The sequence below is a fragment of the Marmota monax genome, unplaced genomic scaffold (genome assembly GCF_021218885.2).
Source record: "Marmota monax isolate L192 unplaced genomic scaffold, Marmota_monax_Labrador192_F-V1.1 WCK01_AAM20220418_F8-fsc00024, whole genome shotgun sequence".
NCBI classification, from domain to species: Eukaryota; Metazoa; Chordata; class Mammalia; order Rodentia; family Sciuridae; genus Marmota; species Marmota monax.
The window spans coordinates 5,918,420-5,990,508 of NW_026695224.1; positions in this window are offsets into that span (position 1 = coordinate 5,918,420).

Sequence of the window (72,089 nt, forward strand, 5' to 3'; positions counted from 1 at the left end):
CTGTGTCTGTTTTTCCCATCACCCTCACATCACCAAGTTCTTCTCGTGGCTTCTGACACATCTTGCTTATTGCCCATCCTCTAGATTACACACTCTGTTGCAGGTGGGAACTTGGTTTGGTTCTCTGCTGTCTCCAGAGTGCCAACCGAGTGCCATACCTAAGGTCAAGGCTTGCTTTCCGAATGCAAGAATCAATGAGCCCATGTGTCACAGAGCTGAACTTGCTTTTGGTGGCTTCAAAGCTGACATTATTTTGCAGCAAACAGCAGTGACTGTTCAGCTAGACACTGATGCCTAGAACCTAAGCAGGAACCACAACCGGCTTCAAAGATGGTTTTCTGTCACTGAACTTTTCCTTTCATCTCAACATGTATTTATTTATTTATTTTGAAGCATGGGACTCTTTGTCTTCAGATTTAAAATGACTCTCAATATTACAGTCCCCATTCTAGAGGGGAGCTTCCAGCCACCTCCCTCATTCAGTCCCCTTTGCTCTCTGCCCTGTGTTGTTTGCATAAAGGTCTGGATCGCTAGCAGAGTGTAGGCTTCTCTGAAGAATCACCACCTGCCAGTGTTTTGTAACCAGTTAATATTCATCAGCCTTTCTTTAGAAATTTTAACTACTTTATTATTACAGTCTGTTTGACCCACAGAGAGTCCCTGCCATGAACTTCTCTTTTCTATGCATCTTTATCATCCTCTATGCTACCCATGTATCTCCTGTAGGGTCACAGTGGACACTCAATATGTACTTGTTGTGACCAAAATAAGATTTGTCTCTCAATATACATGAAAAAGAAAAAAGAAAAAAAAAGGAGACAGAACCTTGGAGAAACAAAAAGTAAAGTACTGAGTTTGACATTCTGTGACCATCTTCAGACATGGACTTCTGTTTCCAGTTCAAAAGATACATACACCCCACGAGAGTAACTGGGAATTGCCCAGGAAGATTGAGGAGAAGGAAGAAATTATTCTTATGATATTTAAAGACAATTGACCCCAACTTTTCTAATAGCTTTTGTAGGGATTTCATTCACATGGAAATTTCCTGAATTTCCATTAATTCCAAAATGACTGGATAAACTATGGCACATGGAATACTCCATATTTCTAATAAACAAAATACTCTTATTGACTTAAAAGGATTTCCATGGTGTATTTGTGAACTTAAAAATATTATCGACAGAGTGTTATAAGCTAACATCTTTATGTAAAAACAAATGTGTCTACAAATACACATTTATATGCATGAGCATGGAGAAATGTACGGAAGGATATATACTAGGCTGTTAAAATCTGTCATCAGATTAGAGAGGGAATGGAAGGATGGTGATTGTGGTAGAAGGTAGTCATTAACTTTTCCTTTATACTTAATTACATTGTTTAATCTTTTACATGGAGAGTAATGCTTTTGAATAAAAATGTATTAGAAAATAAAGATTAAAGCAAAGTGCAAAGTTTTGTTTTTGTTTTTGTTTTTTCTGGAATAAGGCCCATATCCCAGTTAGATGATAATTTTCAGTGACTTCAGTGACTAGTGAGTTAACTTTTTTCTCTTGATCTATGTCCCCTGGTGAGCTCATCGCTTGCTCACAAATCCAGTTATTAAGAATAGATGGCAGGCTGCTGGGAACTGACCCTAAGGAAACAGTCCAAGGAGAGAGCTCAAAGAAATCTCCCTTCTTGGGGTTATTTATCACATTGGTATTTCGTAAGACTGTAATATTGGCGACAACATAAACGCTACAATAAGGGAAGAGCTAAATAAGTTATGAAACATTCGCTTGGAAATATAAGGAGCCACTAAAAGTGAAGCATCAGATCCTTTATAACACCCTGGAAAATGTGTATTTTATTGAAAATCACAATACACAAAATGGACTGAGTTCCATGAGTACATGATTATGAAAATGTTCAGGGAAGGATGAACTGTAAAAATATAAAAAGACACACTCGAGATTAAAGTAATTTACAGTGATACTTAGAACCCCTCAGACCTTGCAGGCTCAAATCATTATAGGAATATTCACCAATTGCCTGGGGAAAACCACCACTAATTATATGAATCTCTGGGGAATGTCAGTCCTAAAGTTACATGTCTAGCTTAAAACCCTTTAAGAGGATGATGCTTTGGTCAATATTTTCAAATAACCCAAGAACACCACTATCTTTTTTTTTTTTTTTTTACCAATTGCTTTGCAAGAGAGAGTTGCATGCATCTTGAGAAACAAGAAAACAACAACAACAACAACAAAGGAAGGCTATTTGTTCACTTTGGAAAGTTGGCCAGTGTGTTGTGAGATTTCAGAACAAAATGATTTTTGTTAGTGTTAAGCGTCATGAGAACATGTTAAGTCTGTTCAATTTATTGAAAACCCTGGTGAGCTCATTGCTTGCAGTTATTAAATCCAGTTATTAAGGAAAACAAATAAAGAAACAAAAACATTTAAGGGCAACTAAAAGAAGTTGGCCTAAAGAAAATGGTGGACAAAACACTGGACCCGAAGTCAGGAGGTCTTATGTTCACTCATTCATTTATTTGTTCATTTATTTATGTCTATTGTTTATAACACACTGGGCTGGGCTCTGGGGGGTGGTGGTAAATAATCAGATGCAGCATATTGAGAATGGTGATTTTTAAAAAGGTATCATGGAGTATAAAGGTTGCTATCACCGATTCTCCTGAAAACATTAGGTTTGACTCCAAAACAGAGGTGCCCCTAAAATAACTGGATTCCAGCCTGCTGGCTATTAGAAGGCTAAATTGTACAGTGGTTAGGAACGCCATTTTGGTGACAGGTTCAAGGCCTTGCTCCACCAGAAAGCGTGGGAATTTGCTAAGTTATTTAACCTCCAGAGAAATAATTTCCTCAACTATAAAAAGAGTTTGCAACATTACACACCTCATAAGACACGACTGGAGATTCCGGAAGTTACTCATGCGGCTGTATCACAGGACCTGACACATAATCCCAGCTAAATAAGCCAAATAAACAGTAGCTATCTCACATTTGAATACTTTCTCCCCCTTCATGATTTCAGCTGGAGCAAGGTAGACATTATGATCATTGCTGTGAAATATAACTCATTCCCTACTGCGAGCCCTGGATTTTGATCAGCAAGGTGTAGAGCTGGGTTCTGAAACATTCCAACCTGTAACTGTTAATCATTTCCCTTGGAAACGTTTCCAGAGTTGGTGTCCCAAGGGGTTTCTGTCAAGGGACTGTGGGTGTGTGAACAGAAGGGATCTTCCTCACGTGGGAGCCCGCTCTGCCCTTCCCTGGTGTGATACAAATTAGAGGGAGGCTGTGGGGCTTCCTCCTGCCCCCAGGGGCCTCTCTGGCAAGGGCTTCTTGACAGCATTGTGGTTTGGGCTGTCATCACAACTAACCACTCATTTCTCAACTGACGCCCTGTGTCACTAAGCATCCCAGCAGGGCTGTGGGAAAGGAATCTGCAGAACTGTAAGAGGCAGGAAGACTTGTGCCCTAGGGGGACGAAGAGGGTGAATTGGCTGGGCTGGGAGGCCCCGAGCATGGAAAGAAGCAGGCCCAATGGAAGCCAGGAACCTCAGGCTGGACGCTCAGATTCTTTCTTTGCTTTCTGGGTGAGCATGAATTTTCTTCTGATGCTTCTCATAGTCCTGGACGGGGCTGAGTCCCAAAGCAACTTTTGAATTTCTACAGTTGCTAGAGTTTTGTGTTGTTTTTTTTTTTTTCATATATGTACATAACAGTAGAAGTCTATATTAAATTCTAAATTCCGTATGGGATTTCCTGCTTTCATTAAATACCATTATTAAGCCCATTTCAACCAGGAGAAAACTGAGCTGCAGAGAGATTAAGAGGTTCACCCGAATCTGCACAGCTGCAGGTGGTGTGCTGCTTCCCAGTCAATCACTCCAAGGATGAGCACCTCTTCTAAGGTCTCCAAAGCCTACTCAGATCTTCAATGGAAGACTCTAAAGGCTTGGATTTAAACAAAGTGATTTCCTGGACAGTCCTATTTAAACTCCTACCCGTCTTAGCTACCTAGCATGGACTGTTTTCCACAAATCAGCTTCTTACCTAGCAAAAGGGAGTTGAAACAAGTAAGTGGGAAGGGCTTTGTTGCTTTTCTTTTAGGAGAAGATGGACCTGGAGAGGGGGAGCCCTATGCTTCTGGAGGGTAGGTGAGAGCACAGAGAACCAAGACAAAGGCACTTGGAGAGGAATTATGAGGGCAGGGGACAGAGATCTAGATGTCCCGATACATCTCCACCACAAATTTTTTGGCTGGTTCTGCTGATCCAGAAGGTTTGTTCTCAACTCCTTCCATGCAGTGGTTACCTGGACTTTCTTGACTTGAATATTCTTGTGGTCAATGGATCCACAGGTAGCAGAAAACTTAGGATGCTATTTGGCTTAAGGCTTCGCCCCAGAGAAAATCAAAGCCAAAACACCCCCAGTATCACTGGGCCCAGCTCAGTCCAAGAAACCAGTAGCCACTTGCTGTCACTGCTATGGAGCGGCTGGTGGTGCTGGAAGATGGGTAGAAAATGGGTTACGCGTGTCCTGGGGATCACAGCTGCTGGAAGTACTGACACCCAACGGTTCTCAATGGACTATTTTGGTTTGAAAAGGTGACCTTTGGGTGAGATGAAGATGAGTCTGTAAAGAAACGAAGAAGAAAATAAGTAAAGAGAAAATAAGAAAATGCAGGAGGTTTCTGGAGGAGCTGCTATAGTGTGGCTCTTAAATGTTCCCCCAAAATCATGTGTGGAAGACCTGGTCCCCAAGCAGAAAAGAGAAGCCAAGGAAGAGAAGAGGGAAAGACCAAGATGATAAGGAAAGAGGAACCTGGCTGTGAGGTGGGACTGAAAGAGCTAATGGAGGAGGGACTTCAAGGAACAGTGAGCTGGCTTTCATCTTGACTGGGTTGTGCTGTGAGGGTAATGTCCCCTATCACTTCCCTCTTCTGTCTTTCTCTTTTGGTAAAACGCATGATATTCTGCCCTGCGTGAATGGCATTTGGAGAGAATCCAGAAAATGATGCTAAATTGCTTGTTTGGGTTTGCATGAAGCACAGATTTAGGGGACGGCTACCACCGAGAGGTTGGAGAGACCGAGGACAGCAGATGCAGGAATTCAGGGGAAGGCCTGGCTAGGCAAGCCCCCAACGCCACTCACTGAGACAGTGGAGCACATTGGAACCACCTGGAAGGTCTATTGTAGTACCAATGGCTGGACTCCATCTCCGGTGTTTGGCTCAGTCCATCTGGGGTGAGGCCTGAGAATTTGCCTTTTGGACCAATGCTTAGGTAAAACCCATGCTGCTGGTTCAGCCCAGGAGATCCTAGAGATATCTGTATGGGCTAACCGTGGGTCAGGGAATTATTCCACTGTGTCTGAATCTCAAAGGAAAGTCGGATTTCAAGGTTGTATAAAGAGTAATAAACAGAGAGCTAACAGCGAGTTCCAACCAAGTATTTTGGAATTTCAAAGAAGCGGAGAATACATAGAACTCTTTTGCATGTCATGCTAAATAGGTCCTGCCAGGCCCCCCGTGGGGTTAGAAGTGTGACAGCTTCTCCTAGCTTATTGTAAAAACATCTAATTAGAGGTCAGGAAACCTAAGTTGGAATCTGGGCCCCAACTCTTACCATCTGTGTGGCCCGTGAGGGGCAATTCATTAACCTCTCTGACCCCATTTCTCTACCTTACCCAAGGGGATTGTTCACTGATTATTGCTACCACCACCAAGCTAGCTTCCTGGTTCACATGTGGGCACAAGATTCTGTTCTTGGTTCCCTGTGGTGTATGCAGGGAAAGACTTGGCGTCTGTGTTTAGGTTCCCTGGAGACAGAATCTGAGATGGAGGTCTTCGTGCAGGAGGTTTCTGGAGGAGCTGCTGTAATGTGGCTCTTAAATGTTCCCCCAAAAATCATGTGCGGAAGACCTGGTCCCCAAGCAATGATGCTGGTGGGAGGGATGGACATGGAAGAGACGGAGCCCAGTTGAAAGCAGCAGGTCAGTGGGGGAGGGCCCTTGCAAGATATATTGGGACCCTGGATCCTTCCTCTCTTTTGGCTTCTGGCCACTATGAGATGAGCAGATTCCCTCTGTACTCCTGACCATGATATTCTGCCTTGCCATCGTTCCAAAACCAACATGCCCAAGAGACCATAGAGTGAACCTCTGAAACTGTGAGCCCCAGAAACTTTTCCTCCTTATAAGTCGTTTATAGCAGGTATTTTGTCACAGTGTGGGAAGGATGACTCATACAGAAGCCCTGTAATAAACAACACCTATAAAAGAATGAGGAACACATATTTGGGCAGTAGCAATATTAAACTGTGATCTAGTTCCAACAGGGGTCTCAGCTGAACCTGAGGAGCACCAGAGCCTGGATGGCTGTTTTAAGATTTCCGGGTTGGAGGTGAGGGGCCTGGGCCTTTGAATCCTCAAATCTGTCCTGCATTGCATTGCCCCTGGAAAGAAGATTTCCGCTTAAGTCAGCTTTTTACAGACAAAGGCAATGCCTCAGCTGTGAGTTATCATTAGTCAACACTCCCCAGAGGTGGGGCTAAGAGTGCCTCAGATCCTTAGTAGAAGGCAGGACCCACTACATAAATGGCAGAGCACCTTCTTAAAATTACTGAGAACTTCAAGATGGCACCACCAGTGTACCAGGCCTCCTAAGCACTAGCCCCTCTGCATCTGCACAGGTCACACATCATGATCTGGTACCTGTGATGGATCCAGCAGGTATGCTGTAGTGTCCACTTGGGTGTTATGGAATGGAAAGACCCACACAGAGACGCCACAAACTGCATACTGGCTCACAAAATGCACCTCCTCTGCAACTTGGGGTCATTCACAAGGTGCCTCCAACATAGCTCTTAGAGCAAAACTTGTCCTTTAGACATCAAAGGGCCCTGCAGACTCTTCCAGGCAGACACATACACCAAGAGGCCTCTTGACCTTGCGCACGGCTTCTCAGCCTCACAAGCTTGCTAGACAGTGGGAAGGCCCTTTCCCTTTTGGAGAAACCTTACCTGCCCGTGGGCTGGGTCCGTATCCCACAGTGAGTGACCGTGCAATCATCTTTACCCACCACGGAGCAGCAACCAGCCCTTCAGAGGTTCAAATGAAGAAATAAAGGACTTTCCCCTCCATCACCTCCTCATTCTTCCTCTGCACCTCAAGGCCCAGCCTGCCCAGGCCAGTTAGTGACCTACTTTTCAGTCTCAGCATCATGGAAGTCCCTTGAAATGAGTGAAAATAAATGTTTTGTTTGATTATTTATTTTATTTTTTTTTTTTGCCAGCCAAGGCCCAGTGTTTCTGGACCCCGTCTTTCAGTTCTTTCAAATAAAACTTGAAGCAAAGAATAATCCCCCTTCTACAGTTGATCGGAGTTTCATTTTCTTTCCCTTTTTAAAATGTGTTCCAAGTGCAATGCAGGGGCCTCCAGAGCCTATTAAACTTGCTCAATAAGATGCAGTGTTTGCCCCTCACTCTCACACTGGCCCTCTATTCCAGCTCACAGCCGTGGCTGCTGCCCTAACTCCTTCCCCTCTTTATTCCAGTTTCAGAGTGTTGGAAAGGTGGTTGGGTTTCTTTTTTATTTTCTTTTACCTATCCAGTGATTTGAAGGGTTTTATATCTCTCATCAGGCAGGGGGTAAAAGGCAGCCTTCTGTTGGTGTCCATCCTCTGCTTACTCTGGAACGTGTCTTTGCTGAGTGTAGGAGAAACAAGATTGAGGTTCGGTGCCTTTAAATATGCCTCCCCCACCACCCAGTGAAAATGAAAATAGGTGAATGGGTTGTTCTCGGAATTCTAGCCACCCACACGCACAAAACTGGATATGGCCAGCCCTTCTTTGTTGGGGTCACCAATACATGATTTATAAATTATAGTAATTGCAATACTACCTTCCAAGCGATATATATGTGTGTGTATAAAAATATGTATTATGTATATATACACTAAGAGATTATATATGATGCAACATATAGCCACACATCATATGCAATCATTTAGAAAATAGATACAATGTATTCAGAACATATACATATATATTTACATATAGCATATACATTTGACATTTATATAGTATATTCATTTATCTTTCTCTACAACCTTATTAGAGAGCTACTTTAATTTTACATAGTACTTTATTATATAAATTTCATGATATATATACTTACAGCACACATGAATCATTTAGAATATCTGTAAATATCATTCAACAAACATATTTTGATTTAATCTTTATAAAAACCTAGTGAGGTAGTTGTTATTCCCAGGTCTCAGATAAGAACGATGAAGCAGAAAACAAGATTGTGTAACTTGCCAAGGTCACTCGGCTGGTAAGAGGCAGAGTGGGAACAGAGCCCAGGTAGCCTGGCTCAGATTCTGGGTCTCAAACAACCATATAACATGGAAACGGAAACAGGAAGTGTCAGAGCACAGGGGCTCTAATCAGTATCAATTAGATACAATCTTTGGGCAGAAAAATATAATTATGCTTTTGGAAAAGTCTAATATGATTGCACCTTGATATATGCTTTGCAAAAGCAAAATATGAATGCACTTTTGTTTATTTTGAGTGCTTGCAGAAAAACTTGGATAAACAGAAGGTGGCAGTTTTTGAATCGGGAACACAGAAACTCAGCCAGAAGCTACCTGTGTGGACCTAGTCTTCCCTAGGAGGGACCCTTGATTCTGGGGCAGGCACATATTCAACCTGTGCACTTGCTTCTCCAAAACAGAGGCCTCAGAATGTCTTGGTGTGTTAGTTAACTTTTCATCACTGTGACCAGAGCACCCAACAAGAACAACTTAGAGAAGGAAACATTCATTTTGGCTCCCAGATTCAGGGGTGCAGTTCATGGTAGGCTGATGCTATTGCTCTGGGCCCAACGTAAGGCTGAACATCATGGTGGAAAGATGTGGTGAAGGAGTGCTGTTCTGTTCATGGTGGCCAGGAAGTGGAGAGAGAAAAAGGGAAGTAGCCACAGGAAAAAAGTGAACCCTTCCAGGGTTCACCCTAGTGACTCACCTCCCCCAGTCATGCCCCACGCCCCTACCTTTACCACCCAGTCAGTCCATCCAAACTAGGAGGCACTGATTAGGTTACAGATTTCGTAATGCAATGCTTTCACCTCTGAATATTCCTGCATTAGCAAAGAAGCTTTTGGGGGAACCCTCATATTCAAACCATAACATTCCACCTTTTTGCCCCTAAGACTTCATGTCCATCTCATGATGCATAATGCATTTATTCCATCTCCAAGAGTCCCACAATCTTAACAGTAAAGTCCAAGTCCAAAGTTTCATCTAAGACTCAAGGCAAATTCTTGGCTGTGATTCCCTGTAAAAATTAAAATCAAGTTACAAAACTGCCGCAGTCCGGCTGCAGCAAAATAACCGGGGGTGACGAACAACTTGTGTAGATTGATACAGCAGGAGTGGGAGCCCTTTATTGTAGGACAGCAGAGGTATATATACATTCCACACAGCTTATCTTAATTAGCATAAACTAGATACAGCAGTCAACCAATAAGAAATCTCCACACTTAATGGCTCGCTGGAGTTACTTCACAAACCACTCCTTCTGGCATTTTGCCAGGCGCCATCTAGACTTGTTTACAGACTCTAACACAAAACATTGAATATATCATGGCACAGAATAAATGTTCCTGTTTCAAACTGGAGAAAGTAGGGAACTGGAAAGAAGGGATGGGATCAAAGCAAGACTGAAACCCAGATGGGCAAACAGGTCTTAGAACTCCACGTAGAGCATCTAGGACATATGATAGCATCATGGGCTCTCCAAAGGGCTTATGCAGTCAAGCCCCTCTGGCCTTACTGGTTGCATTGTGCATGGTCTCTCCTTTAGCCTGACTCTGCAGCCAGAAGCTTTTTTTCAGCAGACACTCCATATTACCAACGTCTCTTAATTTCTTGCTTCTTCATTTGAGCCTCAGGTTCATTTTTGGAGCTTTTGGCCTCAGCCTCTCAGGGGAAGCCCACACTTTGCCTGGCTTCCTAGGCCTTCCTTTGAAATCTCTGTAGAAACCTTCATGACTCCGTAACTTCAGCATCTTTTATTTCTGCAGAATCAGCACCATGTGAATGACGCCAAAGTCTGCCACCAGCTCCTGCAGTAGTTGGACCCCTGGGATCATGGCTGCAGCAACTTCTGAATACCTGGGTATCTGGGCACAGTGAAACAACTTCCTAGCCCCCTGTCCTAGGTGAGCAGGGTGCCCCCAAATCTCTTTTTAAAGATGTTTCCCTTCTACACCTGTAAACCTGCAATCAATGTGATTTCGCAAATTCCTTTCCTAAGTGCTTAGCATCTCTTTGATGGCCATCATATCTTCGATAACTACCACTTCCTTGTGTTTGGATTTACATGTAATTTTCTGTCCAAACTGCCATTTAAAAAAAAAAAAATCTTTCACTCACACAATACACAAGACGAGCACCACAAAAACTAAAAAATAAAAAATAAAAAAAATCTTGCAATTGTTATCTGTTCCCTACTCTCATAGTAAACTTGGCCAAAATCTGACAGCAAAATCCTTGCCACTGCCTGAATGCTCTTCTGCCTAGAAATTTCTTCCAGTGGATTAATTAGCCCAACACCTTTAAATTTAGCCTCACACAAAGTTTCAAGATGTGTGCAACATGTAGACACTTCCCCCCCCCCCCCCAGAGTATAACATGAGTGACTTCTAGACAAATTTCTAATAGAATCCTCAATTCCCCTCTGGTCCCTCATGAACACAGTCTTCACCGTCTGTGTTCTGGTCTTCTGAGCTCCCACCTGAGTCACCCAGTAAGCTCCACTCTCAACATTCTAATGGAATCCCTAAACTTTCATATTCCTCCCACAAACCAGCTGCAAAGGCTTATGGATCCCAAGGTCAGGCTAGTCACAACAACAGCTCCACTCCTGGTACCCATTTCTATGATAGTCCATTTTTTTGTCTTTGTGATCAAAATGCTTAACAAGAACAACTTCGAAGAGGAAGCATTTCTTTTGGTTCAGTCTTGCCTGTAACATAGATACGATATTTAAAACAACTCACGGAGGTAGTGATACATTTAAAACACTCCATAAGATCTTAAAAACCTTTGACTCTTTCCAGGTAGACTTAGAATAAAATCAAGCTGCTTCTGTTGGCCCACCAGGCTGCACATCCTCATCCCTGCTACTTTTCCAACCTTGGCAGATCCTGTTCTCTTCCCCTCTGGCCTCTTTGATGAACTTCACACAACCTGTGCTCTCCGCATTTCAGGGTTCTGCACTTCCTGTTCCCTCTTCCAATAGCACTCTTTTCCAGCTGCCTCAGGCAAGTCTCCTTCGCCTCCTGCAAGGGGCAGCTCCATGCCACCTCCTCAGAGAGGTTGTCTCTGACTCCATCCATCGCCCCAGTTAGCTTCTCCCTGTCTCTCTCCCCCTGTTATTCCGTCTCCTATCACCTGACTAAAAATCCACTCTTTATTTGTACACTTGCTTTATCACCTGTCTCCCCAGTTAACAGGAACACTTTGAGGGTAGGGGCCATCGGTCTTATTCACCCCATAAAACAGCACCTAGCAGGGGGCTGGGGCTGGGGCTCAGTGGTAAGTGCGCTTGCCTAGCATGTAGGAGGCACTGGGTTCGATTCTCAGCACCACATACAAATAAATAAAATAAAGGTCCATCTACAACTAATATATATATATAAAACAGCACACAGCAGAGTGGACACTTGGTAAGTACTTGTTGTAATAGTGAGTGAACAGAATGAGAGAGAAACTAGAAATATTTATTTCTTCCTTCCGCATGTGTGTGTACACCCACCCATCAATACACTCATCTCATTTTTTATATACATCATACTTAATGCTGATCATCTCAACAGTCATATGAGCAATGCCATTATCATCATTTTACAGTTAAAGAAATTGCACAAGGAATTTATTAATTAAGTTACTAAACCTCTAGGTCACATAGTCAATTAAGACCTACACACACACACACACACACACACACACAACACATACACACACATCATTGGGTTTATTCCTGATTTGCACAGATTAAACTATAGGATTATTTGAGTAAACTGGTACATACCTTATTTTATTTTACTTTTTAAATTTTGAATCAAAGTATATATGAATAAGTATATAAATAAGCAAATTCTTAGATCGTCATGCATTTTACATCCTCACCATCACCAGTCAGATGAAAAGTCGGAGAGTATCTTGATACTTCCAAAGTTTCTTGCCTACCCCTCCTTCTCCCAAAATGTGCCTATTATTTTGACCTCTATCTTCATGAATATTTTTGCGTTTTATATGGGTAGATTAATACCATAGGTACTCTTTTTATCTGTTTGGCTGATTTCATCCTACATTATACCTGGAGGTTCACTCTGTAGTATTTTCATTATGGTGCAGAATTCCAGTGTATGAACATACCACGTTTCATTCGTTCCATTGTTCGTTCCATTGTTGATTGTACATGTCGTGTTTCTAGGCTGGGGCTGCCATGCCTATTGCTGCTGTGAACCATTTTGCACATGTCTTTTGGTGACATATACTTAATACTATTGCATATACATCTAGAAATAGAATTGCTGAGTCAAATTGAAAGCCAATGTTTGGCGGTGGTACATATTGCTCATACTGCTATGGTTTTCCAATGTCTTTAGGCAAAATGACAGTCACAGCCAGCAGCAGATGCAATCCCAGTGTTTGCTTTCGCATTCTAATCACATAGGCAGGGTTTTGACGATCAAGACTAGCTAGAGTGCAGCATAGACATCCCTAGAGCCCCACCATAAGCCTTTCTGACTGAGCCCAGAGAGGCCCAGGCCAGCAGTTCATGCTTGATGTTCAGCAGAGATTTCCCACTGGCTCCTCCCACTCCTGTGACTTTTAGATTGTTAGGCAAACCCAGAGAAGATGAAAAACAATTGCTGAACGCCTAGTCTGTGTCAGGAGGGTGAAACCCATTATTACGAAAAATGTTAACCTTCTTTCTTCGGGGCAGAAATAGCTCCCTCTGTCAGGGGATGCCTTGCTTAAAGAACCCTGTGGTTTCAAAAAACTTTTAAAGTTCCAAAGAGCTGAAACCCCCATTCATCTGCACCATAGAACCACTTTTAATTATCTGACCTGTGATTTTCCATCTCAAAATTTTAAGAATAGCCATGGAGGAAGGAAGTGCCCCATACCAAGGACAGATCTCCCTCTGTTTCTGTTTTCTGTACCTGATAAGAGATCATGTCAAGTCGATTCGATTGGGGACTTATCTCTCCATGCCTCACTGTAATTTATATAAAGAACAACCTGGATTTTCCTTGTGATTTTCTAAGAAACATCATTTTCGTACGTGGACAGAGAATAGATCCTCAGGATAAGTTTCTTTAAACAGGTGGGATGCTCAATTTAGAGCAAAGAATTTCAGGTTGGAGCTACACTTTTCACCAATGTAGAGCCTCATGCTGGAAGGTTGATGTGAATCTTCAGTAAGGATCATAACCCTCTGTGCTTGCCTTTAACACTGTCTGCCAAATCTTCCATTTCCTCTCCCTCCCAGGTATGCAGTAGGGTCGCCTCCTCACAGGAGCAAGTGAGGCCACAGCACTAGACAATTAGCAATTAGGTGTGAGTAGAAATGACATGAGCCACATGGGATGAGAGGGTTTTTTTTTTTTTTTTTTTTTTTGCTTTTGCTTTCTTTCTGATTTAGGGATTGAACACAGGGCTTTGCTCAAACTAAACTCATGGCTTTATCAGTGAACACAGGACTGGAGCTTTACTTTGTGGTCCCGGGCCCTTCACGACTCACTCATTCCCTCTGGATGCCAACAGCAGCTCACACGATGGAATCTTCCCTGGCCATAGGGAATGGAGCCCTTGTTTTCTGTTGCTGAGATGTTCCTGTTTGTTATAGCATCATACTGGGTCTCTTCTGGCTGATAAGATCCCTTTTGTTCAATTTGTCCCCTCCTTTAAATATGAGTTAGCTGGCTTCAGTTCAATCTGTAAAGAACTAGAGACTTGAGAGGGATATCTTTCCAAAAAGAAGCTCTAAAGAGAAATGAAAGCTAGATCCTGGCGACCTCATCTTTAAACAATAAGCAATATGCATATGTTAAACCATATGCATATGTGAAACCAGTAAATGGTAAGGAAATGTGAAGAAAATTAAGAGCAGGAGAAAAGAGTTCTGCTATATCCCAAGATGCTCCATCACAATATGCTGGCCTGGGGAGTTCATGCAGAATTTCCAAGCAGAAACGGGTGCATTTAAAAAACGCAGAATCAATTATTTGAACTGGTCTAAGTTGACTACTTACTCACTCATAAGCAAAATGTGCTTTAGTGGAAAAGTGGAAGGATAGAAGAGGAGGGAAGAATGAACACCTTCCAATGATCTTTTCTGTCCTAGGGAGTTGAGGTGCACACACTTGTAAGCACAGAAGAAAGGAGGGGGGAAAATAGGTTTGTTTTATTTCAAATCACCTTTGAGAGCCAAATAGCTCCCATGTAATTGACTCCTGTAGGGCTGAATCTATTTCTCTGTTGCTCACTGTTGTAATCTTCATGCTTAATGTAACACTTGGCACAGAGGAGGAGCTTGAAAGGGCTGTAAAATGAACAGACAGGTAGGAAAAAAAAAAGGTTGATGTTGAAATACCCCTCACTGCAAATTGAAAGCCATGTTTTTCTTTCTTGTTCCAACACTTTGCAAGAAAGATCTCCTGTGACCATTCTCTCTACTGATCTAGGAACAGTGCCGTTCTCTGGCAGCCTGGACTTGTGATGTGCCTATGCATCCCAGTGGACAGGGTCATTTAATATTATAGCATCTGTTTGCCAAATCAGGACAAACCCCAAATTGATAGAACAAGTGATGCTGTAGAAAGAACCTACTGATTGCTAAGACCGACCTCTTGCCCTTGACTTTCCCTGAACACTTACAGTATCAAGAAGCACCCAAAACCCAGGTGATAGGCTACCTGGGCTCTAGTCCCAGCTTTATTCCATTTCATCCCTTTCTTAAAACCTTTGTTTGCACCTCTATAAAATGAGGATATAAGATTAGGTCAAGTATTATGTAGTAAGAAGAACCAGGAGATTGTTCACCATGCAGATTTTCAAATGGCCCTTATAGCCTTTCTGATTACTAAGCTCTGGGTTGAGATAGGAAAACCTGTTTTTAATGGACCCCTTCAGTTGATCATGCTATTGCTGATTTCTGAAACCACATGGGAAGTATCATCCAAATAGAGAGGCTCTTTACCTTACTTTCAAAGTCTAACCTTCAATGGTTCAATCAAGACAACTTAGTAAATATCTGATTCTCTCCCTCAAGGTATTTTGAGATGGAAATAAATAAGTCAATCCCTGCTCCATTGGAATTAGTTTTGAGTAGCCAAACATCTCAACCCGTGTAAATAACACTCCCCACGTCCCCTGTCAACTCTGCATGAAGTCCTTGTGTCAGGGCTTCATCATGAGCATCTTCAGATGAATTAAATTTCCTTTCATCTTTTTAGTTCCTCTTCACATGTCCTTACCATCAACTTAAAAAGGCTGGTGTGAGAATTTCATTAAGTAAGTCAACTCTTAAAATTGTTTTGAGATATAGCCCCAAATTCCTTTGGTGTATTTGTTAAACTCAAAAGCAATATTCTTTGGCTCCTGTCAAGCTCTGCATCCAAACATTAGGGGCTTCCAAGAGAGAGAGAGACCATATGCACAACTAAGGGGAGCCCCCACTTTGCCCAAAAATACCCAAGGTACATGGTGGATTGGGAATGTGATAAATCTTCACTTAAAGTTTGTAAGCCCCAAAGAACAGCATGAGAGTTCATTTTCAGGATGATACAGGAGGATTTGTGATGGAAGACACAAATTTTTTCTTTATCTCAGTTCTGCTTGAACTTCCGATGACTCCATGTTTCTATATCTTTTTCTCCTAAATTTTCCCGAGGAACTAATTCCAGAGTTAGTTTGCTCACCAGGCAGTCTCTTATTATTTATTGTCCTAGGAGTCTAACTCAGAGGAATCTAGAGTTAACCATGCAGGGGCTCTAGATTTCAATCCCAGAATTCCAATTCCCTGCCTGAGGCTCCTGATGAGAATTTTGGGCATGGTGCCCACCCCAGTGCCCTGAGCAGAAGTGCTGAGCACACAAGATATGCAGTGTGAGGTCATGCCCCAGTGACATCCGAAAGGACCCTTCTGAACATTTTCATGAAATTCATGACCAACTGTCATCAGACACAAGGGAAGAGGAGATGTAAGCCTAGAGTTTGTGACATCCTGTTTTGATATGGTTCTTTTCTTGGTGACTTGTCAATGACTGTTCATATCATCTTTTCTCACTTAGTTTCACTTTCCTCAATTCAAATACTGATATTTTGCAGCTGCTTCTATAGTAACAATGATGATCGCTGAATTATGTTCTTGCAAATGTCAGGTATAGTACAGTCTAATTTAATCTTCATTACACATGGGCCATATTGCAATTATACATGCTACCCAAGTGTTAACACATATTTAAACTTGCTATTCCTTTGTCACTGATTTACAAAGAGGTACCTGAAAGGAAGCAGATGTCATAATTACACGCTTATTCAGCTCCTTTTAAACTAAGTCTCAAAGTAAATTACAGATGAGCCAGGCATGTCTTGAAATTAATGTAGTGATAGGACACTAATGCCGCGATTCATTATGGTTTGTCAATGTGCCGTACTTCTGGAATGTGCGATAAAATTATATTAATACTCTGCTAATGAGATTAATGAATATGAACATGCAGGAGAAGAATAGGGTCCTTTGTTCAACTATTGAAAAAATAACATATAGGTAATTAAAAAGAATTAATCAAACCACGTACAGCCTCATTTATATTAAATTAATTTGTCTGGTTTCATTTCTAATAATTAATCACTTTTTGCAAATTACAAAGCACTTCAGGCGGACGGAAGTACTACTGTAGGAGTTGTGATTCAGAATATTTAGAACGATCAAGGTGGTCCCTGTGGGTTCATATTAATTAAGGTTTAACAGTTTGGAAAATTGTAGCAATATTTTATGATTCATGTAATTAAACTCTGTAACAAAATGTCACAACTGCTAGTTACTTCTGCGCCTGTGATTTATATCTTCCCCCTTTTGGAAAGGAAGCAGTAGAAATGAAGTCCTCTTAACGTGCCGACACAGTCTATGGGAAAACAAGCCGGTGGTTTAATGCAAACTGAAACACTTTATCAGGGCACCGTGCACCCTTCCAATCTCAAATTCCACCATGGGGTTATGCAAATTAGATGGAATCATATGATGTGACATATGGTGAAGTCTTGAGGGTCTCTTCTGGCACATTTGCTTGGATAAAAACAGAAAAAGCAAGAGCTATGCACTTCCTTCCTAAACTGAAGGGAGCACATCACAACTCCCATTGACGGGGACTCCTGGGCTTCTGGAAAGAAAAGCAGGTGATGCTTGGACATCACGCTGTCTGGTTTTCATGGCCAGAGCACTTCCTGGAAGCTGTTTCCCCCAGTCCCTGGTATCCTCACAGGGGGACTGAAATGACTCACCTAGGAAGTACCTCCTGAAAGATGGAGGCTAGGAATCCTACTGGTGTGCCTCCTGGCCAAGGATGGTTCTCTCCCTGGCTGCAGAGGAATTAAAGCAAGATCTGATCTGGAGGCACCAGCAGCACAGTCTTATTCTTGTGCATCAGAAGTCTCTCCCCTACCCTTCCCCCACCTCGCTTCTCTGCGGATCTGCTGGTCTTTCCTCTTAGTCACCTCTCCCACTTGCTTTCTTCTCTCTGTGGTCTGCACCCAAGGAGTCTGAGCCCTGGAGATTGGGATTTTCAGCTCTCTTGCCAGGGATTCTGGCTGGATTATGCCAGGAGGAGCTGCTAGGTGAAGAGGGAAAGGTTGGGTGGCTCCTGCCGCCATGCTCTCTCCCAGCCACTGAGTCCTTCACAGGTGACCAGTCTTCTTGGGCAGGCTGTCCTACAGGGCTCCAGTTGTAGGGGCTCCAAGGACACTATTCACCCCTGTTTCCTCAGCCCAGTGGTGCTGATGGCCTCCTTACACCTTCTAGTTCCTGGGTGCCTCACTATCCATGATTTGGTCTTTTGACCCAATTCTTTCCTCTGTAAACAAACTTCATTAAGTTTCTTCATCTGAAATAACTGATTGTGAATTTGTGCCTGGGCCCTGTCCCCAGAGATGCTGATTCAAGGTGGTGTAGCATAGGACCCCGGACTCTGTATTTTGTTTCATTTTGTTTCTTTCGCTCCTGGTGATTCCATTGTGAAAGGCAGAGAAGCCCTGCATTAGACAGTCTGGCAGAGTTGGTGATGCTAATGTACCTATGATGGGCCAGGTCCTAATTATTATTAAATATATTGATGCATTTCATCCTTGTAGCAATTCTAAGAAATAGTGCTATCATCATTCCCACTTATACATAAAATTATTGGGGGAGAGACAGAGCAAGCAGCTTGCCAGTGTCACACAGCTAAAAAGTAGTGAAGCTAAGATTCCATCAAGTTTGGGCTCACAACAATCACTCTATGCTATAATAACATGAGTCTTGGCAATTTAGTCTAAGGAATCGAAACAAACAAAAAAAAAACTGCTTGTTGATTTACATGTAATTTACACTATGTCCTTATTCATTCATTCATTCCAAAACACTGTCCTGAGTAGCTTATATTCCATGTGTGGCTATATTCTACTTACTAAGTCTAGAGAAGCAAACTGATAAATATAATATAAATGAACATATAACTAGGTAAACTGGAAACCTCACATGATGAGTTGGATTTATTGTGCTGGGGGATTCTTGGAAAGAGAAAAACCTATTCCTAACCAGGAGTAGGAATAAGGGGACATTTGAGATGAGCCATGGAAGATATGGGGTCATCATTAGAAAGTGTGTCATGTGACAGCATCCACCCATAATACACACCACTTACCACTAGAAGGTCCATAAGGCAGAGGCTGACCTGAAAGAAGAATGTGATGATATTAAGGGTCATTTACCCCAATAGATTGGATTGAATTTTATCTTTTAAACACAGGAGAATCAAAGTAACAGAAGAATTTTGGGTACTAGGGATTGAACTCCAGGTGCTTTACCACTGAGCTGCTTCCCCAGCCCTTTTTATTTTTTTTTTTTTAGTTTGAGATGGGGTCTTGCTATGTTGCTTACAGCCTCACTAAAATACTCATGCTGGACTTGAATTTGTAATCCTCCTGCTTCAGCCTCCTGAGTTGTTAGGATTATAGGCATGTGCCTCCACACCCGGCCCCATATGGTTTTTAATCGAGGGAACGACATGTTCATGTCAGGCTTGTTTTAGTCCGCTTTGGGTCACTGTAACCAAAATACTCAATAAGAAAAACTTAGAGGAGAAAAAGTTTATTTTGATTCACAGTTTCATATGTACAGTCCATTGTTGGCTGACTCCATAGCTCTGGGTCCAAGCTGAGGCAAAGCATCATGGCGGAAGGGCATGGTGGAGGAGAGCCGCTCAGGAAGCAGAGAAAGCCAGGAAGCAGAGAAAAAATTCTGCTAGCAGGTACAAAATTTAAACACCAAAGGCACACCCTGACCTACTTCCTCCAGCCATACCCTCCCTGACTACTGTCACCACCCAGGTTATCCATTTTAGTGAATTAACTCACCGATGAGATTATAGTTTCAATAATCTAATCATGTCACCTCTGAACATTCTTGCATTGTCTCACACGTGAGCTTTCGGGTGACGTCTCATAGGTACCTAAACTATAACAGAACCTTACAGAGATCACTGCGCCAAGGTTGCATAAAGTAGACTGTAATAAGCCACTGGAGTCTAGAGTTAGTGACAGTGTTCAGGAGACCTTGGAATTCAAGTGAGACATGATGGACTTGGGACACAGGTCTCCAGGTGTGGAGGAAGAGGGTGGCTGTTCCTTAGGAATTTCACATGCATGGATTTTTCTCCTCTCTGGTCCACTGGAAGAAGTCTGGCTATTAAATATAACGTGTGTGGTCTGGTAACCATGCCGTTCGGAGCTACCCAGTGCTGCCAGGCCACTTGGGAAGCTCTGGTCCCTCTCAGTATACACTCAAATTGGATTAACTTGGAAATGAGAATGACCATTTTTTTTTAATGCCTGTGAGCAGATGCTAGGAATTTTGGGACTCCCATGGGTCAGGAACACACACCCCTGATTAGCAGTCATGGTGTTACGTGTCTGTAAATAACACTAATTGGGGACATTTTATTTTGTTTTGTTTCCTTTATAAGAGTGTATGACCCCATTGTTTCATTCCAGTATGAAATCCATCTTGGGTTTCCTTTTTTAGGTAATGACTTTGTTCTAAATATACCAGGACAGAGGTACTACTAATAGGATGGGAAGCAAAGTCTGATCATAGACAAATGATGATAAAGTGAAATCTTTAAGAAATCATCAAAAAAATGAGTCAGGGCCATGTGAGCTGTCTCTCCAAAATGACAGGGCTAAAGAAGCTGCCAAGCCACCAGCCCGAGGCGCAGAAGCACATTTATGATTTAATTCCCATTTTGACATCAATCAACACATATTAATAACTTCAGCCAGAGAAAGGAAGGTCCTGGGTGTGCTTTTACAGTGACATGCCCGCATTGAGGAGGCAGATTTTTGATTGCCAATTAAGCCCCAAACAAGCTCAACCTCTTCTACTCATCTCACCCCACAAGTTTGCATCATATCTCAAAGAGCACTGTGGGGCTCGCTGTCATAACTGTGGTTTTCTATACTCCCCGAGAAACTGACACCAGTTTTATTAACTCTAATCTGGTCTCTAGAATTCTAAAATCTATTAGTTGGAAGTGTGGGCCTCACAGATCCTAGAGTCTGTCTCCCTACCTGAGGCACGATTTCCCCTTTTTCTAACTGACAAGTGTACAGCCACTTTAATCAATAACTCTAGTGCTGAGAAACCTTGACATCACAGGGAAGATTTGTGTTTGCCAAAGGATCTATGGATTTTAATTCAAAATCCCCAGTAAACCACTGTATGTGTATTCATATATGGGTATATTCAATGATTCTCATTTGAGGGCAAATTTGCCCCCCAGGAGATATTTGACAAAGACTTGATATTGTGGGGTTGGGGTGTTTTTTTTTTCCATTGGCATCTAGTGGGGAGAGACCCAGGATGATGCTAAACATCCTACAATGTACAGAATAGCCCCCTGCAACAGAAAGCCATCTGGCCCACCCGTCAATAGTGATGAGGTTGGGAATCCGTGATCCATGCACACAGAAAAACACACAAACACAAGCACATCCAAATACTTTCCCAATGTCAGGCACAGCCCTCTGCTCTAAATTGATAGAAAAGTTACCAAAATCTGTTCTCCCTTCAGTTTTAGATCTTCACTTTGGGAAGAAGAAACTAATTCTTAATTTCTCTTCTAATGCAAGCATGTCAAATACACAAAGCAAATACATGAAGACATCTTCCAAAGTTATCATTTCTCCAAACCAAGTATTCCCCAGTCTCTTTCCACGTTCCCTTGTAGGTCAGGGTTTTCAATACATTTCTGATAATTTTTTTGGGGGGGTGGGAAATCACAAAATAAAATAGTCAGTTAAAGAAGATTAAAGAAACCACTCAGGGAGAGCATGGGCCAAGAGAGAATTTATTAGGAAAGCATTGGTGTATCTCAAATCCAAGGGGATAGCAACACCTCCTGGCCTTGGGAAGAGAGGACAAGATTAGGTTCTCATTTATAGAAGGGTCTAGGTTTGTTTTTACCAATTAGCAAAGTCTCAAGGCCCAACACAGTGGCTGGGACTGTTTAGACACTCAGTGGGAGGAGAGAAGGAAGGAAGGAAGGAAGGAAGGAAGGAAGGAAGGAAGGAAGGAAGGAAGGAGAGGGAGAGAGGGAGGGAGGAATAAAGCGTAAGAAGAGAATTGTCATGAAAGGGGAATTTAGAACAATAGCTAACCTCCAGGAAGGTTCTTTGTCCCTTTTAGGAGTCACTCTCTATGGCAAACAAGGAAACAGACAGCAAAAATAAGCACCCAGCACATGTGTGAAGCACTGACTCACCCTTTAAAGACCTGGTAGCTTCGATTCTTTGACTTCTGCTTGGGATGCTAAATTTCTTGCTGCCTCTTTAAGCTTACAACATGTTTGGGGGCTTTGCAACATGCAAGTCTGTTATTAGAGATTCTGTTGAATTATTCAGGGCTAAATCAAGATGCGAAGACACCTTTTTTGAGACAGAAAATTGGCAAACACTCTCTAAGATGCCTTACAGCCAAAAAAAAAAAAAAAAACCCTACAAATTCTATTGCAGCTGTTGTATTTAACCATAAAATTGATAATGATTAAAAATTGCTACCTGCATAAGAATGACATGTGTTCGTCAAGAATTTCTTTTGTCTCCAGTGTCGGTATCAGCTTTTGTCAGCCACCGTCCCACAGAGATGTACCTAATCTGAGACCCAAGGGGTTAATTCTCTCCTTTGTAGCTTCTGAGACACAAACGGGATAATGTACCATCAATATTAGAAATCAACATTAAGTGAAAAGAACCCCCTCCTTTTGGCTTTCATTATAGGCCCGGGAATATTGAAAACCACAATGACTCAAGGGATTGTGTCAAAACACACTTGATACACATCAAAAAGAATTGCATCAGCAAGGCTGAAAAGATCAATTGTCTTCACCTCCAAAATGCTGACCCAAAAGCAAAATGCAGGGAAATTTCCTAGAAAGACACAGAATGCAGTCTTGGCGTGACACTGTGCAACAATTTCTTGAAATAAAAGGCATCCCAGCAGTGTTCGGCTCCAGGGGTGCATCCGTTCATCAATAAACCATGAAAGAACGTAGAAGAAGGAGCAGAGAGAAGAGAGCCCAGATACCTAGAGGTTACTGACCACTGAAGGTGTGGTCCAGGGTCCAAAGTGCATGGGAACCTAGAGCATTTTCTAGGCTCTGATTTCTAAATGCCCTGTCCAAAAAAGAGTCAAAGTGAGTGTGTTTCTAGAATGCCATCGATGTGACCTATGTGACCTAACTTCAATCATCAAAAGGAGTCATTTTCCTTTTTACATGAAGAATTTTCCTTTGGATTAAACTCTTTCAAGAGTCTTTCTTTCCCATTTGGCCAGCCCCTATATTAAGTCAATCCTGCTATGGCCTGAATGACTGTGAGGTCTCCAAATTCCTGTTTTCATACTAATCCCCAATGTGAAGGTACTGAGTCCCCATGGGAGGGGATTAGGTTATGACAGTCTGCTTCTGGGACACAAGAAGAATGCAGGTCCTCACGGAGCAACAAACTGGCTTGTGCCTTGATCTTGGACTTCCAACCTCCAGAAATGCTGAGGTATTGCTATAGTAGCCCACGTGGACCACGTTACCCCTTCACTATTGTGATAGACAAATTTGACTTGTGTGCTTAAGTTCTGAGAATTAAGTATGATGCCAGCAGTTTATCAACCAGCTAATCTTCTAGTCATCAGGCTGTTTGTAGATGTCCTATTGCTGGTCCTTAATGAAGGTTCCCAAGTAAATGATGACTGAGGTCTTTATTCAGAGTTGTTCAATGGTGTTTTTCAAGGTAAGGGAAGGTAACCTGATGTTGTGGTTGTGATTGCCTTTATCCCCCAAAGCACGCATGTGCATGCATGTATTCTAATATGCACATCACTTTTATACACTTTTATAAGATCGCCTAATGTGTAAAATGTGTGATACTCCAAAGACAGTCAAGGCCATATCTCTGTCAAGTTCAGATTCACTGAATTTATAAATTAATGGTTCTGATTTCTTTGCTTGCATGAAGAAGAAAGCTTTTACTGTGGAAAGTTTCTAGAAGTCCAGCCTGTCCTTACTCATACATCTTATCTGAATTTACTGCACTGTTTTCCCAGACTTAGCAAACAATTCAGTCACCATAAATCATTATTTAAACAATGCCAAGACAAAATTGCCAGGTAAGTGCCATATTTTTTTCTTCTACATTGCTAACCATTGAGATATATAAAGTGAGATGATATTTTGCTAATCCGATAGTAGCTGCATTATTTTTTTTGACTCTGCAAGCAATTATTACACACTAGTTTTTAATCCACAGCCTTGTTCTTCTGTTTATAATTGAGTTCATTACTATTTCACTGAGTTTCATGTCACAGGAAAAGCTTACATTAGCTTAAACAAAATAAAGTTTATTTACTATGTCATACAAAGTTCAGAGGTAAGTAGTCTGCAACTGGAATGGAGAATTAACAATATTGTCAGGGATCAAACTTCTTCTACTTTCTTGCTTTCAGTTTTATCACAAAGTATTTTATCCTCTTGCTCACATAAAAGCTGCTGTACTTCCAAGAATCAGAGCACCATTCCATCGGGGAGGGAGGAGGTCCGAGTGACAAAGAGGCTCAGGGGCTTTCCCTTTCTATTGGGAAAGGATGCTGTCTCCAGTCACTTCTGCCTGATCTCCTAGGTCAGGATTTTGTCACATGGCCACCTTTATCTGCATGGGAAGCAAAAGGCTTTTTTTTTTTTTTTTAATATAGGAGATTGTTTCTCATTGAGAAAGAAATGGAGATGGAGGTTGGGAAAGTAGCATCATTGGACACAGTATTTTGTACTAGTGACTTGTGTCCTCATTGGCACTCCCCAGCACATGACTGGGGAAGAAGACCGCCAGGCCTGTGGTGCTCTCTGTGCATCTCAGCATGTATGGCGTAACTCCAAAGAAAGGACAAAAGAGAGAGGGGGGAAGAAGCCAGGGAGGGAGGAAGGAAGATGAGGATGAAAGAAAAATCAACACAAATATGAAATCAATGGTTAAATCAGGGGTGATGGGACGGTGGACCCAATCCTGCCCACTAGTTGATTTTCAAATGAAGTTTTATTGCAACTGCGGTTAACACCAGGTCTGCGGCTACTTTTACATTAAAGGCAGAGCTGACCTGTTGTAACCTGGTGGACTGTGCAGCCCATGGGGCTGGAAATATTTGCTATCTGGTCCTTTACAGAAAATGTGTGCAGGCTCTTGGAAGCAACGATTGATAGTTCTTTACGACACAGGCCATACAAAACCAGTGTTTAAACAAGTAACAAGGCCGCGTGGGTCAGGGAGACACGGGGATTGGACTCCTTTCTGCCTACTTTGCCTATGCCTCTTACCACTCTGTCTTCTGCACTGGACCAAGACATCCCCCATCCCCCGGCCCCAGCCTAGGTGACTCGAGGCAGGCAGATGGGCTTGCAGCCCAGGGGGTGGGCCTTTCTGATGCACGGTGTCTGTCCATCATGCCCCGAGGAGCCTCCCCACCTGTCCAGATCCTGCCTTGCCATTTGTCCCAGAAAATAAGACGGCTGAATAGATCTGTGCTCATCATGGCACTGATCACCACTGAGTGACTAAACAGGCTTTCGGGAGACAGTCAGGGTGGCAGGAGAATCTGTGGACTGAGGAGCCAGCTCAGCCTCCCTGTTCTGCCACTGAGGATGGAATGGGCGTGTGACCAGAGCTGGCCCGGCTGCCGTATGGGCTCTGGTCCCTTGGCCGAGCCGCCTTCTCGAGGCAGACGGGGGTCTCAGCAGCTTACAGGTCCCTAGGGAACTTTGGTGGGAGTGTCACAGGGCCCAGGCCTCCTTCTTCCACCACGCTGTGGGGAGGTGGTGCTCTGGGCAGACTCCAGGCCGCACCCGGGCATGAGGAGCTTTTTAATGACCTCTCCCCTCCTGCTGAGGTTTATAGGACTGCCACCCGGCCTGAATGGGAACATTCCTGTGCTCATTCCCAGCCTCAGCCCCGACCCTCCCTTAGTGTGTCCTCAAAACCAAGGCCAGACATTTATTTCCCCTTCCCAGTGCCTTTAAATCCAGACAATTTTTAATCTGGAAACAGATGGCAACAAGAAACACGGGAATGGTTCCCCCAGCCAACCTGAAAAGTCTGACTCCCGGGTCCTGTTCCCTGTGTCGCCAAATCCCCCGCCACCCCCTCCCCAAAGGGCAAAGGCCAGGCCGAACAAAATGCAAAACCAGCTTTTCACAAATAAACCTGCGACCAAACTGCCACCATAAAACTTGGAGAACCACTCTGATTGAGACATTTGGACTAATTACCAGGGAACAGCAGCTACGGGGTCCTCTCCTAATGCTGTTTATGACATTCCCTCGTTACGGAGGCTCCCTGGGGTTGGTTTCTGAAATAAAGATTTAATTTGAGGGTAAATCAGAACAACAAAAAATGTAGCTCATTGTAAACAATAGTATCCCCAGCCCAGCTGAGTCCATCAATATAAAAACAGAAGTCCTCCTCATCCTCTGCCTACTGTAAACACGTTAAATGCTATTTATTGTGACTACATGCGTGTGGCCCCGGCATGAGTGAAATTGGGAGCATTTTCGTGACTGAGAGACATAAACATCAAATACTGCCTCCATCATTCTTCCAGTTTTAAAGTTATAAAATCTAAATATTAATTTTAATAGAAAGGTTAGGAAATTGGAAACTACAGTGCCCACTGAAGTCATCAGAATAACATGCGGCTCATGGAGGGACCGCCGGCATTCCACAGAGATTAAGGAGGCAGGTGGGGTCCAGACGTGGTTCATGAAATATGACATGTGTCATAAACAGAGGCTTAGCCCCCATGGCTCCCCACCAACCCCAAGCCCTGCCCAGCCAATGTTTTGTAACTCAAGACATGGTGTAAACAGATTCAATGAGCAAGAAGGAAAGACAGCCAAACTGCCACCCATGAGAGCCAACTTGACCCTCTTGACTCCTGAGCCTGGAAAAGAGGCTGTTTTCTTGTCCTGAGCTGCAAACCCATTCTCTGCAATCCCCAGAGTTTTAGGGGTAGGCTCACTGGGGGAGCATTCAGGTTTGGGCTGCTCGTGCGCAGATGGTTCCCACCTTAGATAAAATCAGAAGGTCTGCCATGTAAGCGCCTTGACTCACCTTCCAAAATGGAGTCCTCTGAGCCTCTCTCTTTATAGGAAGGAGGATATCTTTCTCCTCTTGTCCTCTTAGTCGAGCTTCAAAGGGCAAGACAGAAGCCACCCGTGTGAGGGACATTGTCACCTTCGATCAAATAGCCTGGCACCAGGTCAGTTTCAGAAGACCGAGGTTCTCACACCCATCACGCAGCTAACTCTTGGTCTTTCCCGCAGTAAGTTGACTTAAAATTGGTCACACTTTGCTCAGAGGCTTTTTCTACCTTCCTGATTTATGGTTCCTAGAAGCCAGCTGTGCACAGTGTATTGAGCACACAGGAGGAGAGTGGTTCCCACCTGAGAGCAAATTTGTCCCCCAATTCCAGGACATTTGGCCAAGTCTGTCACCATTTTGTTTTGTCACAACTTTGGGTAAGCTATTAGCATCCAGTGGATAGAGACCAGGGATGTTTCTAAACAGTACAATTCACAGCATCGCACCCCCCACAACCAACTCGATCAGTCCCAAATGGCAGTAGTACACAGACTGAGAAATCCTGCCTTGAAACACAAGACTCACAGTCATAAATTTATCTCACTCTTTTTAACCTCTCATCTGGAAGCAACTGTATTTTATATTATTCTAAATAAATATGCATTCTAGTTATCATTGTGTTCTCTAAAGAGACATTAAATCCTCTAGTTCAAGAATCCGCTCCACTGTCTAAAATGCAACAGAGAAAATATTCAATGTTACACTGACTTCTACTCTAGGAAGGTGATCTTATGTCAGCCGGATAGCTTAGAAGCAGATAAAAACTTTTAAGCTCGAATAATATTTTTATTTAAAGAAAGCATAAATCAAAATGATGAGCCTTCCATCCCACAAAAAAAATAGAACCAGAAATCTGGTTGCTAAACTTTATATGAAGTAAGGGGGGCGGGTAATCCATAGATTACCCTGAGGTTGGTGGCACCAGCCAGGCAAAGAACATCTCTGTGGGACCCCACTCACATCTATTGTGAGCAGTGACGACAAAAAGGTATAAGCAAACATAAGCTTTTCCTGGAACAATAAGAAAGCAATCTAAGGCTAGGACAGTGTTTGAAATGCAGTCTCACATCAGCCACACACAGGTTGAAGGGAAGGATACATGGACACGTTTTAGAAGCCTTTTGTGGAAGGGAACATATGCCCTAAGGTGGGACCCCCATCCTGATATAATATATTTGGAATGTGATTTGATTGCTTTTCCTATATCTGATTTTATTGCTGTCATCCATCTACATTGTACAACGAGCATTAACTGAAGCTTTCTAGTGTACGAGAGGCTTCAAATAAAAAGACCCATGTGCAATTTGCTTTTTTCCTTTCTTGCATTTTATCCTCTCTTGCCTCAGATAAACTAAACGTGATTTCTCAGGGTTACAAGGAGTGGGAGAGATATGGGTTATGATAATGTCTAATATTTGCACATTGCCAGAGGAAATGAGTCATTGGAATAACATAAGCAATGATAACTCAGCTGAATATGACTAAGATGTTAAAAATAAGGTGTGTTTACAAGTGAATAAACTTCCTGATGGCTCTGCTACTCTCCAGAGAGATGGGAGAGGAACAGGCAGAGGTCCTTGACATCCCACTAGTTTCACTCCCTTTCCCCTGGTCATGGGTGGTCATGGTGGGTTGTTAAGGGTGGTCTCTCATCGTCTATTGATCCAAAGCTGAAGGATGTGATGTGGGAAGCTCAGAGACTCTATGTGATAGTCCTATCTTTAGGGTCCTTTGTCTTGTTTTTCTGCAGATGCCTAAATTAAAAATTAAGAATCACCCCTTCTTCACAAACAAGACCCCACTTATATTCATTATCATCTTCTTCTCCTTTCCCCAGTTTCTTTATTGAACCTCAGGGTCCTGACAGTAATACCTTACTCATCAGATCCTAATAATTGATTAGTGAAAACCTGTTAAAGTATTTTGAATTTAGGCATTAATGTTTTATCATGACTAAACATTTCTCCTACCCAGAAGACATCAATAACGTATCAAAGGCTTTTTCTCTCAAACCCCATGGCTATTGATTACGTGGGTAAAGACATTGGAAGAATCATTTTTGGTAAGAGAATTCTATCAATGCAGAAGTTAGATACCTTTCTTAATATTGTCTATAAGTCTTTTGGCCTGAATTTGTATGCTTGGTCATGCCCACCTTCATAATACAAAAACTGGTAGGAGAAATTATTTTCCTGAGATGACCTTGTCTTCAGAGTCCTCAATGTGACTTGGGTTCTGTGACCGAGGTGCATTATGTGAAATTTGGAAGATAGAAAGTAGGCAGGGAGATCTTTCTTCAGTAAGATCTCAAGAGACTCAAGAGACTGCTGACAAGCAGCCTATAGTGAACAAGTATGTCTCTAACCAGCTGATGGTCTGAGAACCAGATTTATAGATGTAAGCCAGCTATAGGGAATCAATGATAAAAGCAATTTCCTGTGAGGTGGCCAAAACCATCAGTGGCATGTTCTCTCTGCACATTATATTTCAATAAAAGTTCAAAGTAGTAAAAAATGATTGATATCCATTTCTTGATTTCCAGCCTAACAATATTTTTTTCAATAATTTTGAAATTATCTAATTCCCTATATTAAATACCTTTCTGGTTGTCTACCTAGCATGTTTTCTGTTACTGCACCTGACTGGTACACTAACTTTGTTCTTAATTTCTAAAGGTCTTCCATAAGAAAGAGATTTGACTTTGGTTCAAGAAGTCATCTGACAATGAACAGAAATAGTGACAGGTAGTGAGCTTCCTGTCACAGAAGAGAGTTCAGAGAAGAGATTGGACACGTTGCATGAAGGAGACATTGTGAAGAAGATCTGAATACCAAGCTGCAGCTTAGGCTCAATCATTCCTCACATCCTGTACAGCTCGTGAGATCCTCTGACTGGGGATAAAGAATTCCTTCTGAGGGGGCCTTCTCTGAGACCTTTGCAAGAGTTAGCTAGTCAGCCCTTCAAAAAAACTCCCAGGCCTCAGCAAACATCAAAAGACCACTCAGATATATAGTCAGGTTTCCACCATTCTTTTACTGACCCTGAATTTGAGCAAAACACCCAAACAGAACTATATTCAAAGCAAGGAAATTAACTTCCAGTTTTAAATACTGACCACATAGGAAGGCAAGACTTCTACATCTACCAAGAAGTAGGCCCACGGCCCAATGGACAGAAATAAGGCATTTTTAATAGCATAAAAGAATTGTAACATGTCCAAAGAATCCAAAGAGAGGAAGTTTTCTCTTTACTGACTGTCACTGGTTCAGTATTCCAAGGACTGAATCCAGCAGAGAACTGCTGTCTCTTTACTTGCATTAGTGTGTCTAGTTGAAAGAGCTGAACTGTGGCTTTCTTTCATCAGTTGTTGTGAAGGGCTCCCCTTTGACCTTCAATCATAAATTGTAACTGCTGGAGGCTATCTGGATATACAAGGAGACCAGAGACTGCAAGTGATGTACTGAGCCCAGCAGTAGCCTTAATAAAGAGAAGATAGGTTAGCTTCCATGAGATATAAATGTACATACTATATAATTTGCCCATTTAAAATGTAAAATTGGATGGTTTTTAATATTACTAACAGGTATATTAGTAATATGTGCAACTATTACCACATACCCCATATGGGTATGAATCTCTTACTTCCCTTCCCACCTCTCAGCTCTAAGCAACAAGTATTCTATGGTGTATAGATTTGTGGCCTCTTGTGACTGGCTCTTGGACATAGCACACTATCACCCCTGTTGTCTGTGTGACAGTACTTCATATTCTTCTGCATGGCTGAAATTATATGGACACACTAACTTTGGTCTATCCATTTATCAATTGGTGGGCATTTGGATAGTTTCCAAATAAAATAAAACTAATTCTTGAGAAAGTGTTACCACTTATCATGTAAGTACCTCTCCTAGAATTCAGTTAATTCCTGTTGCAGACACCCTTTTTCGTTAAGATTAAACATATATCTAAACAGCATCTTAAAAATAGAGAAAGATACAAAAAGTCAATGTTGCTCGGTATTATAAATGCCATCTTTTTATTTTTACATATTTGCAACATTTAAAAAGGTATTCTATATTAAAGTTAATCTTGAAAGTGACCGACACATACTCATAGATAGAGTCAAAGTTTTTCTCCAATGAAATTTTTCCCAATAGAGAACAATTTGAACAGCATGAACATTTTGTGTTTGCTTATGCATGATTTTTTTTGTAAGAAATAGTAATTAAACACAGAAAACTGTACCCAGCCAATCAGAGCCATGTAGGAGTACACACACACACTCAAACGTCTACCAGTGTCCTCAGTTTACCTTGTCTTGAGAGCTACACCCATCTGCATCTGATATTTGAACTTTTCATCAACTTTCAGGTAATTCTACAAAAATCACAAAACATCACAAGTACAATCCTCCCACCATCTATTTCTATAGGCACAATACAGTTCTTTTTCAAGGTAAAGTGTAGTATTTATTGTGATATTAATGTATCTCATAACCACCTGACATATGTAAGACTGTCTGTTGTTTTTAATAGATTCCTATGGTGTTTATAATTTTTAAACATATCACTGTGCATTTTTTTTTCTTGGTGCCAAGGATTGAACTCCAGATCACTTAACCACTGAGCCACATCCCCAGCACATTTTATTTTTTATTTTGGGGCAGGGTCTCACTAGGTTGGTATTATAGATGCCATCAGAGCCTTGTTAAGTTGCTGAGGCTGTTTTTTAAACTCTTGATTCTTCTGCTTCAGCCTCCCAAGCCACTGGGATTACAGGTGTGCCCCACCGCACCCAGAGCCACTGTACATTTTTTAGTATCTTTCCCATAAGGCCTGATGATTCTATTGTGTGATTTTGCATAGCCTGGTGACCTCTGGAATCACATATGTTGAATGTGTGCAGAGCTACTGTACTTAGGGAACCCCTGAGAGATGACATAAGAAACTAGTACCTGGAGGAGCCAAGTGGAAATCAACAAATGAAGGAAACGTTTTTCACTGTATTTTCTTTTGTCATGTATTTTCAAAAGGAAGTCAATTTCAGAAACAAAGTGACACAAAGGAGGCACTCTGACAAAATAACCCAGATTCCATAGTTTCTATTCTCATGGAAATATAATTCTAATAAACCCCCAGAGTTTAATTCTTGAGAAAGTGTTACCACTTACCATGTAAGTACCTCTCCTAGAATTCAGTTAATTCCTGTCGCAGACACTCTTTTTCGTTAAGATTAAACATATATCTAAACAGCATCTTAAAAATAGAGAAAGATACAAAAAGTCAATGTTGCTCGGTATTATAAATGCCATCTTTTTATTTTTACATATTTGCAACATTTAAAAAGGTATTCTATATTAAAGTTAATCTTGAAAGTGACCAACACAGAACTGGAAGAGACAGACCAGTTTGAATTGCAATAAGAATTCCTCAGTCCAGGGTCTTCCCAGTCAGATGGGATTAAAAAGACTTGGAAGGGCACTTTGCACATGGAAAATACTCAATTAAATGAATGGAAAATGAAATACATGGACAGATGGGTAGGTGGGTGATATTTAGGGAAGGAACCTCCTTAGAAAGATCCTTAGGGTTCTGAAGGCAAATTTCAGGTGAAACCCATATTCTAGTCCTTAGCAAGCCAGAGTATGGGTGAAAACTATCCTGTATAAGATGCAGGAAAAACCTCACAGCTTTTTCTTTCATTGTGTACCAAAGCCTTCTAATTATTGTTGCTATCTCCTGTGCTGTAAAATATTTTATTGGTTGGGCCACTTTGCAGCATTTGGTCTAAAGCTCTTAGCTGTCATAAATGCACCCAACTGTCTGCCAAATGTGGAATAATAAATAAGTATTATGTGAGTGACTGATTTACTTTGAAAAAACATGAAAGGCCTCTAAACCTGGAGTTTCCTGCCCCACATAATGTGCATGAAAGAAATGAGCATCAGTAATCACTGTCAACAGCCTCTTGTAACTAAGAATTGAATCATTTATCTGTCCAGCATGTGTAAATTATCATCATCGTCTATCCTACAGGAAGGCCTAACGGCAATTTATGTTATAAAAATAATAAGATATGAGGGTTTAATAGAAATCGCTTCTTGTTACTAGACTGGGGGACATGGGGCTCCAGTGTCAGCAAGAATCACCTACCCTACAAATTCAGGCATACAATCCAGCTGTTTACACTTAACTTCTTTATTTATATATTTGCCTCTTTACCTCTTCTAACCAAACTAAGCGCAAGGAGTTGCTTATTATATTTATGAGATGACCTTTCTTTGCTTCTTCAAGGATACTTTCCTTTATGAGCAACAAAGATAATGCCAAGGAACAAATGAGTTCTAAGCATGAATAATTGGAAATGTTCTGACACCCTCTGAAAATATTATCAGAGCTCTATGTTGTGACATATCCATCATGTCTTTTCTAGGATGGATTTTTTTCCCCCCTAAACTGGACTGATTTTAACTTTAAACACTCACCATCCCTTGGAGTAAACCAATTTTCTTAGTTCACTTGACCTTGAGTATGCATGGACTTTGGAGACTCCAAAGAAAGGACTTTAGAAAGAAGATAGGTATCTGTTTGAAAGTTCTTAAGAGTGTGATGTGAATTTTATTTTTTGGTCCTCTGGGGTGAACATTCATGGTGGCACATTATGAGGACATAGTATCCATTCTATGCAGAGGAGAAAAAAATATTTATTACCTACTGGTAGGGACTTTTCAATTTTGGTTCTAGCTAGATTCCTGTAAGAAACTCAGCATGTCAGCTGGGATCCAAAGGGGTAGCCAAGTACCACAGTATAGGATATTGGTTAGGAGGACTGGAGATGTGGGTGTGCTTCCTGGGAGCATTAAAAAATGTTCAAACCATTTTTCCCATTGTTCTGAGTGAGATGTTATGTGTTCAAACCAAAAACATCCTCTAGGATCAGGAAATTCAAAGATGTCTATGATATAGTGCTTACCTTGAGAAAATTCAATCTGGAAGGTGGCATGGATAGGTGCAGAGATAATTCTTTCCTCTAATACAACAACACTACTTTTAAGAAATTTTTGTATTCTGATTAAATTTGCACATGGGCAAAAAATATTTGCAAAGATCATCTTTGTAGCATTGTGCATTGGCTATAGAGTTGGAGAAACCTGATAGTTTCTTTTCAAATATACTTACAACATTATGCTACACTTGAAAGGGGTCATTAATATATATAACATATATATATGCATATATATCATATATACATATAAGCATGTATATCACAATATATGATTTCTAACATATTATATCATAATATATATTGATTTCTACCAATAATTCTGCTTTATAATGTTTTGATTTTTTCCATCAAAAATTATCAATCCAAATGACTGTTTGTCAATCAAAACAAATAGAATCACTCCATGAGTGTAGTGTCTCTGTCTGCTTGCATCCCTACAGGCTACAAAAGGCCAGGTATGTAGTACATGTTTAATAAATATTGTTTGAATGAGTGAATAATGTACTGTTGTAGAACAATCCTCAAGGTACATTTTCAAGATATCATCCTTTAAGATCTACTTCAAGTGACAAAAGAAGCGAGGTGAGAGAGTGTATGTGGTAGCTTCATGTGTGTACAGAAGTTTTATGGATAAATGTGCTTCTCAGAGTAGAAATGACAAGAGGCTGAGAATCGTCGGCTCTAAGGAGATTTACCAAGGTACGGGGGATTGGGAGGAAGACTTACGTTTTACTGGATATTCTTTCAGGAATTCTGCATTTTTATTTATTATGTGCATTTTTTAGCCTTTAAAATTAATATTAGGTATTATGATTGAAGACAGTAGATGCTGACAGTATGATTGGCTTTGAAAGAGGGAGGAATGGGTCTCAGGCCCCAAGGTGAACAAAATTAAGCCTTCCTTGGAGAGTCAGGAGGGTTGCCCGGGGTCCTGGGGATTTGTGGATAACATTGGGCATAAATGGAAAAGGAAGAACACATGCCAGTCAGAAGGCGCTACGTGGACCAGGCAGAGGTGCAAAGAAATACACGTTTGGGGGACTGGCTCCAGGGGCCGACTTAAGAGACTATTTGGGGGAAAGCACCCACTGGGACCAATGTATCATTCTTTCTCATTCTCCTAGGGTGATTGTTGTGGAATTAATATGGGATCAATGAATAGGTGAGTGATTGTACATAAACTAAGTAGAAGAAACAGAAGATCATCCAACTGAGACACAGGGGTCTTGCTCAGGGTTTGGTAGAGAGGGAATGGAATGAGACGTTCCTTGCACTGAATTTATCCAGTTTGCAAATCCTGAAAAGAGTCGCAGGCCAGATTGTCCTTTGTAGCAGCTCCGGACTCCTCCAGAGGCTGATGAGGTAGTGACTTGGACAAAGATAGGGAATGACGTCTGGAACATTCGTTTAGAATTCAAATGCTGAATTTAAATGCCAACAGCAGGCAAGTGGCACAGCATTGGGCAGGGGTAAGAAAAACACCTGAGAATCCCCTAGAGGGACCACTTTCTTACCTTTTCCCCCTAAAACAGACAACACTGTCTTTTACTTTCCACTTTTTGTTTTTTGTTTTTTTTGGATACATGGTCATGAAGAATTATTTCTTTGCTTTAAAAAAACCAAAAGTACATAGGCTATGATAGAAAAAATAAAAACGATTCTGAGCTTTGGTTTCTCACTGTGATCTTTCAGAAGGCAAACAGGGCAGCCTCTATTCAACTTTAGTTTGTGACCGGCCAGGAATTCTGACTCTGTTTTGCCAGGTCTTCTCCATTTTTAAGAGAAACTAAAAATTTGAAGTGTCATGGAAGAGCTGCAAGATTCTTTAGAAAAAAAATATTGACAACCAGGTGAGGTTTGTCATAGGATTGAAAGCATGGTTCAATCCTCAAAAAATCAATCATGGAATTCATCACAGTGTATGATTATAACAGTAGATGCAGAAGAGGCATTTGACAAAGTTCATTGGGGAAAAATACAGAAAGCTAGGAACAGAAGAGAGCTTAATAAAAGATATCTATTAAAAAAAAAAAAAAACCCTACAGCCTACAGGATATTGGATGTTTTCTCCTTAAGTCCAGGAACTAATCAAGAATGTCAACCCTCATCACTCCTAGCCAATTGTATTGAATGCTGGAGCAGATTCAGTAAGTCTAGAAAAAGAAATAAAGGACATTCAAATTGGAAAAAAAGAGACAACTATACCTATGCACAGATAATATGAATCTCTACATAGAAAATCGCAAGGAATCTATAAGAAAGTTGCGAAAACTAACAACACTTTAGTAGAGCAAAGTTGCAGAATAAATGAGCAACAGACAGAAATCAATCACATTCCTATGAACTGGTAGAAAGCAAACAACTGAAAATAAAATATTATAAGATAGTATCATTCATAGTACCTCCCCCAAGTGAAATCATAGGTACAAACCTAACAAAATGAATGCAGAATCTTTATGCGGACAACTGCGTAATGCTGAATGAGATCAAGAAGGTCTAAACAAAAATAATCGAACAAACCCAGTGTGCCCATGGAGTACATCATTAAGATAAGGTTAAGATGTCAATTCTGCCCAAACTGATTGGTAGAGTTAAAGTCATGGCAATCCAAATCCCAGCAATATCCCTTGTACATACACAAGGATTCTAGAATATGTATGAAAAGGAGAAGGAACTAAACAATTTTAAACAAGAACAAAGTTGAAGACTCACTATCCAATTTTAAGACACGCCAGAGAGCTACAGTAGCTGAGATAGCGTGGTGTTGGTTAAAAAAAGAAAAGATACATAAGTCAATGGGATAGAGTAGAAAATCAGAAATAGATGCATGCAGATAATGTGCACTTATTTTTGAATTTTTGACAACTCAATGAAGAAAAAAAGAATCTTTCCAACTAATAGTGCTGATGAAATAGGACATACATATGGAAAGAGAAAGAAGAAAGAGAGAGAGAGAGAGAGAGAGAGAGAGAGAGAGAGAGAGAGAGAGAACCTTAACTCACACCTCATATTAGATAAGAATTTAACTGAAAATGGATCACATGTTCAAATATAAAACACAATACCTGTATTGGTTGAATATCCCTTAATCAGAATGCTTGGGTCCAAATGTATTTGAGATTTGGGATTTTTTTCAGATTTTGAAATATCTAGATATACATAATGAGATACATTGGGGGAAACTTAAGTCTAAACACAAAACTCACTGAAGTTTCACACACACCTCATACATATGTCCTGAAAGAAAGTCTACAGAATGTTTTTAGTACAACTTCATCACTTGTGGAAATATCTTCTTGAGGCATCACGTCAGTGCTCAAAAGTTGGGGGTTTTGGAACATTTTAGATTTTCAGATTAAGAATGCTCAACCTGCCTGGTGCAGTGGTGCACACCTGTAATCCCAATGGCTCAGGAGGCTGAGGCAGGAGGACCATGAGTTCAAAGTCAGCCTCAGCAGAGGTGAGGCGCTCAGCAACTCAGTGAGACCCTGTCTCTAAATAAAATACAAAATAGGGCTGGGGATATGGCTCAGTGGCCGAGTGCCCCTAAGTTCAATTCCCAGTACCCACTGCCCCCTCAAAAAAAGAATGCTCAATCTGTAATATAATATATAACAAAACACAAAACTGAATCTTGGTGACTTCGGTTTAGACAGAAATTTCTTTGATGCAATATCAAAAGCACAAAACATTAAAAAAATGTTAAAAGGAAAAAAATATAGACTATCAAGAGTAAACACTTCTTTCCTGTGAAAAACATGATTGCGAAAATAAAAGGACAAATTATGTGTTGGGAAAATGTATTCATGAATCACATGTGCCATAGGGACATGTATCCAGAACACACAGAGAACTCTCAAAATATGACAAAGAAAACAACCACCCAATTTCAAAAGCAATCAAAAAATTTGAACAAACACTATACCAAAGAGGATACATGATACCAAATGGATATGTGAAAAGGTATTCAACATCACTTCTCATTAGAATAATTCAAGTCAAAATTATAAGATCCTGCTTTACAAATCTATTAGAAAAGTTAAAACATTTTCCAAATGATGAGAATATCAAGCATCGAGAGGAGACAGAGACAGGGACTCTTACACATTGCTGGTCGGAGTGTAAAATGGACAAGTCATTATGGAAAACATAATGGTGGTTCCTTAAAAAATTAAAAAATTAAACACATGCTTACTATATGACTCAGAAATACGTTTCTGGATATTTATGCAAGAGCAATGAAGAATCATGTTCATTCAAAAACCTATACTCAAATGTTTATAGCAGCATTATTCATAATTATTATATTAGTCCTTTTCTGTTGCTATAACAGAATACCTAAGACTGGTAATTTTTAAATAACAGAAAATCAGAAATTTCTCTTCTCATTGTTCTGGAGGCTTGTAAGTCCAAGGCAAAGATACCCAGAAATTTAGCACCTGGTGAAGTCTTCTCTGTTTCCAAGATGGCACCTTGTCACTGTGTCTTCACTGGGCAGAATGTGAAAGGGCAAAGGGGACAAATGCAGCCAGAAGTGGTTTTAAAAGGAGGTACTCCCATTCATGAACCAGGAACCCTAAAGACCCAGTCAAGTCTCAAAAGTTCCACCTCTTAATACTGTCACATTAACAGTATCTGAATTCTGGAGAGGATATGGTCATATTATAGCAATCGTCAAAAGTTAGAAACAGCCCGAATGTCCTTTGGTGGACAAATGGGCAAACTTATGGTACACCCATACAATGGAATATTACTGACCAGTCAAAAGGAAGAAAAAGTTGATAGCACAACATGATCCATCTTTAATGCATTAATCTGAGTACAATATAGTTCATTTATCTCAAAGCCAGAAAAAGGCAAAACTATAGAAATGAAGGAGTTTCCAATGGTTGTTTGGGTTTAGGAGTTGTGGGAAGAGGAGGGCACCATAAAAGAATTTCTTGGGATACTGAAATTGCTATTCTGTCTGCAGTGCTTACAAGAGCCCATGCCTGTCTCAGAGCTCAGAACAGCACACCCAAAAGAGTGAATTGTACTGTGCACAAACTTACAACATTAGCAAACTAATTTTAAAAATAAAGTAGAAGAAAGAGCTGAATCAAATTAAGAAAACAAAATAGATACTTCAGGGGACAAACAAAACTCAGTTTACAGGCTGAATTGTATCCACGAAATTTCAGTTTGCAGTTTCTTTTGTGAACAGTCTGTTCAACACAGAATGGGCTTAAGACTTCATTTGACCCAATTTCTTAAAATGAGGCTCAGAGAGGGAAAGAAATTCACTAAAGCCACACAGCTAGTCTCTGCCGCGAAGCCAGGTTTTCTGACTCCTACACCTCTATGGTATGTCCTTGTTGCAAGTTGTATTGAGACTTTGTCCTGATGCACCCAAATGGGATTCTAAAATAGAACCTAGCCCTCAGATACAAATTTTTGAGAAAGAAAAACAAAGGCAAGAAATGAACCTCATGATTGAAAAGGGCAAAAGCCCCTCCAAACTCAACCCTTACAGGAAGGATATTAAAAATGGTGACCCCAGCCAAGGACTCTAATAGGAGGATTTAACTGTTGAAATAATTCTGTCAAAAGAATTAGCACATTCCAGGGAAGGCTGTGGGCCCTGACGGGTCCCCAGCCGACACTCGTCTATGCAGGACTGCTATTGATTTTGAAACAATCTCACACACGATAAATGAGAATGTGCTTAGGAGAGGATTCGGTCACGAGAGCCCCCAGATCAATCAGGTTGTCAACAGGCAGACGGAATTCAATTTTTATTCTTAGTAAACTCTTATTTGGTGGCAGACTATCGTTTCTCTGAAAATTGCTTCACAAAGGCCGAGGGGCAGGCGTGAAAACACGGAGAAAGATAATCTTTCCGAAGCATGTTCCAAGCAAAGACTTGGGGTTTGTGACTGGGGGTGAGAGATGGGATCCGGGTCAGCAGTCAGCACAGCCCACCGCCTTCACCATCAGGACTGGGGAGGTCCAGATGGCCATGTGCCACGTTCTCTCCATGATCTGGCCCAACCACCTGGGAAGGAAACTCATCCAGGTTGGGACCCCAGTTTGTAGAGGAAACTCCATGACCCCCTAACAAAACCCAGAGAGACTTGAACTCAATTAGCTCAAACCTTATGGAATTGCCACTTTGGTTGGTATTTTTAAAAGCTGAAGGATCAGCAATTTTATATAAAGAAACATACAGTTCTTTTCTCTTGTCCTTCGTGGCCATATTATTAAAAATTTTGAAATAATTTATATATATATATATATATATATATAGGGGGTGCAGTTAAACCCAGAGCCCCAAATATGCTGGACACGTGCTCTACCACTGAGCCACATCCCCAGCCCTATTCTGTATTTGATTTAGAGACAGGGTCTCACTGAGTTGCTTAGTGCCTCGCTTTTGCTGAGGCTGGCTTTGAAGTCACGATCCTCCTGCCTCAGCCTCCCAAGCTGCTGGGATCACAGGTGTGTGTCACCACACCTGGCTCCGCTTTTTTTGTTGTTGTTGTTCTTATGACTTCTTCAAAGTCACTCGAGAAATTATCTTCAGAGCTAGGACAAAGGCCCAGGATTCTTAACTCCTAGACCAAAGACATTTCTTTCTTCCATTCTGTACCAATCTTTTGCCAAAGAATTTTCTCCACTGACAGCCAGCCCTTGAGTCAACATGGAGGTGTGGGGTCCCTACCCTGCAAGCACTGACAGAGCAGCCGTGAGCAGTGACCCCCCACACATTGTTCTGACTGTCTGGGCCACACAGACTTCAAACAAATGGAAGAATTAATCAAACCAACATGAATGTCTGACGCGCTGCCACGTGGATGTTCCGGATGAGCGCTGTGCCACCCGTACATTACAGGGGTCCTCACGCAACAAGGGGGATAAGTAGAAGGGTCCCCGCAGAAAGTTGCTGTCAAATTCAGACTGAAGGGTGGATGGGAGTTGGAAGGCGATGGTGAAATAAGGGAGGTAGGCCAGACGTATCTGGAGAGATCACTTCAGAGGAAAGAATGTGTGTGCAAAGGTGCTGGGGGCAGGTGTGCGCTGTGGGGAGGAGGCCCACGTGCCCAGGAAACAGCAAACCAGGAGGAGACCCTGTAAATCAAAGCCAGGGAGGAAGGCAGGTCTGCCCAGCCCATGCAGTGGTCCACAGACCTGCTCTCCCATAAAGCCCTTTCAGGTCGTTTGGCAAAAGACTTTCCTAAGTGTCTACCTCATTCAGACATACCAGAAAAGCAGGGGTTGGGGATGGTGGCTTAATCCCTTCGTGCTGCTATAACAAATGATCACAGACTGGGTAATTATATTATAAGCACACTCATTTTTTTTTTAACTAGGAATTGAATCTGGGGGTGCTCTACCACTGACCCACATCCCCAGTCCTTTTTATTTATTTATTTATTTTTATTTTGAGACAGGGTCTGGCTAAGTTTCACAGGGTCTCTCTAAGTTGCTGAGGCTGGCCTTGAACTCATGATCCTCTTGCCTCAGCCTCCTGAACTACTGGGATCACAGTCATGTGCCACCACGTCCAGCCATAAGCACATATATTACTCCTGGTTCTGGAGGCTGAGAACTTCAAGGTCAAGACCCTGGCAGGATGGATGTCTGGGGAGGGCATGATCTCCACTTCCATGATGGCATTTTGTGATTCTGTCTTCTGCATGGGATGAAGACTGTGTCCCCACGTAACAAATGAGCCTAGGAGTTAAAAGAGCCTCAGGTAGCTCCCTCCAGCCCTTCCATAAGTCACGAAGCCCTTCACGAGGGTGGGGCCTTCATGCTTTAGTCACTTCTGAAAAGACCCCACCCATGACACCACCACGGTGAGTACTAAATGTTGACCCACGAGTTTCGGAGGACATTCAGTGGGTAATCTACTAGTGCCAGCCCTTCTTGAGACTGGGTTCCACCCAAATATTCCACCCAGCACGTCTGTGACATTTCCCTGCTTCAACAGTTAAGGCCCCACTGCCCAGAGCCTGGCCCTCCCCAGACTGGCAGCACTGGGGCTCTTCTCCCAGGCCTCCGACGTGCCTGCAGCCCTACTGTGCCCAATGCTTCCTCCTGGGAGCTCAGGATGACCTTGTGGCTGCAGGAGATCCTCCCAAGCTCCCACCAGGCTGTCACCTATTGCCTCCTTAAACTGGAGATTCTGGGCCTGCCCCATCAAATTGTTCAGGAGTGTGTGTGTGGCTTTGGAGAAGTTTACCAAACACTTGCTTCTCGTATGAGGATAAAGCATGGGGAGGGAGTGATGCTGATGCAGCAAATGAATGGATCCCAGGTGCACTATCAGGCCCCGTTGAAGGACAGTGGGAAGATACACCTGCTTACTGGATAATCTGACAAATAGACAGACCTAGACTCATCTCTAATTTTTAAGGTCACCTATTTGGGAGGGAGGAACTATGAAGACCCCATGATGGGTGTAGCCATGCAGGGCTGCTTGAGATAGAACCCTTAGCTCTCTCTGCAGCCAGGCCACCGCTGACAAAATGCCACCCAGCGCAAGGGGCTGGGCCTAATCAGAGCCCTGGACTCCTCCTAGACCACATTCCATACACCCAGGACCCTGATGGTCCCTGATCTGTCAGCCTGGGCTGCTCCCTCGATTCTGGGCCCTGGGGTCTGTTCCTGAGGATGACGGTACCACCCAGAGTGCCCAGCCAGAGACAGAGCCAAGGGGTGGATCTCTGATGAAAGAAAAACAAGTTAGAAACGCAGACTTTGTTGTCTGCACTCACAAGCCAAATGTTCCCCGTAATGTGGGCGGAAGCTGGCGCTGGGAGAGAAGGCAGGTGGACTTCCACAGGCCAGGGCTGGAGGCTGCCTCTAGGGGGCAGCACCTTCCACTGGGCACCTCTGAGGAAGAGAGATGTGTCCTTGTCAAGGAAAAGAAATATGCAACAGTTCCCTAGTTTGCGTGGTGATTTTACATATTCACACGTATATGATCCCTGGGCTTCCTTTGTTCCCTTTCCCAGAGCACCACAAACATTGCAGGTGAGACTATGGGGTTCCCATTAGTTATATCATTAAGCACCAGCACATAGAGGCCCAGCTATGCCCAAACTCAGACAATCCCCAAGCAAGAGTGATTCATAAGCTTTTCTGTCTGGCTTCAGGATGTTGTACTTAAAATTCCACCTACGGCTGGACACAGTGGTGCCCAGCCTCTCCGGAGGCTGAGGTAGGAGGAAAGAGAGTTCAAAGCCAGCCTCAGTAAAAGCGAGGCACTAAGCAACTCAGTGAGACCCTGTCTCTGATAAATACAAAATAGGCTGGGGATGGGGCTCAGTGGTCGAATGCCCCTGAGTTCAATTCCCAGTACCCACCCCCACAGCCAATTCCACATATCATTCTATTCCAATGATGTATTCAGGTATATGGTGTACATCCTCTATTGTGCGTGAATACATATGTATACGTGTGTGTGTGTGTGCGTGTGTGTGTACTTGACTTCATATGTGTGAGTGAGTGTGTGTAGTAAGCCCTCTGTATATTTGTGTTACACATCCTTGGATTCATTCAACCACAGATTGAAAATGTTCAAAAACATTTTTGTCTGTACTGAATATATGCAGACTTTGTTTTTCGCCATCATTCCCTAGATAATGCAGTGCAACAACTATTTTCATAGCATTTCCATTGTTTGGTATTATGTGTAATCTGGAAATTATTTAAAATATATTGGAGGTCATGCATAGACTATATGCAAACACTGTGCCATTTTATGTAAGGAATTTGAGCAACTACAGATTTTTGTGTCTGCAGGGTACGTCCTGGAACCAATTCCCCCTGGATACCAAGGGACAACTAGACATAATTAAACATTCTTTGACCACTCACTTATGTTCCAAATTATGTTTGCCAAGGAACGAGTTACCTGCAGAGCTCTTGAAGTTTGTGAGTCAGGAGGATTAGAGATTAAGAGAAGCCGAGTTTAGACATCATTTGCAAAATTCTCCATGCAGGGGTGACGAGAGATGGCTCCAGTTATGAATATTTTGATTTTATAAAACACCTCATAGAGTGAAATGGCGTGTATAGAATGCCATCAAAAACATCTAGAGCCAGGCGTGGTGGCATACGCCCTGTAATCCCAACAGCTTGGGAGGCGGAGGCAGGAGAATTGCAAGTTCAAAGCCAGCCTCAGCAATGGCGAGGTGCTAAGCAACTCAGCAAGACCCTGTCTCTAAATAAAATTCGAAATAGGCTGGGGATGTGGTTCAGTAGTGGAGTGGCCCTGAGTTCAATCACCAGTACAAAAAAAAAAAAAAAACTATGTAGTGAGTGAGAATCTTCTACTTCTGGAAGAATCTGGAAGAAAGATAACTTGCCTTTGATGGTTTAGAGCCACACATCGCCTAGAGCTCAGCTTTCCCACTCTGAATCTCCAGAGCCCTCCCTGTTCCATTCTGTTCCTTCAAATAACAGAAGAGGGATGGGGCATATATGGCACAAAGATCCAAAGATCCAAAACCACAGGAGACCTCCACCCACACTGAGCTGTTACTGAGCTGTGAGGAAATCCTGCAGTTTGCTACTCAGTCTCTGTGGGAAATGGGCAAAGGATCTCCTTTCGGAGCTGTGTTTTAACATGAAAAATGACCCATATTCTTTATCCATTAAAGTATTAGTATATCGTAGGATTGTGGGTTTTAATAACATTTCCTTAAAGAACTGTGAAAGTCTATTAGGTTTATTTCTTCCAGAAAAAAAGAAAAAGGAAATTTGAAAAAGGGACAATATAAAATATTGGACTCAGGGATCAAGCTAATTAAAATTGTAAATGTCAATAATGATATCTGACATTTCCTTTCAACAATAACCAATTATCGCAAGCATTCTCCCAATAGCTATTAAACGTATCCTTGCGAACCTCATTTTTTCACATTTAGAATATCTAACGCAGAACATTTGTTCTGGCCCCTTCCATTAGTGTATGTATAAATTTATATTTGGGGAGTAGTATGGTTTATGTCTGGTATAATTAGAGTATCGCGTTCCAGGTTGAAAGCAATATTAAATTACATTTAGGAAGAGAGAATATTACATGTCCAAAACCAGAATGAAGCTGCTACGCATCTGGTATATTTTAGTTGTGGGATATGGAATATCTCTATCTTTTCCAAATTTCTGTCTACTGGAAACCGAAATGAACAACTTTAGGAAATGTTTCGTTTCTGCTGAAACTCGACGCCTTCCCCGAGAGCTTTAGTGAAGGAACTGAAAAAAAATCAATAGCTATTGGAACACAGGGATCGGAGCGTGGGGAAGAAAGGACTGTTCTGAAGCATATCTTAGTGTGGGTGTGGAACCTTCCAGAAGTCTTCACTGAAGACAGCCCTGAGGGCCTCCACAGCGCTGGAAGATGAACCAACCTGAAGCAGAGGCGAGAAGGAGATCATGCAGCAGCTCTGCATCCCAGTGGGCTTCTTTCTGTCCCCCATTTCCTGTCCCAGGCTCCAGTGATCTTATGGAGGAGGACGCCCATCCGATAAAGAAGGTTTCCCCTTACTTGAAAGAAATAGGAAGCTGAGTACCTGATTCCTGTGCAGAAACCAAAATCAGTTAGGTGAGGACGATTCAACCTCAACAAAATACATCAATGTCTTGTCACCAGAGGACGCTCCCTGAGGGGCAGAGCTCGGCTTTCCCACTCCCATCTCCAGAGCCCTCCCTGATCCATGCTATTTCACATTCTGTGAGTCTAGATTTATCAATCATCTAGAGATGTCTGGTTTGTTTGTCAAGAGAACCTCGTAAGGAAGCAGCCATTATTACTTTAAAGAAGTTTACAAACTTGGCCCAAGTTGGGAAGTGGGAGAGAGAGAGGTCTCCATCCGGGTTCCTGCCTATCTTGAGGCTCCTTACCTGTCTCTTTTTCACTGAATGACTGTTCTGCACTCACACACGACCCTTCCTGTGCCTCTGAGGGCCCAGGTCTTTCCCGCTGTGGAGTCCCCTCACTGATGTTCCCTCCCCCTGAAAGGACGGCTCCTTCTCGTGGCTCTGGTTTCCCATGAGAGCCTTCGTCTGTCCGTCCTTTCTGAAGTAATCTCCCCGACTCTCCACCCACCAGCTGCTCTACCCTATGTTACCTAGTCTTCTTCTCTTTCTGGCCCTTCTCTTTCTGAAGTGTTCTTCTTTATGTCTACTGTCGTTGGGATCTCGAATATCCCCAAAGATCATGTCTAAAGGCAGGGTTCTCCGTCCATGGTGCTATAAAAGGCTGTAGAACCTTTGTTTGGGTCAGGGTTGGTTGGTTTGGTTTTTTCCCTGCTGTGAGAAAAAGACTTGGCAAAAGCAATTTTAAAGGAGAAAAAGGTTCTTTGGTGCTCGTGGTTTCAGATGCCTCAGTCTATAGGCCGTTGACTCTAGTGCTCTGTGTCTGAGGTGAGGCAGAACAAAATGGTGGAAGTGTGTGGAGAAGAATAGCTCAGGACGTGGTAATCAGAAAGGGGAGCGAGGCAGAGAGAGAGAGAGGGAGAGGGAGAGAGAGAGAGAGAGAGAGAGAGAGAGAGAGAGAGAGAGCGAGCTCCTCACTAAATGCACACACCTAGTGACCTACTTCCTCCAGCCACACCCTACCCACCACCCACCCACCCACAATAACCACCAAGTTAATCCATTCAAGTGGATTAATGCATTAATTAGGTTAAGGATCTCATTGCCCAATTATTTCACCTCTAAAATTCCTTATTGTCTCACCCATGAGCTTTGGAGGGACACCTCATATCTAAACCATAACAACCTTTAAGAGGTAGGGACTAGTGGGAGGTTTTATATCCCTGTGTATCCTTGTAGGAGATTGTGGAACCTCAGTCTCTTTCTCTTCCTCTTTCTTTTGCTTCTGCACATGAGGTAAATGGATTTCTTCTGCCACCCTCTTCTGACACCACAGGCCCAACGCAATGGGGCCAACCAAGCACGGACTGAAAACTCCAAACTAGGTGCCAGTATAAAACTTTCCTCTTTTTAAGTTGATTATCTCAAGTATTTTCTTACAGGAGCACAAAGCTGACTAACACATTCAATGAATTGTCAGTCTGTTTTACTAATATGTCAACTCCCTGGGTGCATGGCTTTTGTCTTCTTTATTCTTGCAATATTCCCAGATCCCAGTGCAGTGTCTGGTACAGAGAAAGTACTCAATATTTACTGAATGAATGAATGAATGAATGAGAGGTTTCCAATTCATGTTCATTGAAGTCTAAAATCTGAGCCAAATCTATTCCACTAAGCTTGCTCTTTGGATAAAAGCACAGGAGTTTTGAAGTCAGTGATACACTGTGGACAGCTATTGGGTCAGTGTTTTGAAAGGTAGATTGAAGACTGTTAGCACTATTTCCTGCCTAAGATTTATTTGAGGACCAGGTGACCAGAAGAGTCCACTATGAAACATAGAAGATTAGGATTTATTTTTCAAAATGTCATGTAGAGTCAAAAATCCTCTAGAAAAGAAAAAAAAAGGGAATTTTAAAAAGGAGTGGGAACACAATAAAGCCTACCCTTTCCTCCATTTAGATATAATCTATTTAATAATCAAACAATTGTCACAAGCCAGACACAGCACCTTCTTTGTGTGCCTTACCACATTCAAATGGCCACTAAAACAACAGCACATCAAAACTGTTGTGGCCAATGCCCGTGTTAAAAGCAAATGACGTTCAAAGACATTAAGTCACCTGCCAAGGTCACAGTGTTTCTTTGTAGCAGGTCAGTGGATTCTCCTGACCAGGAGAGTCTAAAGTATTGGAAATACTTCAAATCTATTGTGGTGTGAAGAAGGGGAAGGAGGAGGAACAGGAGAAGGAGATAATCCAAGTAAGAGACCACAGTGGACAACTTCCCACACATACTAAGATCCTAACTATCAGGCCATTTCATTGTCAACTTCTTGCTTCCCTGGGGTCTCATCAAGCTTTGTGTAAATTTTTTGGCCATCAACTAATAATTGTGGTCTTGGCCAGTGAAAATAATTATCTGATGACTCCAAACAGGAAGCAAACAGGCAGCCCATAATTTCGTGTATTTCTAAATCTCTAGGCTATCTGAACAGGGACACAGTCACATCTATGTTCATGGTCTTTCTGTGGCTTCACGGGCTGAATACGCCCATAGCAATGGTCTTCCCAGAAGTCCAAGGTGCCCTATGCTATGTCAGTTCTTGTGCGATCCCCACCTCCTAGCAGTCTCCCCCAAAATGCCCATTCATCTCATTCATCCTCCCTCATACCCCTGTGGCCCTACCAGGTGCAGGAACATAACTCATAAGAAATATTAACATTAGCTGTTTATCATGGAGCTTGCAAAACAGAAAAGCAATAAAAGCGCCGGCCTGTTCACTCAATTATCATTGAAGTAGATATCACAAAAATTATTCAGTGTCAGAAATCTAATTTTGTATGATATTTCTATATATTTCCACTGCTAATTTTTCTTCCCTCCAGTATTAGTGAATTAATATGCTTCAAATGCCCCTCAAGCTACCCTGGGAAAAAAAAAATACTACTTATTTAGTTGAGCTACCCAAATCCATTAGACAAATTTCCTTTCCAGCAAAGCGTTGATGAATGAAACGTCTCATGCTAATGTAAGAATAATCAATTTAGAATGCTTATGACAATTAACAAAGCTGAAGATACGCCTTGAAGGCCCTATGCTTTGTCAGCCCTGATTTGGATTAAACTTGTGCTAATGGGATCATTTTTCTTCCAAAAGGTATTCTTTTTAGGCAGACCTATCAATTAATATGAATTATGCATGTATAAAAGTACTAATGTCATTAATTAGACAAATTAATTTTTATGATGCAGTGGATAGACTAACACTAGATTATATGTGATAACTTCCCCCACGGCGCCCGCCGATTGGAAATAAATGAATAGTTTATATTTGTGTGCTCTCCGCAGACTCAATCGGGATTAATCAGGCCGGTCTGTAGGCGGGAGGTGGTTGAGATGCTACAGATCTTGATGGTCTTCTCAGCCCGAGGGATCACTCCAGAGACATCAGAGCTCAGATTGCAACAGGAAGCAACTTTAGAATAATGCTACTTAGGGTCATGGGGGAAGTTAGTAAACTATAAGCATTTGTTCTGGCAAGATTTTATTGATTCTCTTCCCTAAATTTGCATGCTGTTGTCCAAGTAGATTAAAAAAATAAATAAATAATAAAGAAACGAAGCTCAGGAAATAATAGTAGGGGAGAAGGGGCACTTTTTTTCCAATCATGGCCTTGACCATCATAGTTCAGTAATGTTGGTCGGATTTGATTGACATTATCTTATCTTTTAAATTTGGGTCCAAGTTATAAACTCCTGTATCCAGAATTTTCTGCATTCATTCCTTCTGAAATGCATGAAAACTTATTTTCTAGAGCTCAAAAAGTTATTTAAAGTGTAGGACGATGAGGACCACGTGTGGTAAAATATTTGTGAAGTTAATTGCTGTGGTTACAACATTTCGTCCTTTCCAAATTCATGATGAGACCTAATCCCCAATGCAATAATATTAAGAAATTGGGGGTTTAGGACAAGATCAGTTCTTAAGGACGCTTCTGTGGTGAGCAGGATCAATGTCTTCATGAAAGAGACTTCACTCAGCCTTTGTGCCTTTTGCCCTCACACCGTCTACCATGGGAGGACACGGCAATGAAGCATCATTTTAGTCACCGAGAGTGAGTCTGCACCTGGTATACCAGGCCAAGAGATTTGTCAGAATCTTGATCTTGGGCTTCTCAGCCTCTAGAACATGAGAAATATATTTCTATTGGTTCTACATTACTCAGTCTGTGATATTTTGTTAGAGTGACCCAACTGGACTAAACCATCATCTTTGCTCATCCATATTGCAATAAGCCTTATGATCTCAATGTAACCACTAGAAAAAGTAAATCCAAAATGCTTTATTCCTTTTCATTCTTGGAACTTGAAACATTTACCTTAATTTAACTAATTTAAAGTTGACATTGATGACGCATCCTAAAGTCAAACGAGTACATCCCATCAGGTCAAAGTCAAATGAGTAAATCCCATCAGGTCAAGGTTGGTGTGACCCAGTGTAACCTAGGTCGTGTCCCAAAGTTGTTCTGGAAGATTAAAAGGGATCACGCTTTCAAGCTTGACATAGTTACTTCCCAGGACCATGGTAAGTATTCAATCTATATATATTGGAAAAAATAAGTAGAAATATCCATTTAGCTAAGGATTTGGCCTGGGTTTGTCATGGGAGATGTGGTGTCTCATGTGAAGTGTCCAAGGAGTTCCTGGAGAGATGGGGAAACTTGACTCAGAACCAGCAGGGTCCTTGGCATGCGTGTTGGAAAGAATTTCGGCATGTCCTAGTCAAAGGTTTAGACAGATCTTTACTCAGAAAAGCAGATATATAATCAGGGAGAATGCAGACACTCTCAAGAGAGAGATGCCTTTGGGGTAAAGCAAGGAATACACATTCAGGGAGAATATGGGTTATCTTGAGAGTGAGAGACATGTTTTGGGGGGTTCCTGGCTCTTCTTTTAAAGGAAACATGATGAGGGGTGGGTAGGGGAAAGTATGCAGGGATGCTATCAGTCCAATAATCTCAGGATGGTTTCTGGCAGTTTTGGTCAATCCTCAGATCCTTAGGCTGACATGGTCTTTATTATCTGATCAGTAGCACTGAAAAGTCCCTTAAATTATAGGTTCCTTAAGATACCATATCTCTCTTTGCTTAATCTGATTTTGCACAGGTAGATTTACAGATTCCCCATGTATTTGGGAATAGCAGACCTGGAAAACAGACTGACATGGAGAGGGAGTGACAGGCCTGGAAAAGTATGTGGAAATTCTCAATCAAAATATTGTTCTTGTCCCTCCTTTATGTCTCCTTTCTACCTATTTCTTGTTCCTTCTCTTCTACCCCGGGTTCAAAAAAACATGAGGCCATCACTAATAGTTTAAGACACTTATTCTGTATTCTCAGTGTCTCTTTTTCCATCCCATGATGGCATGGCATAACCACGACAAGCAAGCCCTTTGAGGACAGAAAGTCATGGATTCAAACCATGAATCTGCCATATCCCAGCTGAGTGTCATGGAGAGTCAATGCTGCCTCCCTCTTTGGGAAGCTATAAGGTGTCAGTGAGATTTTGTGTGATTGACACTACAAGGCAGTGACTGCATCTTTATTTCTTGGGATTTTTAAATGAAATACTGAGTTTGTCCATAATTAAACCTCTATCTCCCTGGGCAAGTACATTGTTGTGTAGTCAAATGGACTCAAGTCTAACTAAAAGGATAAGACATAGTATCTCATCCTCCATTCAATTCCAAACACAATATCATCATTTTATGGTCAAAGACAGTGGAGGAGAGGAGAATGGAGTCAGTAAGTCTGGGATAGATTGCCTGAGTTCAAATCGTACTCACATTGAGCCAAAGCAAGAAAAAAATGAGGGGCATCCATATAGGGAAGAAGTGAAATGTTCTATTGGCTGATGACATAACTTCTTAATTCAATATCTGCAAGGGTCTCTTAGGAGAGTGAAATTGTCGCTGACCTACATTGTTCAGTTACAATGAACTAAATCTTTGAGGGAAATGGTTACTTAGAAACCAGTATTCACTTATGTCTACATGTCTTCCTCTCTTGATATATACAAGTTGGTGACTAGTCAAACCTGTAGCAGTCTTTATTTTGTAATTAATATGAATATGATAAGTTTCCCCTGGTTCTTAAAAGTGAGCAGATAAACATTTTCTCTTGATTACTCCCAGAATTACCAATATAATCAATAATTTTCCCATTCATTTATTTTTTTTCATCACAAATAAACTAATGAATATGTATTGATACAATTCTTCCTTTCTACCTCTCCTCAATATCCTGAGGGCATCACCGTGTGGCATGAAGACAAGGGATGAGCGTCAAAGCTATGTTAGAGTTAAGCTAGCAAGTTCCCTTTGGATACAATGTTGTACCTTATGATTCTCTGACCATTTTTGTTTTCTCTAATACTTCAAAATAGGTAGTGATTAATATTGTGGTCTTTGTTATTTGATGTTCTGAACAATATCATCTTTGCTTTATCAGGTCTTAGCTGCAGGCAAGTTACTTGACATCCCTTCCCACCTACACAATGAGGATAGTAATGACAGTCAATGAGTTTATTTGACAAGCTTATTGAGTGTCAACTATCTTCGAGTAAACCAAGCAACCTTCTAGGTATCTTGAGATACAAGAAGCAACACAATCAAAATTCTTTGCTCTTAGGTGGCATCACTATACCAGACCTTAAACTATCCCACAGAGCAATAGTAACAAAAACAGCATAGTATTGACACCAAAATAGACTGGAAGACCAATGGTACAGAACAGAGAACACAGAGTCTAACCCACATAATTACAGTTATCTTATATTAGACAAAGGAGCCAAAAATGTACATTGGAGAAAAGATAGCCTCTTCAACAAATGTTGCTGGGAAAACTGGAAATCCATATGCAACAAAATGAAATTAAACCCCTATCTCTCACCAGACAAAAAACTCAACTCAAAGTGGATAAAAGATCTAGGTATTAAACCAAAGACACTGTGCCTATTAGAAGAAAATCTCTATCATGTTGGATTAGACCCCAGCTTCCTTAATTAGACTCCTATAGTATAAGAATTAAAATCAAGAATCAATAAATGGGATGGAGTCAAATAAAAAGCTTCTTCTCAGCAAAAGAAACAATCAGTAAGGTGAATATACAGCCTACATCTTGGGAGCAAATTTTCACCACTTGCACATCAGATAGAGTACTAATTTCTCGGGTATATAAAGGACTCAAAAAGCTAAACACCAAAACAACAACAACAAACAAACAAACACACACACAAATAGCACAATCAATAAATGGACAAAGAAACTGAACAGACACTTCTAAGAAGAGGATATAGAATCAATCAACAAATATCTGAAAAAGATTTCAACATCTCTAGCATTTAGAGAAATGTAAATCAAAACCACTCTAAGATTACATCTCACTCTAGTCAGAATGGCAGCTATTAGGAACACAAACAACAACAACAACTGTTGGCAACAATGTGGGGAAAAAGAACACTCATACACTGCTGATGTAACTGCAAATTGGTACAGCCAATATGGAAAGCAGTATGGAGATTCTTTGGAAAGCTGGGAATGGAACCACCATCTGGACCGGATATCCCACTCCTCGGTTTATACCCAAAGGACCTAAAAACAGCATACTACAGGGACACAGCCACATCAATGTTTATAGCAGCTCAATTCACAATAGCAAAACTGGAACCAACCTAGATGCCCTTCAGTAAATGAATAGATAAAGAAAATATGGCATATATATGTAATGGAATATTACTCAGCAATAAAAGAGAATAAAATCATGGCATTTGCAGGTAAATAGATGGAGTTGGAGAATATAATGCTAAGTGAAGTTAGCCAATCCCAAAAAGCCAAATGCCAAATGTTTTCTCTAATATAAGGAGGCTGATTCATAGTGGGGTAGGGAGGAGAAGCATGGGAGGAATAGACGAACTCTAGATAGGGCGGGGGGGGGGTGGGAGGGGAAAGGAGGGGGCATGGGGGTAAAAAAGATGGTGGCATGAGATGGACATCATTACTCTAAGTACATGTACAGAGACACAAATGGTGTGAATACACTTTGTTCAACCAGAAAAAAAATACAAACAACAAAAACAAAATTTTAAAGGCAAAAAAATAAAAAAGTACAATGCCCACAGTAAAAAAAAAAATAATTCTTTGCTCTTGGGAAGCTGATATTCTGTTCTGTCTTGAGAGGAAGAGGTAATGCTTAGCAGTATGCCTGGCACATCAAGGACTCTGGAAGCATCTGGTATTATTATTGCTCACACCACTGTTGTTATGAGGACACAGTTCCCCCACCTGGCACTGCCCACTGCTAAGAACTCAAATTCCCAAGTCCAAGACTACATTTTTTTTTTCATAAAAGGCCCTCAAACTGGATCTTGAGTGGAAGAGTAGAGTGCACCCCATGACGAGCCAATGATCCCTACATATGAGGCCTCAATCAGGTTACAGTGACCTGAACCTAGGGAGCCCACAGTTGACCTGACACTGGGACCCTATACTTGAAGTTAAGAAGGAAGAGTCTAAGAAGTTGACCGTGGCCATTCCTCAGCTCCTACGGAGAGAAGCTTGGTCATTTGTGTGTTGATTTTCTGTCAGAGGGAACTGCGTGCCTGCTAACTGCTGCAAAAGTAAAATTGCCTCACTTGCGCATGTTCCCGACTCTGGACAGACTATGGTTCTTTGTATGGAAGATATTCACCAAAATGACGGGTGCCTCGGCAGCAATACTGGGGATACCACTCCTCTGGATTGCACCACTGTCCTTCACAAGATGGCTGGGAAGGCTGGTGTGGATTTGGAAATGGCAGCTGTCAATAAGGATGACACCATGCAGAAGAAGGTGTCTCTGCAAGGGTCTGTTATCGCAGATTAAGAGAGAGGGAAATTTCCAGACACCATGAATGTAAACTTTGGCTTCCTGGCTGCCATGAGATGAGCAGCCTCCTCCTCCACATGCTCCCTGCACCATGATGTACCACCTCATCTCAGGGCCCAAACACGGAAGTCAGTCGACCATGAATTGAATCCTCTGAAACTGAGAGCCAAATAAATCTTTCCTACTAGAAGAAGAAGAAGAAGAAGAAGAAGAAGAAGAAGAAGAAGAAGAAGAAGAAGAAGAAGAAGAATAGAAGGAGGAGGGGGGAGAAGGAGGGGGGAGGAGGAGGAGGGGGGAGGAGGAGGAGGGGGGAGGAGGAGGAGGAGGAGGAGAACGGCCCCTAAACTAAATGTTAGACATTTTTCACCCATCCCTAATGTCCCCTCCCTTTACTAACACACAACAGTTGAAGTTTCTTCCCCGCAAAGCATCTCAAGGGTTGTTTGTGTTCTATGCAGAAGAAAGGGTACAGCCCAAAAGAAGTAGAAAGGAACAGGGAAGTTTTCTTGAACTCAACAGTGCATGCTATCCCTTAGCTTTCGGGAATCTCAAGGTTTTGAGGCTGCAACCTGAGGCTTAGCTCTTTCCTCCTTTTCCTTCTCCTCTGTCTTCCTCTTCTCCTCCATCTTCCTCTTCCTCCTTCTTCTATTCTTCTTCTTCACAGTACTGAATTGACCCAGGGCCTTGCACATGCTAGGCAAGTGCTCTACACTGAGTTACACACCCAGCCCTCATTGTGTTTTTCTTGAACGTGTTTGTCCATTAGACATCCATTAGGCAGATCTAGGGATTCCACGCTCTGTAAGTTGGAAACATGGCACATCAAATAGGGTCCAGTGGTTTCATCAGAAACACTCTAATTTGCATAAAACAGAGGAAAATAGTTGGTGGAAGATGGGGTAGTACCCATAAACCACGGAAAAGCTGATATGCTGGGGCTAATGGTGAAATTAGCCCAGTAAAGGCTGAGCAGCAAGATCTAATGAATTGTCTCTTCCAGGTTTTCCCTTAAATGGAGATTATTCTTTTTTTTTAGTGGTTAGTTCATGTAATGTCAATTATAGGTGATTCATCCTCTATCCATATCCCAATTGTACTGCATAATAGACTGTCTTCAATGCTATCTTCTAATGATCATGATTAGGTTTCTCAAGGACTAGAAAGAAAATGTGAATACTTTCTTCTTAGATTTAATTGTTCTCATCTCAAGGGTAAAATATTGGCAAACTTTTTGGAAACTTCAACCTGCATCATCATGGTCAGAATGTTAAGACCTGAATTAACAGATGTTTTTGCAAGAGTTTTGCTGCTTCTGATTGTTTTTCAGAGAGCAACTGGTTCCCATTGCTCCACACAGGAAACCGATGTCATTTTCCCTCCCAGGATTGTGGAAACTCAAAACCACAGTAACTTACATTGCTAATTTTTACCCTCACCCAATTTTTTTATTTTCTTTTTTAATAAACTATTTATAATACATATAACATAGAGAAAAGTAAGTCAAACAAGTACAGCTTAATAAATGTTCACAAAGTGAAAAGCACCTGTGTGATCACTGCTCAGACTGATAAATAAAATGTAACCAGTACCCAGTATTTTCTTTATATCTCATGCAAGTCAGAACCTCTTTGTCCCAAAGGCAGCTGTTTTCTTGACTTCTTATACCATAGATTCATTTAATTTGTCTTCAATTTGTATGAAGGTCATCACATCACGTAATAGGTATCATTTTGTGTCTAGCTTTTTCATTCAAGATTGTATTTTCATCTATTTTATTGATGATTTTCATACAGCAGTAGGTTATTCAATTTTCATTGGTGTAAAATAGCTCATTGTATGGATATGCCATAATTTGTTACTGTTGGTGGACATAAAAGTTATTTCCAGGTTTAAGCTACTAAGGATGCTGCTAAAGACGTTCTTATCCATCTATTACATGCATTTCTATGTGTTCCTATTAGGGACATACCTATCAGTAGGATTTATAGTCCCTGAGTTACATATATCTTCAATATAGTAGAGATTACACCAAATAGTTTTCTAAACTAATTGTACCAACATGCACTTCTGCCCCAATGTAGGAGAGTATCCTACTGCTCTGTATCTTCCCCAACATTCAGTGTTGTTAGGCTTTTTAATTTTAGCCGTTCCAGAGTATGTAGCTATATATCATTGTAGTTTCAATTTGCATTTCTCTAATAAATAATGCAGTTGATTCAAGGTTTCTTTATTGGTCATTTGGATTTCCTTTTTCACAAAGATTCTTGTTCATAGTTTCATATGTGTTGTGCTGTTGGGTTGTCTGCATGATGTGTGATTTGTATAATTTGTGTATTCTGAATACTAGCCCTGTGTTAGGCATATGGATTCTAATTTATTCTCCTGCTTTTTTCTGCCTTTTCACTCTCACTCTCTCAGTTTCTGTTTAGTTGGTCCATTTTTTGTGTGCATATTAAAGAGAACTTACTCCTAGATAGTAAAAATATTCTTCTACGTTGTTTTCCAAAAAGTCATCCTTTTAACTTTTACATTTAGATCGGTACTCTGCCTGTAAATCATTCTTGGCTTAGATTTAAAATAGAAACCAAAATTCACTTCATTTTATGAATAGACATGCAGTTGGCCTACCACCATTCATGAGAAAGGCCACCCTTCTCCCACCACACTGAAGTATCAAATTTGTTCACTAATTTGGGTCTAGGGTATTGAGGGCTTTCTATTATGTTTTATGGTACCAAAAAATAAAAAATAAAAAGAGCCATGGATGTAGCTCAGTGGTAAATTATGTTTTATCATGTGCATGTCTATCAACAAACAAATGCCTAACTCTCTTAATTAACTGTAGCTCTGTAATAAGTTAATTTTCTAACTTTATTTTTCATAAACTGGTTTAGATTTACTCAATTATTTGCAATTCTCTATAAATTTTGAACCATCATTGATTCTATAAATCACTTACAGGAACTTAAATAACTTAAGTCATCCTACGATGATTTCTTCAGTTTAAGAAAGTTTGTGATCATTCCCTTTTTAAAGATTCTTTTCCTGGGCACCATGATGCATGCCTGTAATCTCAGTGACTTGAGAGGCTAAAGCAGGAAGATTACAAGTTCATGGCCAGTTTTAGCAACTTAGTGAGACCCAGTCTCAAAATAAAAAAAAATAAAAAGAGCCATGGATGTAACTCAGTGGCAAATTATGGCTGGGTTCAATCTCTGGTACCAAAAAAAAAAAAAAAAAAGATTTATTGTGCTCCACTCTTTCTCTTCTATCCATTAAAATTCAATTATATATGTCAGACTTTGTATATGCTATTCATTTTTATTTATCTCCATGCTTCAGTTTGAATATGTTCTATTGACTTGTCTTCCATTTCACTGATTCTTTTTTTTTTAGCTTGTTTTATCTGCCTTCTCTTTTTTTTGTACCAGGGATTGAACTCAGGGGCACTGGACCACTGAGCTACATCCCCAGACCTATTGTGCATTTTTTAAAGAAAGGTTCTCGCTGAATTGCTTAGCGCCTCACTTTTGCTGAGGTTGGATTTGAACTCACGATCCTGTGCCTCAGCCTCCAAAGCCACTGGGATTACAGGCGTGCATCAATGTGCCTGGCTGTTTTATCTGCCCTTTAACTTATGTATTGAGTTCTTACTTCGAATTAATTTTCAATAATAGATTTCTATTTGGTTCTTTTTAAATAGATTACAGTTCTCTGATGATGTTTTCATTTCATTATCTACTCCATCAAACATGTTAATCACAGTAATTTCAAGGACAGTGTCTGAATATACAGACTTCTGGATTGCCTATTTATTTCTCTCTCTCTCTTGGCTTTAGTTCATTGAGTTCTGTGTGCTTGTGGTCTGGTAATACCTACTGAGTGCTGTTCATTGAATGTGGAATCTCTAGAGGTTTTCTATGACGTTTCCACATCCTCAGAAGTCCTACTTAGCTTGGTCAGGCAGAGCAGGGTCTATCATCTCAGTCTAGTATGGAATGAGGCACATGGAGCTATGTCTACCTCCGAATTACCATCTCTTCCAGGATGTGGCCATTCAGTAGTGCCTATTGAAAGCCAGGAATGTTGTCAGAAGCTCTTCTCTTCCTGGAAGGTCCCAGGCTACGATTTTATCTTCCCCTGCACCACGAGACTGTCAAAAGCTCTACCTGGTATCTCAACTTCTAAGCTGATGCTTACAAATTGTCAAGTGTGTCATCTGAAACAGCCACATCAAAAGCTGGACTGATTTCTATGTGTTTCTCTTCTGTCTAGTATTTTTGCCTCTCATACACTCACTGCTTTGCAAAGTCTAAATTTCATTCTTTGTCTCCCTGAGCACCCAAAGCTTCCCCTTAGCATCTTCTTGTTATGATTTCTACAGCCATTCTCAGTAGTCATGGGAGACTAGCCCCAGGACTAATACTGACTATGAGAGTAATAATAATGATTAATAACAAAAATATCAAAAAAAATCCTATATCACAAAACTCTAAAATGTTATCAAAGACATAATAAGCTCAAATTTCTTCTGAGATTAGAAAGGTAAAATAAGTGAGAGAATTGTGCTGAGTAAGGATTGTCAAAGTGCAAACCATAAGTCCCCTGTAAATAAGGAGGTGTTGTATGTTTTCCACTTTTGGATTACCAGTGAAAGCCATAAACATAGAGACTTATGGATAGGCTTACACCATTTTTTACTTCCTAGAATTTACTAATAAGTAATGACTTAAACAATCAAATATAATTCAGGAAAAAAAATTAGCAAAGTACTCAGTAGGTATCAGGAAGTTCAATGGAAATTCCCAGAACAGAGAAGCTAAGCCTTTGCAGTGGGTTGGCATTGGGAGAGAATGGAACTGAATGGCCTTTTGATAGACTATTCAAATGGAATGGTCAGGGTAGAGGGGAAAGGGATGCAGGTTGCTTCAGAGAATGAGGAATGAAGCAGAAGGAGCATCTCCCTGTTCACAAGGGTGTCAACCAGGTCTAGGTTTGGTCTTGCACTATAGACTAAATCAGGTCCTTCAAAGGAACCATCATTGTCTTTAAAAGAGAAAATGAGAAACTACCAGAAGCATGCTGCTGTTGGGTCAGTTTCTCGGCCTCATAAACAAGCTCCTCTGTATGTAATTATAACTAATATATGGGAGGATCGGACGGGGATGAACAGATGTTGGAGCCAAACGAGGATATACGGAACACAGCAGTGTGGTATAAAAACCTGAGTTTATATGGTGCAGCTGGCTGCATTGCATATTTTTTATTATTATTTATTTACAAGGTGTGGCATCTGGCCTTCTATTGTCAAACCTCAATTTTTTTTTTTTTTTTTTTGCAGTTAATTCCCTCCTGATACAAAACAGCTTGGGCAATACTGTTGAGAATCTTCACTAAAAATGTTCTTTCAAAAAAGTGAGGCCAGGAATTAGAAAGAAGGGCATCCGGATTCTCCATCAGAGCCAAAGAGGCTTTTTTGTCTGTCTGCCTTTCAAATTTGGGCTCCTGGTGTCCCAGACATACTGAGAAAGCTCAGGTCTGTTCTGCTTGTGTCAACATAATGCTGGTCAAGCCAGTTAATGGATTTTCTCCCACTAGATGCCCACGGAAGCTGTAAGTTAGAAGATGTAAGAAAATATGGCTGTTAACAAGAGTGAGGTCTGACCCAAGTATGACCTCAGCTTGTTCTAAATGAATTGCCTGGAATTATCCTTCCTCAATCAGTGACTTTCCAACTACCACTATGACTCCAGGGGACATAGAACCTTATGTGGTAGAACCCAGATTCTCCATCAGCATGGCAGCATTGGGAGATGAATCCCAAAGGTCACAGACATTCTTTGGTCCATTGTCAAATTTATTTTTATGTTACCTAGTTTGTAAAACCTTCCAGCTGAGAAATCTGAAACTTCCTTTCCCATCAATTTTCTATACCTTTTGGCCATCAGCTTGAGGGACAGTATAACATTTGGGTTAAAGCAAAAGGCTCTAAATTTAAGTGGCTTCGGTTCACATTTTCTTCCGACCTACCAAGCTGTATGGATTGGATGAATTAAGTAACCTCTCTAAACCTCAATTTCTTTACAATCATCCTCATCCTCTTTGGAGTAAGTATGAATTGAAACAATGCACAGAAAGCAATTGGCAGAGTGCCTGGTACCTACTAATTATTCATAAAATAGTATCTACAATTTCTAATCCTATCTTCCTCCTATGCATCAACTGTAATAGAGGTATTGCTGTAAGCTTGTTCACATTGCTTATTTTAAAGTTCAGTGTTTTACAAATTTTTTTTTCTTAGCAAATTCCTACTCAAGGGGTTACCCTTTCTAAGAATTTCTCCCTGAATTCTCTGCATTTTTCTGACTGCACCACTTGCTCTGGGCCAGCATTGGAGGGCAGGCCCAGCACCTCCAGCCCTTCATCCCAGCTCTCTCCAACAGCAGCCTGTCTCTGACAAGCACTTATTACTGTGCGTACACATCTTCGCTTCTTAACTGGGCTCCCACAACACCCACCCCCTGTCTTTGAACATTCTGTTCCTTGAGTTGCTTCCCCAGCAAAGTCAAGGTCTATAAATGCTGTAACGTAAGCATGGATGGAAACAGTAAGTTTCCTGACTGGCAAGGCTACCTGTTGCTCCAGGATCTCATACATTTTCTGGGCAGGGCTTTAGCTTCTCATAGCCTGATCACATCTGTCCTCTTGCCATGTCTCCTGCATGACCTTCAAAGACCTGGGCTTTGACCGAAGCAAGCTGAATCCTCATTTCCTCCTCAACCTCATGCCACAGGTACCGCATCCAGGATTCCTGCAGCTGCCAAAGCAAAAGAAGTTTGGCCTCCATACTACTTCTCCATAAAGAAAATATTTTTCAAATCAATTAGAAGCTTCTGTGACCTACCTACAGCAATTTAGGAAATTAGCAAGTGCCCCTTGTTCCTCTCACAAACCGTATTTTATTATTGGATTAATGTGCAAAAAGTCCCCTAAATTTTGTAGCACTAAATATTTACTTTGGAGACATTCTCTGGTTTTATCATGGATTTGCCTTGTACTGTCAACAAATTGCTGCAGAGTGCATAAAGAACTAGGGAAGTAAAAGAAAATATACATGGGGCTAGATTCATTTGGAAACATATATTTCGCTTGGAAGGAGGCGATCAGCAAAGAATTGACATTCATCACCCGTTGACTAGGGTCTTGTGACCCTATCTCATAAATCATGCAGAAATTTTTACTTTTATTTTAAGCATATGGGTTGCTTTAAGAGTATAAGCCAGATGTCTTATGCCCAGAGTTCAATTTTAGGGCCTAGTTCTGTATCATAAAGAGCAATCACAACTCCTCCACTAAGCCAGGTAAAACATAGTAAAATGACAACTGCGGTGGGGCCGTGCGGTGGCTGTAGGAATGGCCAGGGGGCTCCTGGGTCTCCATGCAGAAAGCACCTTTCAGGAGCTATATAAATTCTCCACTCTAAGAGAAATATTTAGAGGATGGAAGTGCAGCGTTTACTTAGTTCTTTTATTGATCCATCTGGGTGTGTTTGGCCAAGAGGAAAAAGCCACCTTCCCTAATAACTGCAGACTTATAGATACCAACTGTTACCCCACTTGTCTCCATTTCCATTACATGGGAATCACTATGAAAACGGTCCACTTGTCCATTAGACAGGGTAGCTTTCTTCTTGTGATGTGACAGCTGACAGATTCTCTACACCATGTTCTCAGATTCCTGTTGCCCATAGAGCAAGGCTCTGGAGAGGTCTGCTGACCCTCTGGATGCCATCCTCCCTTCTCACACCCCTTCTGCCCAGCTCTGCCATGGCTTCTTCATCTAAGTGTCTGTTTCACTTGCACAAGCGATTGTTCTCCTCCTGCACCCAGCCTGTCTTCCCTCGGCCTTCTGTTTTCTTCACCGCCGTCAAAGCCCTCTTTTCAAAATGCAAAACTAGCTTTCCTACTCTTCAGAAGCAAGAGTGTGATCCTTAAGGAGGCCCACCAGATCCTGCTGTCAATCATACTTTTCTTGCTTATTCAGCTAACTGGGCCTTCTTCCGGACTCTAAAAGAACCCCCCCTCCCCTCCTTTTTTTTTCTCACTGCGGCTAAACTTTTGCTTACTCTGTGCCCTTTGCCTAGAATGCCCTTCACATCTCCATCCCTGGTTCAAACATCTATTTCCTATCAGATCAGGTCAAAGTCCTCTCCATAGCACTGACCACAGTTGGAGTTTTAATTCATATTGGCATAAAATAAATAAATTGTTCCCCTAGTGTCTCTCCGAATGCAAGGACATTAAGGGCTTCTATAAGGATAAGGACTCTTCACCTGTTTTTTTTTTTTCCCCTCATTTTTGCATTACCAGCACAGAGCACAGTGCACATAGGAAGTGCTTAATATGTATATGTGGGAAAGAACTCGTGATTTCCCCAAAGGTGAAACAAAAGCAGATTGCCTTAACTCAAGAAACAACTTGTTTTACAGATGAAAAAATCAAAAAACCATGGACTATGATTTCAAAATTCTTGCAAGGTAATTCTATCCAAGAACAACAGATTCTAGTTGGGATACTGCCCCTGGTCTTGGGAAGGTCTATATTGGAGGCTCAATGGACAGACAAGCCCTGTTCTCTTGTATCCTCCAAAGGGATGACGTAAAGGCAAAGGTTTAGGGCTTATGGAAGCAGAGCTTATATGAGGTACACCTTGTTACCTATCTCTGGAGACAGCTTTACAGGTGGTAGGGAAATCTCTGGGTGTCAGGTAGTATTCACACTGCCAGTACAATGTTTTAGTCCATTTTCTGTTGCTACAAGATAATACCACAGACTGGGAAAATTATGAAGGAGGAGGAGGAGGAGGAGGAGGAGGAGGAGGAGGAGGAGGAGGAGGAGGAGGAGGAGAAGAAGAAGAAGAAGAAGAAGAAGCAGCAGCTTATTTTGGTTTATGATTCTAAAGGTTGGAGTGTCCAAGTTCTGGCAGATGCATCTGTTTAGAGCATTCTTGCTGATAGGGAATCTCTGCAGAATCCTTAGGTAGTAGAGGGCATCATATGGCAAAAAGGATTTTATTTAAGACTCAGAGTCAAATTGGACTTATTTGCATGTTAATCCATTCATCCCTTAACCCAATAATAATAGCTACCTGGAGTGTATTTCACATTCTTTGGATTCCGTAGGTCACACTGGATCTAGCTGCATATTTGGAAGAATACAATTCCTTAATTTGAAACCAGAAAAGCCAGTGTCTTGATTTTGGGACCCAGATAAGGAATAACTACCAATATTTGTGGAGCACCTGTGATGGTCATTGATTTTCCTTCAGTGGCTTCTCATCCATTGTCCTACTCATCCCTTGCATCTGGGCTTATTCGTAGGTGAGGCCAGAGCTGGGGGCTGTGGCACACACCTGTAATCCTAGAGGCTTGGGAGGCTGAGGCAGGAGGAGCCTGCCTCAATATCAACAAGGCACTTAGCAACTCAGTGAGACCCTGTGTCTAAATAAAATACAAAATAAGGCTGGGGATGTGGCTCAGTGGTCGAGTGCCCCTGAGTTCAATTCCCGGTACCCTAGTACCCCCTGCTGAAAAAAAGGAATTAAATAAAAATCATAGGTGAGGCCAGTAGAACCTCTGATTATAGGTGCTACCACAGCCCAGAGGGATGACGTGCTTTATCTGAAAGGAAACAAGTGTCAGCTCCTTTAATACTCATAGCAACCATATAAGGGAGGATTTATATCCTCATTCTAAACATGAGGAACGGGAGGCTGGATGGAATTGAAAAAGAAATACAGCCTTGGCTACCAGCAAATGAATCTCAGACACAGACATGTTGTCTCCACTGCTCTTTCTCCCACAGGAAAACACAGTCGCACTGATTTCAGAAGCTGTCATGGTGACGATGAGCAGTAGGTGTTCTCACATAGCCCTGCTCATATGGCCACGTTTTACCTGAAAAGGTAAAAATAAAATAAAATAAAGACACAAGACTTCTACTTACCAGTAAGTATTTTGTTTGCATTTCGTTGTTTATCTCAAAGCTATCTTCTGTCTTTATGAAATTAAGGATCAAAAAAGTGGAAATTTTGGTTCCTTGGGAAGGAAGAAGGTAAACACATGAGACAGAGCGGGTAGAATATTTGCTGCTTTTTTTTTTTAATTTGTTTTCTTTTGCAGACTTACGAAAGATGAAGAAAGGTGATGTGGAAACTTTGCAATCTTGAGATTATATTCCCATCGAGGAGGAAAAGGAGAGTCCCAGTGAAGGGGAAGGGCTATCAAGTTGAGTCTTGGGATTTGGTGAAAGTCCTACAAACCTGTGCCCGGGGGAGAGAGATGGCCCATGCCTACACAGGCCTGAAGCGTTGGTCGCAGGGGAGAGATGCAGGCTGTGATGGAGACTGCTGGAATTCCATCCAATCTGTCCTCCCCCTCTCAGAAGGACAGAACCCCAACACGGCTACCATCTGTTCAGCTGGATCATATTCTCCAGACCCCATATGCAGTTGCTTGGCCAAGTGACAAAGTTCTCACCTGAGAAATGACAGGAAGTTGTGTGTCTGGTTCTTGAGACTGGACTGACTCTTCCATGTGTCCTTCCTGTGGAGATCCAGCTTCATCCATGGGAGGATAAACCCCCCTGGGATGTAAAACAAAGATAATTCAGCAGGAACCTGGATCCATGCATGAGTGTGTGGAACCAGATGGTGATGCTCACAAGGGGCCTGGACCACCGAGAGAAAAACAGACTCCTTCACTGTCCACGTCTATTTTCACATTGGGTCTCTGCGACAGCAGCAAAACTGGACCTTAATTGATGCAATGAATGGATATAAGGGCAGCCCTATTTTTGCTTATTTTAATCATGCAAGTTACTCCACACAAATGGACCAGAAATTCATAAACAATACTCTATAAACCATAGACTTTTCTCAAAGAGAAAGTAACTTGTGGAACAAATCGCAGATACCAAAAATCACTTCTTGATCATCAATTCTATATATTTTACCTAGTAAAATTTCAATGGCTGATATGTCCATTTTGTTTCAGAAGTGTATTTTCACCTCCATGACTTCTGTGTTCAGGTTACAATGTGTTAAAAAACATTTGTGCAATATGGAAGGCAGACCAGCTTGAGAATTTTATCAGTTTCCATTCTTATCTCAAAATAGCTTTTATTAAACCACAAGTGGAACCAATGTTGTAAATATCACCATGTTCATGTTGCCCATCAATTTCATTGAAACATTATTGACTAAAAATCAAATAATAAAATCAATTTATCCGATAGCATATGAAGACATATAGTCACAAAATTCCAAGACGTCAAAATCATATGTATCTATACACATCCATATCTATGTGTTCTGTCACCAGTTATCTGTTTCCTGACCTTTCAGTCTCTTTAAGTTTCTGAAAACAGGGCAATGAATTTGTTTAAAGTTCCTGGATCACCAAGCCATTGAGAGAGTAAGCATTTAAAATTCATGATTGCAAGGGGGAACATCTGGAATGCACTCAAAAGAGGGGAAAATTATGAAATGCAAACATCATGAATAGCTAGCATGTTGCAAGAAATGAATCAACGGACAACCTGTTTCCTACATTCTTTCTGGAGGAGGAATAAAACCTCTGAGAGGAAAATGCACAGGAATGCAGAATACAATACTCCCATGGAGGAAATCTGATGTATAGCATCCCTTTTTTTAGAAGTCAACTTTTTAATTTGTTTAAAATGCTGATAATATCTGCGCCCTATTCTCTTCTCCTACTTTACATGTTGCTGAGGGAAGATCTTTGTAGTTAACGAGGAGTTTTTTTCTTCACCAGCGATGTGGGATTTTCACACATGTGCCTTCGCAGTAGCGAGTCTCAGCCCTGCAGTTTATTTTTGTAATAATTAATAAAATATCACACTTCCTGTCTTCTTTACTCCTGCCCAGAGAATGGCTTGCAGCTACCTTTTCTGGATGCTACTGTAGAAAATGAAATGATGTTGCATGAGGATCCAGTTGCAGGACAGAAAACCTAGCAAGGTCCTTAGGTCCCCATTGAGTACATTCCTGGTGACAGCTTCATGGATGGTGGTGCCAATTGACTGCCGAACGTGGAGTGTTGAAGAGATGGAGACTGGTGTTTACAGGTCCTGGTGTTGAAATGCTCTGTTTATACCATTAAAGGAAGGCTGTCCTCCATTGGTCTTATTTTAGGTGAAATAAAAAGAACTCACTGAGTTGCAATGAATCTTGCAAACATGTCTCAAACAAATAGAGCCCGTGTGGTGGCACATGCCTGTAATTGCAGCTGCTGGGGAGACTGAGGCAAGAGGAATGCAAGTTCAAAACCAGCCTCAGCAAATTAGTGAGGCCCAAAGCAACTTAGCAAGAACCTTTCTCAAAATAAAAATAAAAAGGGCTGGGATGTGGCTCAGTGGTTAAGCCCTACGGGTTCAATCCTGGTACCAAAAAAAAGAAGAAGAAGAAAAGAAAAAGCAAACTGCTGACTTTGGGTAGAATAATTGTTATTCATACATTTAATAAATCTTTATTAGTGTCAATCAGTCTCTACACACTGTACTTGTCACTTGTGATAGGGCTGTGACCAAAATAAGCCCTAGCCAAACAATGAAAAAAGCTGGCACATAGTTTGGGGAGAGAGATCTTTGATCACTTCCAAGGCTGGAGACATTCTGATGACTTAATTCCATTATTAACACCCATGGAAATTGAGAATGGTGTTCAAGACGTTTCACATCCTGTCTTGCAGGCAGCCCAACCCATCCGGTAGCAATTCTGCATCATCTCCATCACCATCACCACCATCCTCAGCAATATGCACCACAGTGAGTATTTTTTTTGTAAGATTTTTTGAATACTCACTATTGACCTTGTATTAATGTGTTTCATGTGCTTTGTTTCTTTGTTCATCTCAACCATCCCATGGGTTGTGTGGTATTATTATCCCGTTTTACAAATGAGAAGCTGAGGTGGAGATGCATTAGCAATAAGGAGGAACATGAGGGAGAAGCCCAGGACAAGAAGCATCCACTGGGCTCCTGAGCTTATGCTGTAGCTAATGTTCCTGTTGTTGTCCCTCCATGATGCTCTAAGCTGGACCATACAGTAATCCTCAGAATCGTGCATTTCATGGCCCTCATGGTGGTCTGTCATGTTTTGTGTTCCAAACCCTGAAAATCTTATCCAACCAGAAAATATAGAAAGAGCTAACATTTTAAAAGATCACATGTCACTAAGGACTTGTGTGTCCTCTGGTTGTCCAACTTGCTGATACCAAACAAACCTTAAAAGGAATCTACGTGTTACCCAGAAGGGACTCTAAATGAAGGGACCACATTAAAACCCTGAAGGTGTCACTCAACATAAGAGAAGCTTCTGTCCCCAACTTGAAGTGAGAAGAAGCAGATATGCAGGTTTTTACTGGAGTTACTAAAATTCAATAAAGGTTTGATGGGTCCCCGCTGCCTGAGAAGCCACACCATAGTACCGCTCTTCAGGTGGCCTTTAGTTTTAAAGAGAGAAGACAGACTTCTATAAAAACAAGACCTCTGCCATCTTACATTGGATAATTCTTAATGTTTTTGTGATCATAATGTTGTATGAACTTTAATCACTGTGGGAAATAGCAAGACCAGCAATTATTATTACCACTGGATACACAGGAAACTGGGAAAAGGGAAAGGGAATCTCTGAAGATATCAGAATTTAGGTTCCCAACTCCCATTTCCTCAGAACCTTTGCTCAGAAGGACAGTCTCCTGAGGGGACTGTGCCCGAGGCGTAGTCATCAGCCACGCTTTTCGAGCACCATCACCAGGACTTCAGGTGTCGCTGGAGCAAAGGGGTCTACCACAGCACTTCTTCTGCACCATCCTGGGTGCCATTTGCAAATCCCAGAACAAAGCAAGTCCTAGCAAGAGTGACTCTGAAACATACAGCCACACTGCTCTCCTGCCCGAAGACACTGCACAACTTTTGGCAGCTCAGGCAGCTTAGAGTTTTATCATTTGTTCACTTTAATGTACTTGGCAATCATGCAGAAGGGCTTTTAAATCTAATGGCTCAGACAATAACAAAGCAGAATTGCATGAGCATTTTCAAACTGATAGGGCTGTGACCCTTTTAGGTATGTGATGCTGCCTTATTCTGGGACACACTGGAGCTGCTACACATTCATGGACTTTGAGTCTCTTTCCTTTGCCCATGTTTGGCACAAGGGTCCAAGAAGCAGAGAACACACACAGCATGAGACTTCTTAAAAATGTGAATCTGTGCCATGGTATATGTGCATATGTGTGCACATATGTGTGTGCATGTGTGTATGTGCTTCTGTATACATGTGCCCCCACCCACACATGTTTCTTTAGCCAAAATTGGGATGAGATAGACCACCTGGAACGTGGGTACTCAGGTTAAATAGGACAGAACCTCAGGCTGGGAATCATTCTAGAGAAGGCTTCTAAGGGCTTTCTTTGTGCTCTGTTTACTTCTTGAAGGTTCTAAAGCCTGTCTTATTCTCCATTTGGTAGCTTTCAAGAAGTTTTTCCCCTGTACTAAAAACCATATTTTGATTTCAGGCAACAAAGTTTATAAGTAAATCCAGACAAGTTTCATTCATTTTGGACTTTAGAAAATTCTCTTAATAAAAATATACAAAGCCTATCATGTAGAGAATTAATGAAACACACCCTGGGTTGTCCATAGTTATTGAGGCATTTTTTTTCCCTTCAATTACATACTCTGTTTCCAGGTGATCCCATCATTGGTCCTCTTATCAGTGTCAATAATTCCATTTGGCAGGCAGCAGCTAATTCTTTTCATGTGCTAATGATTAATCAGACAAGCCTATTCACTAATGTATCAGAATGCATTAGAAACATAAGGTAATGGCGGACAGAACATCAATTCAAATATAAATGAACTACATTTACATTGGATACCTATTGACTTATGTCACAGAATGAAGTAGAAAATGCAATTTACTTGTAAACCATTAAAATGAATGAAAATAGAATTTCAAACTCCATCTTCAAACATAACTTTATTGACTTGGCTCTGAGCCTTTAGGGAGGGTCTAACTAAGTTTAAAATATATAAGTAGCACACTAATTCATTTTGTCATAAAAGAGTTAGCGTCTCACCAACTAAATAACGTGGAATTTACTTAGGTTGGAACTAGTACAAAATAAAGAGAGGTCTCAGAGTCCAGAGGGAGGGCATGTCAGAGTTCTCACGTTGGGGGGGTTTCTGATTTTACCTCTCCTCTAACCTATTTTTTGTTCCAAATTTTGTGTCTGTATATGTCCCCAGGGCAATGAACCATATTTTACAAACCAGAATGCAAAAATAATTGTAAGAGAGAGGATGGAATGCTGAAGCTAGGTCAGATAAAGTTATAATAGTAATCCCAATATAAATTATAGCCCTGGAAACCAAGCTCTCTAGGAGTCTACATGGAACTGGATGGGGATAATGTAAGATGTTCAGAAAAAGATGATAAGCACTAGGAAATGAATGAGTTTGCATCACTTGGTATGAAAATTTCCTTTGCCCATGATAGGACCCTTTTCACTTTTCATTCAGATACTGATCATGAAATAAATGAGATTTCTTGTCTCAGATTTTCTCAAGTGTGTAAGAATAGAACAAACAGGAAAACCTTGGAGATTCTCAAAAAAAATACAGCTGGTCTTCCATAACTGTGAGTTTCGTATCTTCAGATTCAGCCAATAGTAGATTAAAAATATTCAGGAAAGAAATTGCATCTATACTGAACATGTACAGACATTTTTGCCTTCTTATTGTTCTACGATACAATTTAACAACTATTTGCATAAAATGTACAATACTGGGAGTGATTTAAAGTGTATGGGAAAATGTTCTTGGGTAGGTAGAATTAATATTGTCAAAATGGCCATTCAATGCAATCCCCATCAAAAAACCAATGATGCTCTTCTCAGAACTAGACAAAGCAGTTCTAAAATTCACTTGGAAAAATAAGAGACCCAGAATAGCCAAAGCAATCCTAAGTGATGGTGGAGGCATCACAATTCTAGCCCCCAAATTACACTGCAGAGCTGTAGTAATAAAAACAGCATGGTATTGGCACCAAAACAGGCATGGAGACCAGTGGAATAGAACAGAAGACACAGAAACAAATCCACATGAATACAGTTACCTCACGCTAGACAAAGGTGCCAAAAACATGCGTTGGAGAAAAAAATAGCCTCTTTAACAAATGGTTCAGGGAAAACTGGAAATCCATAAGTAGAAGAATGAAATTTGGCCCCCATCTCTCAACCTGCACAAAAGTCAACTCAAAGTGGATCAAAGAACTAGCAATTAGAACAGAAACTTGCAATCTCAAGAAGAAAATATAGGCCCAACATTCCAACATGTCAGCACATGAATCAACTTCCTTAACAAGATCCTTAAAGCATAAAAAAATAAAACCAAAAATTAGTAAGTGGGGTGGTAACAAATTAAAAAGCTTCTCTGTATAGCAAAGGCAACAAGAGAATAAAGAGAGAACCTACAGAATGAGAGAAGATCTTTGCCACCTCTTTCTCAGTTAGGGCATTAATATCCAGAATATATAAAGAACTCAAATAACTTAACAACAAAAGAAATAAATAGTCCAATTAATAAGTAGACAAAAGAGCTAAACAGATACTTGTCAAAAAGAAAGAAACAAAGATAAATGGCCAACAATCATATGAAACAAAGCATGGTCAACATCTCTAGCAATTTGGGAAATGCAAACCAAAACTTCATTGAGACTTCATCTCATTCCAGTCAGTATGACAGTTATCAAGAATGAAAATAGTAAGAGTTGATGAGGATGTGGGGGAAAAGGCACGCTCGTGCATTGTTGGTGGGACTGCAAATTGGTGCAACTACTCTAGAAAGCAGTATGGAGGTTCCTCAAACATCTAGGAATGGAATGATGATATGCTATAGCAGGCCCACTCCTCAGTATATGTTCAATAGAGCTAAAGTCGACATACTAGAGTGATACAGACACATCAGTGCTTACAGCTGTGCCATTCACAGTAGCCAAACTATGGAACCAAACTAATTGCCCTTCAGTAGATGAATGGATAAAGAAAATGTGGTATATCTACATAATGGAGTATTTCTCAGCCATAAATAAGAATGAAATTATGGTATTTCTCAATAAAGGGACAAAATTGGAGTCTATAATATTAAGTGAAATATGCCAGACCCAGAAAGTCAAAGTTCAAATGCTTTCTCTGATAAGCAGAAGCTAGTTCAAAATAAAGGGAAAACAGGGAGAGAGAGAGAGAAAGAGATGGAGGGTAGGGAACATTCCTTCAAAATAGAAGAAAAATCAGGGGAGCTGGGGGAGAAAGAAGCATCAGAATAAAGAAAGAAGAGTGGAATCAATCTGAGCTAACTTTCCTGTATACATGTATGAATATACCACAGTGACTTTCACCATTGTGTATATCCAAGACACTAATCAAAAAGAAACTATAACTAAACTGTAACTAAAAACCAGAA